Source organism: Ptychodera flava, chromosome 11 (assembly GCF_041260155.1).
Source record: "Ptychodera flava strain L36383 chromosome 11, AS_Pfla_20210202, whole genome shotgun sequence".
Taxonomy (NCBI): Eukaryota; Metazoa; Hemichordata; class Enteropneusta; family Ptychoderidae; genus Ptychodera; species Ptychodera flava.
The window spans coordinates 9,755,729-9,827,817 of NC_091938.1; the positions used below are offsets into that span (position 1 = coordinate 9,755,729).

General features: G+C 37.4%; 2 protein-coding genes and 1 long non-coding RNA gene across 3 annotated transcripts in view; all 3 read left to right on the plus strand.

The window, feature by feature from the left end:
* The first annotated feature begins 3,773 nt into the window (after positions 1-3,773).
* Positions 3,774-38,207, plus strand: LOC139143481 (adhesion G protein-coupled receptor B3-like). Its single transcript, XM_070713838.1, has 26 exons — positions 3,774-4,036; positions 4,391-4,550; positions 5,048-5,264; positions 9,755-9,842; positions 11,591-11,770; positions 12,387-12,563; positions 16,792-16,896; positions 17,146-17,240; positions 18,017-18,205; positions 18,780-18,848; positions 20,032-20,152; positions 21,414-21,536; positions 22,070-22,142; positions 22,386-22,539; positions 23,160-23,209; positions 25,032-25,149; positions 25,568-25,665; positions 26,920-27,019; positions 27,250-27,378; positions 27,563-27,652; positions 28,143-28,209; positions 30,444-30,529; positions 30,969-31,095; positions 32,445-32,486; positions 34,308-34,493; positions 34,919-38,207. The coding sequence occupies exons 4-21, from the start codon at positions 9,767-9,769 to the stop codon at positions 28,152-28,154; spliced, it is 1,959 nt and encodes a 652-aa protein (XP_070569939.1). The 5' UTR covers positions 3,774-4,036; positions 4,391-4,550; positions 5,048-5,264; positions 9,755-9,766; the 3' UTR covers positions 28,155-28,209; positions 30,444-30,529; positions 30,969-31,095; positions 32,445-32,486; positions 34,308-34,493; positions 34,919-38,207.
* On the plus strand, positions 8,386-8,934 carry LOC139144614 (uncharacterized). The gene is made up of 2 exons (XR_011554827.1): positions 8,386-8,688; positions 8,864-8,934. It is a non-coding gene; the product is annotated as an uncharacterized lncRNA (long non-coding RNA).
* Positions 38,208-60,357: 22,150 nt separating the features above from the next.
* Positions 60,358-72,089, plus strand: part of LOC139143482 (adhesion G protein-coupled receptor L2-like) — a 21,415-nt gene continuing 9,683 nt past the window's right edge. The window contains exons 1-12 of the mRNA XM_070713840.1: positions 60,358-60,551; positions 61,262-61,330; positions 62,462-62,582; positions 65,535-65,657; positions 67,012-67,086; positions 67,313-67,466; positions 68,535-68,584; positions 69,105-69,222; positions 69,540-69,637; positions 71,013-71,112; positions 71,432-71,559; positions 71,744-71,833. Coding sequence (XP_070569941.1) covers positions 65,602-65,657; positions 67,012-67,086; positions 67,313-67,466; positions 68,535-68,584; positions 69,105-69,222; positions 69,540-69,637; positions 71,013-71,112; positions 71,432-71,559; positions 71,744-71,833 — 869 coding nt within the window. The 5' untranslated portion in view covers positions 60,358-60,551; positions 61,262-61,330; positions 62,462-62,582; positions 65,535-65,601. The remainder of the gene's footprint in view (positions 60,552-61,261; positions 61,331-62,461; positions 62,583-65,534; positions 65,658-67,011; positions 67,087-67,312; positions 67,467-68,534; positions 68,585-69,104; positions 69,223-69,539; positions 69,638-71,012; positions 71,113-71,431; positions 71,560-71,743; positions 71,834-72,089) is intronic.

The window sequence follows — 72,089 nt, forward strand, 5'->3', positions numbered from 1 at the left end:
GTATGCAGCTTCATTCACCCTTGGTTACTGTGCTGTACGAAATCTCTAACAATAACGGCACAACTAAATGATAACGGTGTAACACACTGGCTATAATTATCGAAATGTATTGCTGAAAAACTGGCTTGGTATGAGAGGACGTCGATGATGTTGAAACTATGCCCCTGTCATCACTTCACATATTTCACCATTCATAGCAATTTTCAAGACAGGCTTGCTGAAGGGAAGGAATAAAGTGCTAGTGATGCAGCTTAATTTATTCTTGGATAATGTCCAGGTTCATCGCATCCTTGATTCACTGTAATGGCCCAGGCCTTATAGAACATTTAAAAACCAAATGTGTAACTTCATTATATTGTCTCAAAAGTAATGTTTGACAGGTATTTCGTTCTCACTCTCATTCTATTTTGAAATTCCCATGTCGACTTTTGGACCAGTTTCTGCTGTGGATACGCAGCTAAACTGTTACAGGAACACGCGGGATGCATGCAAACCGAAGACGCCTAGCGTGCAAACCACATAAGTTTATTTTGTGTTGAATATATTTGCGCTGGTTTTAACATTAGGATGTAATGCACGCTATGGGCAATCTTCTTGCAAAACAGGGGTTTTAGTAGCAGGTCGTGATTTGGAAAACGGGCTTCGGAAACACTGCGTTGTTAAGGTTAGCATTGAGGACAATATTTTGAATCAAAACTAATTGACAGGATATCCCGAATGTCTCATACGAGTAAACAGACTTATGTTGGTATGTGCCTTGATAGTGAAATACTTAAAGTTTACTTACCATTCCATCAATGAAACTTTCAACCATTACTTTATCAATCAGAATAAATATCGGGGATCACCTGCAAAGTTTAGTAAAAGAGAAACAAATTACTATATTTGACATTCAGATGGCCACCATGACTGTGTTAACTCGATAAGGGGAAAAGTAAGACACGATCAAAAGATTTCTTAATTAAAGGGCTATAAAATGAGGCCTACATGCGATAGACTGGAAAAGTACTGTAAATTTTTAACTGCCCAAATATCTGTACCCAAGGTGCATTCTACCTTAAAAGCGTTTCATAACCAGAAAGCTATGAAAAACTCAAGGCTCCAAATAGTAAGTCATATAAGTAATTTATTTGGTTAACATATTACGTCGTCTATGAGACAGGCGATGGTGCTTTGTCGACGAATGTAAATATAGTGCTAAAATCTTGTCAACGCCACAATGTTTGCACATACTATGAAGTATGCCGATTTCGATTCTGACTTTTAATAATGAGCATCTCGCAACAGAAGCAAGATTTCACAGAAGTAGAGGTATCATAGACAATAAATGCACAAAATTCACACGTTGGTTCATCGATCAAGAATCATGAAGTGACTAATGATAGCTGATGATTTAATTTCAAAGTTTGCGATTAACCTCAACAACGGCGAGTATGACATCTTCTTAGTTCTCATCGGGATAAACAGAGATGCTCGACATGAAATGTTGAGAAAACAATATTAGCTCGTTTCAGACAGAGAAGTCTACATCGCGGTGAATTACTGTTGAAATTAGAAAAGTAGACCATCTTACTTGTCTCATATCCCTGTTTTATACAAATAGACTGAACATTTGAGTCTATTTGCGGAGAAAAGGTGACAATGGGCAGAAAACGCAACTCCCGCCATTCAAATAAAGTACGAGGGTTGGTGGAAAGTTTTGAGCCTAACTATGAAGGAGCGATGTCAGATCAATGAAACTTGGTTTGCATTTATTTCAACTCTTCATATGACTAACTGACTTGTTTATTTTTAGTTCGCTGTGTATTTGATGCTGACACAAGGCAATTACGGGAGGCTATCACAAAAAAAGGACGGGGAAAGTTGACAAAATGTGTCTTGTTCCATCAGGAACATTGCTCCACGACATAAGTCAGTCATTGCCATGGCAACAGTGCGTGACTGCAGCTTCAAACTCGTTCCACACCCACCATACTCTCCTGGCCTAGCACAATAAGACTTTCATCTCTTCCCAAACATGAAGAAAGCATTTTGACGATGATGATGACGTCATATCCGCCGTTCATGACTTTTTTAACGACCAAGATGAAACTTTCTACAAAGCAGGGATCCGAGTGCTGCAGCACCGCTGGCAAACGTGTGTGACCGCAAGTGGGGGGGGGGGGGGGGAGGGCTATGTTGAAAAATAAATAGCATAGAAACTCATTCCAGTAGCACTTCATAGTTAGGCTCAAAATGTTCATCAAACCCACGTATATGGCCATTATACTACTACATTTGTCAACTGTGATTTGCCCCAAAAACGTTACAGTCGTATGTTTTTTAAATGGAGCACCTTCATCAATTAGCATAACATAGCGGATACCTGTCCATGTAATCGTATTAAAGTTTCACGCCGTGTTTGGCCTGGTGTGTAAGGGTAGCTCAAACCCCCAACTCCCAGTTGGCTCAAAATGCACTACAGGACCAGCCCCAGTTGGCCTCCAGGACCGGTCCCTTGGAGCAATTCAGCCTTAAAGCGTTCATGACCAGAAAACTATGAAAAAACCCACTCCTCAGACAAGTAGGTATGTTGTTACTAACGGAGATGATATGTATAATTTAAGGTAAACACGACTGGAACTAATTTGGGATAATTGGATACTGAAGTAATGTATGTTTAATCTGCAAATGTAAGCTCATCTGCTTTTCTTTTTAAGTCATACGTTTGTTTTTATGAGTAATTTGTAATATTGCAACATTCGGCTATAGGACTTCGACACCTAACACTTTTGAGAAATGTGAAAAATATGAAGATCAAATCATCCAAAATTATTCTAATCGTGTTGGTAGTATGCACGTCGAAAATGAAGAACTTAATAAACTTTGCTCAAACTTTCCTCAAGGACTCTATCAACCATCCTCTTTCAAAATCTAGAATGAAAATCGAGGGTCACCTTGCAAAGTTTGGTACGGAAGAAACAAATCACCAGGATTCACTAATATTTGAGATTCAAATCCCTGTGATAACTCTATGGAGAAAAGCAAAAGTTTTAATTGCCAGAAAAACTCAGACGGTGATCGTTTTCATATTCAAAGTACTTCAAAATAACCGCCGCAAGGAGTAGACCAGAAAAAAAATTAATTGGAAAAGATTCAGAGTGAAAATATCTGCCCCATACTACCAAGTCTATCTTAAAATGTGTTCAGTTTTGAACAGCGATAGTACCGGCTAAAGAGTCATATCGCTTTCTAAAACAGTTATCCTACTAGGAAAGTCAATATTGACATAATGAAATATCACAACCATGTCATTTACTTACTTTGGCCTGTTTATAGTGTCGGTAACATTTTCCCTTGTTTTAGAGTAAGTTTCTACCTTATTCGTCAAACTAATTTGAATTGATGTCCTTTAAGGGTATGATATTTCTGTTGTTTCTGAAACAGTGCTGAATCTGACACCGGAATCATGCTTTGCAATTCGTTAATACAGTTAGTATTTTCAAAATAGGATCGTAAAATACACTAAAGCGGCTTTGTAGATGTCGCCGGCAATTACACGTAGGTATTTGTGTCCGCCTTGTATGCATTTGTAATAGACCTGTAAATGCGGTCCTGAATTTTTAATCAATAGTATTGCATGAGCTGTTGTGTGAATAAAGAAAACTAGTATTCCGAATTAAAGTCTTGGAGAAATGACTTACCTCCCTAACAACCGTATTGAACTCTAGTTAACATGGTTACGAAGGACGGCGTAGGGGATGTTTATATTGCACTGTTAACGAACAGGTGCTAGCCAATTGAACGTCGTCAAACGTAATAAGGGTGACTGCCCAATTGATTGATGAACCATTATGTACAAGCGATGATCTTAAAAATTGTCGCTATAGCAACTTTTCATGTAAAGACCGTATGTTATTAATCTGATAATTACTTTTACAGTCATTTCTCAATAACCGCGCTGTCGTCAAAAGCATAACGATGGACAGTAAACCTTATCGTAAATTTCTGCGATGTTTCCTTTTGGTTTTCATCACCTGTCGAGTGCATGTTTTCGGTAAGTTTAAATTTTGTTATTTTATTGACTTTGTATCTTTAGTAAGGTTGAGTCAATTTTCTCACTCAGTTTGCCATATTCTTTCTTGTACCCTTCCAAATTACCTGATGTTGTATATGCTTTGCTTTCCCCAGCTCACTCATCCTCTTTTCTTGTTGTTTTTAATTTACTCTACTGGAAATTGCGATTCAGTATGATGCAATTAAGCAAAATGGCATACAGTGTAACATCTGTCATTTGTACAAGGCATCCCAATGCCTTGTTCATAGATTCATCGCGCTCTCCACCGATAAATAGCTGATCATAGCAAAATGTTTTTTTTTCAAAACCAATGTTTTTTTTCTACATCTGAAGCAACCTCACATGATGAGTTGACCTCACCACAGAATAAAATACACTGCTGCCCACTAGAAGAAAGTAAGAAGACAAAGACGGAAGCAGAATCAATATGTAATGCTGTGAATGGTACTCTTCCGGAGTTTTTCAGTGATTCAGAGAAAAGTGAATTGTGTGGGTATGTGGCACTTGCATGATCTCGAAATTTATTTTCAGTTACAGAAACTTTAATTTTGTAAAGGAGGGGTCAATGCTGTTTGAGATGTCCAAGACTTAACTTCAAGGAAAGGATCAGACATAAGTTCAAAATAACCTAATAGATATTGCGTTGTTTGTATGTGAGTGGTGAATTTTCGCTTGGATTGCAATACCAGTTTTACTCATGTTTTTGACCACAGAACAAATCGACACCCAGGCATTTCGCCAACCCAACAGTGGCAAAGAAACAATAGCTTACAAAGGCAAGAAACTTCCTAATTAATAACATATTCAATGGATATTCTTTTCATCAATTTGCATGATTGTACAAAGTATGATAGCGGGAATAGCAAGTTTAAAAACGAGACTGAGAGACAGACCTCTCCCTCAACTTTGTTTCATTTGGATTTCTGATGTACGATTTTAAATTTAACAGTGGCAATCTTTCTACACTAAAAACTTCTTATCCATTGCCAGATCATTAATGGTCGTCGGACATGGCTTGGTTTTGAGTATTTAGAAAACGGAAATATATTCAACGGCAATACAAGGTCTCTTAGCAACGTGCACGTGACCTTTCTTAAACAGTTCTTCTCAGGGAATAGCCCGCAATGCTTATCCATCGATGGTAATTGCACCGTAAACAACAAGCGTTGTCAAAAACAGGGAAAATTCACTTGCCAATTTCAACAAAGTGAGTGTTTAAAGAAAGTTTTGCGACTTTACAACTTTCTAATTCTCAACGGGAAAAACTTGAAACTTAAATTGATTTTGCCATACCTATTTTCAACAGTAATCGTTCAAATCACTAAACTGATGACAGATAGAGTAAACCGAATATTCTTACCAAGAAAGACCTACGTTATGTAGAGTGAAAACTGTATTTAAGTCTTTTACATGTAAAAATGCCAACCTCCACCAAAATTGGGAATCTTAAAGTTTGATTGTGTGTATTTACACTTTTTCATCATAACATCGAAGAATATGTTGCTCATGTTTTCAAGCTCGTATTTGTCTGCTTTTGAAAGATCGTAGTTGACTTTTTTCTCCTCAATCCTTAACCACAGAGAGATGATGAATTACACCAGTGCATTACCTTTCACCAAGGATGATTTTTACATAAGTGCTTGCTTTATGGTCACTTAACCCGGAAAAGCTATTTTCGAATTCGCCATTTATAACTTGCGCGATTTTTTACAAAACCCAATAAAAATAGTACAGAAAGTTGCCCATGTGATTTGAATCATGGGAAAAAGCTCCAGTCTTGGAGCTTGCATCACATGATATGGAAGAGACCATCTTCCCATGGGTATGGTATTGTCTAGGCTTTGAGTATTTATATAACTTTTGTTTATACTGAGTATCCTTGCATAAACAATGAATCACTTAAACTGTCCACTGTCAGATTTTGTGTTGCTGTTTACTATTGTGTTGTTGTGAGTGGACAATGCGGGGCCATAACTGTCCGTCGTTTTGCTCAAATCACTTTTTGCAAATATTCATTCAACGTAATTAATTTGTGAATCAAAGATTAAAATAGCTTTAGCTTGTCAAACAGTCGTAGGTTGCGTGATAAAGAAGTGGTAATTTATGCAAATGTATGCAAACCTCCCGATTTCCTGGCTTTTTTTTGTTCCCAAATTCAAAATTTCCAAATAATTATATCCGCTTTGGCCGTGTCAAATTTTCTAAAATTTTCACATTATGTTCTTGAAATGCTATATAAAATACGACTATTTTGTTTGTCAATACACTTATTACATTTTGAATAAGAGGCATTTTAATTTTGCTAATCATGATTTTAATCACGGTCCCTCCGTGTTTTAATCACTTTTTGAGCGTCAGTCTATCAACCCTTGCCATTTTAATATTAGGATTGATAATGCAAAATAAAAAGTGTTTTTTTTTTCTACATGTACTCTTCTTTCAAGTGAAATATTACATTTCAGAAAACAGTGTCAAGTTTTTGGCTTAATTTTTATCATTAATGACAAAATTGAGATTTTTTACCTAAAATTTACACCCACTTAATCCTTCGAGTGAACTACAGCTACCATACTACACTTTAGAATCTCTGCTGTTTGAAAATATATAGTATGAGGGAGTTTCCTTGTCATCTTTGATAAGAAATATTGCTTTGAAACATGGTGGAGCTGCATGTTGGCAACATGCAGCTCCACCTTAAATTTCTATCGAGGGAGAAATACCAGCTGCCATGTGCTTTGTTTACATTGAAAATCGACTAAGAAACTTTTCTGACGGGTAGAATTGATGCCACTTGTCCTGACGTAGAAAGACCAAAGTATAAATCGCGTAATTTGTCAGAGAAGACAAACTTGGCTTGTACTAGTTAAATAATTATACAGTGCTATTACTTCATGTATTTATCAACTCCATTGCATATAGTTCCCAGACACCATAAAGGGTTTCACCCTGTTTGTTTTATAAACTAAATACACGACTAACCTCCGATCCTGACATCGTTCAGTTTGCATGCCCCCATCAGGATTTCTGACATCTCTTACACATTCGTTCGCTTCAGGGTGACCTATAATGCACTGTTCAGCATTCAGTATAATTAGTCGAAAGGGGCCGAAAATCTAAGGTAGATTTTTCCCGTGATAATAATGTTTTCATTAATCATCCGCATTTGACGTCATTAATCATAAACATATATTTAAACAGCTATTCACCATAATAAAGATGAGTGGAATCATGATAATACATGTATGTTCAATCATTTGCAGAAGAGAGACCGAGAGTTTCGACAAAATTTATGACTCTCCCGAGGCCTAAAAATTGACATGACTCTCCTCGAGCTTACGTGACCTACTTCTCTTTAGTAAATCCCTCTCGCACCTTTAGACTGGCAAGAGTTTTAAACTTCTGGCTTAGATTACTGTCTCTTCTCAAAACCGTCTCTCGTACACCTGTTATAAGTTTCAATTTGGTGAAGCGGAAAAGAATAAAAACTGTTGGGCACTTGGGGTGAAACAGCTGCTTTTCTCAGTGGGGATGGGATAAGCTTGGATAAACCAAGGTGTTGGGAACATAAATGTTTTTATTAATTTATTTAAACAGTGTTGTAAGGATATTTACATCCAAGAATGGCAAGCTAATTTGAGTTTTTCCTCTAAGCTGGATACTTATTGTGAATTTAAGAGAACATTCAATACAGAGAAATATTTTTCAGTCTTAGATAAGAAGAAATTTTGTCATGCTCTGTGCCGTTTTCGTGTTTCTGCTCATTCTCTACGAGTTGAGACAGATATTTACACAACCCTCGCGCTGATAGAATCTGTCTTTTTTGTGATACACACCAGGTTGAAGATGAATTTCACTTTTGCTTGATATGTCCATTTTATACAGATTTGAGAGCTAAGTACTTATCAAGATATTTCTATACTCCACCTTCTACAGTTAAATTTGTAAAATTATTGCAATCTGAAAATGTGTCTATTATACGTAATCTATCAAAATTTATATTTTACGCCTCAAAGAAACGTTCTAGTGCAATTCCAAATGTAACAAGTTCTGTATAACTGAAATGAATTTTTGTAGAGCACAGTCTACATTTGTATTTACAGCGTCTTCAGAGATGTAACTATATTTTGTGATATGTATACTTACGGGCCGGTGGCCTATAGTATATGAAATAAATAAATAAATATATATATATATATATATATATATATATATATATATATATATATATATATATATATATATATATATACATATGTGATAGGTCAAGCAGCACCAACTCTAGGACACAGTGTTCTTCACTACAAACTACTAAAAAAGAATATTGACATTGAATTTTACCCTGTACTTTTACTAGTTTTTTATTTTGATGGTGAAATTTTCACTTCAGTAGAGTTCTATTTTCTCCTGGCTTAAATATTTCAGTACCGGTTGTTTTTCCTACAGCTGTCTCTCCACTTTCTAAGACATTGTTGGTTCATTTGTATTGACACCGTATTACACATTTCTTACGTCTGCATGTGATGTACATAGCATTCAACATATGCAAATCAGCTTGTAGGTGTCAATCACCCAATGCATTTCAACCTCTGCTCTGGTTGGTTCAGTGTCATTTCCATCTTGACAGTCAACAAGTGAGTACAGTCTTGCGTTGTTCCACAACTCTTTGTGTAGTATAGATCCTCGTGTTGAGTCCAGTTACCTGTAAAAGTACTTTTTTTAGAGTTTCGCTTTTCAAATTCGTTTCAATTTTTTAGCTTCCTGTATTTTCTTTCACATGCTTTATAGTCTGTTATCCGTTTATTTCAGTTTTTAACCCTGATGAAGTGGGATTAAGCCCACGAAACGTCGGACAATAAAATTTAGTTTGTAGTGAAGAACACTGTGTCCTAGAGTTGGTGCTGCTTGACCTATCCTGTCAATATTGAAAAAGGCTTGTGCCGTATCCAAGATAGCCCTGTGAATCCTTGCGATCCTCACGGATACAGATACACCGCAGCTGCTAGACCTACACTTGTTGGTGGTCCATTGACAACTAGTCACAACTCCCTGTATATATATATATATATATATATATATATATATATTATATATATATATATATATATATATATATATATATATATATATATATATATATATATATATATTAAATCCCTCTCCCCTTCTTTACCTGTCTGTAGTAGGCGCTGTTTAAACTTTCGTATGAGTAGTGGAAATGATGAATTACATTGAGCGAAATATACGTACAAAAATCATACTGTTGCAAAATTCTATGCGACTCCGAACACAAATACGTAACGCATCATCGGAGTCCATCTACTGTACATTACTATAGTAATTGTGTATAAGCTGTTCAGGAGAGTTTTGGTGAAACTCTGACATCGTAAACCACTGATAAATGGTAAAAAGAGGACACTAATGCCTGTCTATTATGGAAGTTGTTAAACGAGTGCCGTTTGATGGAACCAAAAGAAGTGTGTATATTTCCAATAATACGTAATTTGTTGATACCTATGCAAGCCTCAATACAACGCTATGCCTACGCGCACACGTGAACTTACGCATATTTTCAGCACAAAAAGTAATTTTGTTTCGATGTACTTTCGTTTGTCACTTACATTCATACCATTGTGAGAAATCGCAATATATTGATTTTCCTTTCAAAATACCTAATACATTTGTTAAACTTTCTACTAGATTACTGCCACAATGGTAATTCTACAGGTACCGACCCAACTGAGCTGTGCCGTTGTCCAGATGACTTTATCAACTGCAGTGGAGGTTTGTGCTTTCATACTAAGTGTGCACTCCTTGGTTACAATATAATTAACGAAATCGCTCGTTTGAGTCCTCCCGCATGCACTTTGTCGTCTGCTCTGTCTGACTCGCGCTCAGCTGTCCGCGTCCGATACGCTGCAGTGTGCAGTACTACGTTGTTGATAACATGGCTCGCTTCGTTGATGTATAGGTGAAATAGAACTCAGTACGCTCGCAAAGTCCCGGATTGTGCTTGGTTTGACACTCGTCATATTATTATGTACGTTAGTGGCCATGTAAACGAGGTAAGCTTGAAAAGCTACTCGAATCAGTCATCAACTGGCCAACAAAAGCAGATGTCATCAACCTTGACCGGTAGGGTCTACAGAAATAACTATGGAGTCATTCAAAGTCTCGTTTCAAGGTCAGCTACGACCAACAATCATGACGACTGTGGGCTATCCTTTGATCTAACATCTCGGCTACCCAGTTCTGATGCATAGGTTGTAACCGGTGACAACTTTAGTCATCGGTTTCGACTAGTTCCCGACGAAGACCCTCCAGTATATTTGTCAACCGTAACTATGAAACACCCGTTTACGTTGAGTTTTCCCGTTCGCAAAAATGCTACCTCTCTTTTCAAGAAGCCATCGAAAATTTATCGACACAGTTAGTAATGAAGTTTGAACATTTGAAAATATTGTTGACCTCTGTTGATATTGTTTGTAATTGAATGCTATACTACTAGCGACATAATACTGATCGTATCGATCAGCTGATACCATGCAGTTCGCTGTCGATGAATGAACATTCCGTTTTCTTTATGCCTGGCTTATCATGTTTCAGCTTTTTGAATGACATGATATTGAAAGTTGATGTTTCAAGTTCGATATAGACGGTAGGGATGCAATTACTTTTCATTTCCTTCGAAAATACATAGTATTTTTATTTCCAAATCGAACCGTGAAAGTACTGTTCATACTGTGTTGAACGTACGTGTTCAGTGCAGTGCGGTGTTGGTGGGTGTAAATGTATAAGCTTACAGTATACAGATTCAGGGCCGATCATGCCGGACAATGCTCACTGGCTTCGTATTAATTTTCCTTTTTAATTCATTTTCTACATCTACAACTTCACGGACATTGCCAAAACTACAAAATAATAGCAATAATGTACCCCTTCCGGGCCCATAATGGACGAAAGCAAACTTTTCACAACATAATGTACTGGGCGAAGCCGAGTACATTTTGGAGTGCAAAGTTTGCTTTCGTCCGTTATAGGCAAGGAGAGGGTACATTATTACTTAATTGAATAAAGTCACTCGGTGTTACAAAATTGCATCGATGCAATCGCCGCTTTGCCAACTGATGCACGAAATACGTTTATCCAGTTCGTCTATCTTGCATGATAAGTCATTTACGGAAGAAAAGTCGCAAAAATTCTATTTTTCGCACTGAAGAGTAGTTTTACATTGCATTTAAATATTACAAATAACGTTTGATGTTGATATTGATATGCGATAAACGCCTTTGGTTCGTGACGGCTGATAACATACAATCTACAAATGGATGTGGTTTGTGTATTTTTATTATGGTCTTGGTATCGACAGTGTTATAAGTAAATGTTACAGCGAAGTTACCGAAAACAAAGCAAATATCGTTAGAACTATGTTACAGTCGACACACTAATTCAGATTAAGTGCGGTACTATGTATTTTGCATTTTAAGTCTCTCAACCACTTCAGTACAATTAACATTGGTAACATTTGCATCACAGCTAGATCAAAATGCAAGTGGGACTCACAGGAAGCGGATGTTGAATATTTATTCGCACATGGCACAAAAAGGGACACAAAATGCCGTGACGGATATAGGCCTAAGGTCACTAAGCAGACCAAAACAGCTGCAGTGTGTGACGACGGCAAGTGGAAACCCGATGTAAGACACCTATGTGAAGGTATATTTAATCCACGTTGTTGAAAATCATTACGAGAAACGGATGGGCCACACACCCTGATTAGTGTCGATACTGTAGCTAACGCAGTTACTTATAAACGACATACGCATATAGAGTTTCCAGAATTCAGACGGTCTTGTTGACATTATTGTGCAATTGTAGCTTTTCGTTGGTCTCTTCCGCCATCCATGACCCCTGCTCAGCGCATTTTCTTGCTGTGGACTGGCATGATCTCAACGAGCAGGATCTTTTGCTAAGTGTCAACCATCATTTCCGATGAACGTCACAGAGAAAATATATTTAGATAATGCACAGAAACACAAGAGATGTTTAAGGATTCATTCACGCTTGGAAATAATTAAGTAATGTATGAAAGATAGGTAGGTAGGTGTGTGGGTAGATAGATAGTTAAGTAAGGAGGAGAGTGGGAGGTAGGTATATGTATCTTATCTGATCAAGAAAAGGCTGAATAACAATTTTCCAAAAAAAAACCATCTTTGCTATCATCATGTTCTCAAATTACAGAATAAGATCATGTCGACTTTTCTCTTGAAAATGTGAAAACTACAGAGTCGTTTCAACCTATAGATTTGAAAACATGCTCTCATGACTTCAGATATTGATGAGTGCGAGTGGGGAGAACACGACTGTGAAAAAGTGAAACATGAAATATGTGTGAACACACCTGGCAACTATACATGCACGTGTGACACTAATTATGTCAAGTTTCAAGATGGATGTGTTCCACAAAATTCAGAAGATGAAGCTCTTGGATGTGAGACAGGCACGCAGGGTAAATATGAAAACCAGAATTTCGAATATACATACATATATGCATGTTTTCACTCGTAGATACATATTTACCTACTAAGATTGATCGATAGATTGATAGAGATGTACATTCTATATACATAAAATACATTATATAACACACCTATCTATCTTACCTATCTTATCTATCTCTATATCTACTTATCTATCTGTCTATCTCTATCTCTCTCTCTCTCTCTCTATCTATCTATCTATCTATCTATCTATCTATCTATCTATCTATCTATCTATCTATCCACGAAATATTTTATGTACAAAAAGAGTAATCATCTGACAAATATGATTGAAAAACCACATCACATCTACGCACGACGGCAATCATTAGACGATGAGAAGAGGCCGGACATATTGTTCCTTAAGCTTTAATTTTGATTGATTTGATATTATTTGTTCTGATTTGATTTCACTATTTTGCACATATAAATGAACCATTCATAACAAAACATCAAACTCAGGCACTGATTCCACGAAACCTATTTCCATTATTATCCAAAATGACTAAAAGACTGGTAGACAAACAATACAACGGCATGCAATGACAAGATAGAAACTGGATCAAACACTAGTTGGCAAGGAACGAAAAACACCAGAACTACTTGCCAATATTGCAAAATTTACAGAAGCAAGAAAAGTTGAAAATTTCTTAAAGAGGTTTCGCGGATATTAGAGAGCCTAAATTACTCTTTAAAGATGCAAAACTGATTATTCAGGTCAACTTTCACCTCTTTGAGATCGTCACCATCTGTCCACCATAGCCACACTCGTGGTCGCTTCCTGAGTAAAAAGACTCGCAGAGGGAAAAAGCTACGCAGTATAAGCCATGATGAGTTCGTGATCTTCCATAATGTCAGCAAGGCAGGATAAGCAATGTTCATAAACAATCGAACAAGACCAACGTACAGTGAAATAACAAGACAAGTATTTATGATGAAAGAACTAGATTAGGCGTCCATCTAGGGTAGGTTTCGTACAAAATGGCTCGAGAAATGTTTAAAAATACTTCAGAATAAATGTTTTTGAAAATACTTGACACCGACGGATATATAAGGTGATGGTCGAACGGTTTACCAGGATTTTCGTAATTTATCAAAGCCGGTAATGACAAACTGTGAGATCACTGATACGACATTACGTGGCTGCGGGAGATGATGCTTATGCTTGCGCCGGAGACCACAATGGCCCACATGGGTGTGACTCTAAAAAGAAAGCAGTCTAAAATTGTCAAAAAGTCCTCCAAACGATAACCGTACACACACACGAAATTCGACCGTCAAAAGCAAAACTAGACGGAGCGACGACATTGGGACGATGCAAACACGCACGACTGATTAAGGACAACGCAAAACTTATATGCAGGTTCGTGCAGTCTTCTTTAGTATGTACATCGAGTTTTTCTCTGCTACGTAGAAAAAAACAAGGGTGGAGGCCACTTTTACTAAAATTGCAGCCCTACCCTAAAGACATTCGAGAAACAACCTCCCTTATTTATGGAGCTAGCATTTCACCCATCTTCATTTTAATAATTAATAATAATAATAATAATAATAATTTATTTTTCTAAAGCGATTTCCATCAATAAAATATCAAACCGCTTTACAATAAAATACAAGATGAAAATACAATAATAATAAAAGTACCATAAAAATGCTCTGGTTAAAATACAACAAGTACATTAAAATACTCCGTTAAAAATACAAACTCTACAATGCAACATGATACGAACATCAAAACGATGACTCAATCATTATAGTACTTTCTGAAGAGATATGTTTTCAGAGATGTTTTAAAAGAGGCAACAGATGGTGACAATCTAATTTCTTTTGGTAAGGAATTCCATAAAGTGGGAGCAGCATTAGAAAAAGAACGGTAACCAAAATGTTTCTGTTCCCAGTTCACCGGCTCCAAAATTGGTGTGAACGCTGAGCGTGTAAACCGTTTAGGAACATGAACTGTGATAAGATCAGAAAGATAAGCAGGTGCTTGATCATGCAAAATTTTATACACAAAAAGAAGAATTTTGAAATTAATTCTAGCATGGATAGGCAACCAGTGAAGCTCACGTCTCACTGGTGTGATGTGTTCATGCATTTTTGTGCGTGTAACTAGACGAGCAGCAGAATTTTGAAGTAACTGAAGTTTACAGAGGTATTTGTCTTCGATACCGAACAGCAAGCTGTTGCAGTAATCGAGACGTGATGTTACAAAAGCATGCACGAGTCTTTCAGTGTTTGAACGATCTAAAACATTTCTAATCCGACCAATTCTATGTAGATGCACACAGACATAATTTCAAAATTTGAGTACTCATATCTGCACAGCAATTTAAATAAACACCAAGATCACGAACAGATTTAGACGTAGTAACATCAGTGGTCCCTACTCGAAGAGATGACAGATCAACTGATTTCTTAAACTTTGAACAGAAGTGATCACTTCTGTATTAGCATCATTCAAAACCAACCGATTTTTCAATCATCCATTGACGAATATCATCAATACAATGTTCAACTATGAATGCTGAGTCGACAGCACGCTCACATATCAGATACAACTGAGTATCATCTGCAAATAACATCAAATCCAGTGCATGTTTGATAATTATGTCTTCTAATGGTGCCGCGTACAGCGTGAAAAGTATTGGGCCCAGCCCACTTCCCTGAGGGACACCACAATCAAGATCACTTGGGGTTGACAATATACCATCAATACACACAGTCTGAGTTCTATCACATAGGTAGGACTGAAACCAAGCAAGTGCCTTGCCCTTAATGCCAACCTGTGCTCTAAGCGATACATCAATACCTTGTGATTAAAAGTGTCGAACGCAGCGGTCAAATCAAGTAGTGAAAGAATAACTTCTTTATGACTGTCAAGTGCACGTAAAATGTCATTTTGAACTCTCAGTAAGGCACTTTCTGTGCTATGATTATGTCTGTAGGCCGACTGGTATTTAGAATACAAAGAAAACTGACTAAAATTCACATCAAGTTGGATTAAAACAACTCTCTCCAGAAATTTATGCTCAAATAACAGATTAGAAACAGGCCTATAATTTTACAGAAATGTCTTCTCTTCTTTTTGTGTCATACGTCTGCAGAAAGCCGACTCTGAATTAAATTACGCATTGCCTTCTTCCCTCTTCCAATTTTTCAATTTTTGGTCTTTGTTTATCCCTCTCAGCTACCTCGGTCAAAAGAATAATTTACCGGTAGGGTCGTTACAAATAACACTTGGAAGTAGAGTGCAATTATATACAAAAATACGGAAAAAGATAAAATAAAAAGAAATAAAAAAATAGCAGATGGAAATAACATTTAAGTGAGAGATAAGCCAATCATACAATGGACATGTTACATGTGACATGCTCTTCGAAACAGTTTCATATCATCTTAGTTAACGTATTGCGCAAACTCTCGCCATGGAGTAAGAATATACGATCAGGTGATGCCGTCCATATTGAGCATTAGACAAAAGGTTACCCACAATTTTAAATTGTATGAAATGCAACGTAATTTTATCAAAAAAGCAACACTGAATAATAAAACTTTAATATTCAATAAACGTCAATACTAGTCAACATAAGCGTAAAAAATATTATAAAAACTAAACGTGAGTACCCGAACATCATCTCCAAGGCGCATTTTACTTTTACATTAGGTCTGAGGAATGTTTTTTTAAAAGGGGTTTAATTTTTAAAGGGCACCACCAACACAACTCATAGACATATTACAACAAGCCTAGTGTGAAGATTTTTGTTAAAACTTTGTAACACTGATGTGGGTGAGCCACAATGGAAGGGGGTACGTTTCACAGCAATGAGTGGGTGACGATACAAGACAATGACACTTGCTGAACAGTAACTGGGAATGCACGTTTATTGACTGTACTGTTACATGACTTACATGTGTGCACGCCTCTCTCTCCCACTCTCACTGCCCAAAAATACATGGCATGCGTGCTTATATAGCCTCGGTACGACAAAACAATTTTAGCGGGCTGCGTTGTGATTGGCTACAATGGCCTGGTCCGTAAAGTTGTGTCAGTTTCCCACAGGAACGTGTGTAATACTAGAACACAACTGGTTTGAACTTGAAATGACTGAATAACAATGTAAACAACAATAATAACAATAAAATATAAATCAATAATGTAATTCACGACAACTGATAACATTATTGTTCATTCTGTAGGGCATGCAACATGTGATGATCCTACTAAGGTTTTGGGAGTGACTTGGCCGGAAACGAAAGGTGGATGTTCAACGGAGTGGATTCCCTGTTCAGGTTCTGCCTATGGTAATTACAAACCTTACTTGACCAACCTACTTCATATACCTTAAGTGCAATGCATGATGAAATATAAATAGTAGACTATAAATGTTACGAACAAAGTAAATACTAATTAGTAAGGCGAAAGAGAGAAAGTATATTTGGCAAACACTTTAACGAATTGCTAAGCAGAATGATAGTAAATTATACTTCAAACCTTGAATAAAAGTGTACAGTGTAAAATTTGTCATTCGTATCCATGTCCTCCTTTTAAAGGGTTCATGCGCAGGCAGTGTGATGGAACAGGTGAATGGCTTGCACCAGACACAAGTGAATGCAAATCGGCCGCTTTGATGGACGTCCTCGCAAATGTAAGTTTCGATCTCGATATGTATTGTCACCTAGCCGTCGTTGCAAAGATATTGCTGTTTCATATATGACCGAAATTGCAATTTCGTATTCATGTTGTTTTTAAATGATGTTTAGTCTCTCTCTCTCTCTCTCTCTCTCTCTCTCTCTCTCTCTCTCTCTCTCTCTCTCTCTCTCTCTCCCTCCCCCCCTCTCTCTCTCTCTGACTTGAAAGTCCCGTGGATAAAAATGTGTTAAAGAATAGATATTTCAAGGAAGAATGGTTGGCGTATCAGTGATTGAATTAACGCAATAAACTTATCAGTATTTTAAATAAAAAGTAGGTTATTTATTAGGAAACCCATGGTATTAAGCTATATTGCAACTTTGACCCTTAAGTGTGAGAAGGGGTCTTCTCAACAATACATATTCAATTTATTGACCTTTATTAGTCACAAATTGCAACCTAACAGGGTGTGTTTCCACAGTTTGCTTAAGTAGATTTAAATTTCGAGGCATCACTGTATTGATTGTTTTACCTACGAAAATCTAATTACCAATCAGCATGTTTTCAATGGAGTTAAAATAGTATAGCCAAGAATGGTTTCCTTGACTTCCGTTTCCTAATACATTGTTATTTGATACTTGACTTTTTTGACAAACCACAGAAATCTTCGCAGCTCCCCGTTTAGACAGCCTGGACGTTTTATAATTGTACTTTCGTCCAGTAGCGCAAAAGTCTCTCTATATGTGTGTGTGTTATATAACCGTGATGCTCGTCCTTGTCGTTCCTTTGAAGGTTTCAAGTATAAGCACAACATCTGAGGCAAACGACCAGCTAGATGCCGTGAACAGATATCTCGGCAATGAAGAAAACGAGGACTATGGTGGCGACCTGCTTGCAACGGTTGACGTACTCAGAGAGGTAACCAAAACACAACCACTTGCACTTCAGGGCCCTCCTTCTACTAAGCAGAAATATGTACAGGTAAAAAGACTATGAATTTCGTTCAGTACTTATATATTATGTATTATTCTATCTGATGAGTGCAGGATGCATGAAACTTAAGTAACAGCTATCATTACTTTGTGCTTGAAGTTAGTGGGCAGTATGTATATATATATATATATATATATATATATATATATATATATATATATATATATATATATATATATATATATATATATTATATATATATAAAATGGTTATTCAGGGTCCATAGAAAAGGAAAAAAAATGACCAACTCACAAATAAAAATTTATTTATTTAAAGTAATCACTGTCTCATACATTACATGTATACAACTGTCTCCTACGAAATTGTTGCTACCTACTCGTAAAGTACCTATCAGACTCACATATGTCCTTCACAAGCTTCTTCGTGGACTATTCCATGATGCATCTAAACTTACATATAAAAATATTCCGTCTAATTAATTCACCCAGTGACTTGATATCATTTGATACATACATACCGGAAGCACTTCTAATGAAGGAGAAACTCCAAGGAATCGTCTGCAGATATTATTGTACATATCACTGTTAATATTCTCTCATAGGGTTTCCTTGGTGCCATAGACAAAGCTGTTGATGATAAGAATGAAGACAAGTGGCAAAATGCCAACAAGGTAAGATTTTGCGATGATAATATTCGCATTACAGTTAGCTCATTTACCCTATTCACTTTAAGGTGAAGTACTACGAATAACGACAAAAATTAGGTTGTGGTGTCATTTTCTTGAAACTTTGCGCAAATATTCTTGGAAGTTGTGCAAGTGCAAAAGTGCAATAAAGAATGGGGGTCACCACGCTCGTTTCCATGGAAACAGACTTTAAAATGGCGTCGTTAGAAATAAATAAAAATGATATAATTCACTTAAACTAAAGAAAGCAATTATAAAACGCTTAGCAAATGAGTTAATTTAACAAATACCAATACTTAAGATTCATATCTCTCGAATGTATAGCTTTCATGATGTTTGTAAAGAAATTTTAACATAAGTATCGATTACATAATGACAATATCGAAATTATATCACTACATAATTTTGGAAGTTTCTTCTTGTCGCTTTGAATGGCGTCATTTTGACCTAACTTCGCGAATAAATTCCTGACATAATACCATTTAGTTAACACTTTTAATAAAAGGGTGTCACCACGCTACTTTTTACAATATCTCCAGGTGAATGGGCAATGTGCGCCATGTAAATGGGAGAGAAATGTTAATTTTTCGCTCATATTGAATAAAAACCAGCTTCCTAGGGGGTCAAAATATGACAAGGTTATAGGTCACATGTATTTCTAAGAGACTGGATCAAAAAATCAGGTAAAAGTGCAATTTCAACAATGACAGGGGATGTTAAATACACGCTCTACAAAATAACCAATTTGCGGCAGGCTGGAGTTAAATCTGCGCAGAAACGTTCTAAAGCGTGTGCGCGTCTGAATTCGTCGCCCTTTACCTTAAGGAACAGATACAAACCACAAAATTTCTTACAATTCTATAGAACTGTAAGTGTAGAATGTTCTCCTCCTATCGGGGGTCTGAGTTCGTAAGACAATCCATAAAGTACTTAAGTGGTTTCCAACAAAATGTCTATATTTCTTCAGAGATTTTTTCCAGTCCGAACGAAACAATCTAAAATTTGATATGAGTCAATCTTTGAGACATTGTCGTACAGTTGCTTACACCCTTTATGGAGGTAAGTGCAGCCGTTTTCAGATTTAAAAATAGTGAAAATGACAACTTTCAACAGCTCGATTAAAATTACAACGATTTTATTCGTCACTGCACATTTTTGTCTTTTCCAGTTGCTCGGACCCGAAAAGAGCATTCTAGCTGTGTTTGAGTTGATAGATCAATTCAGCAAGTCATTGTACAATACAGTGATTGATTTCCAAGGCACAGTGGACCAAACGACAAACAAAATACGTAAGCATAAAATTCAAACCATATCATTCTCTTTTTGCATGTATGTACAACCATGGCCATTTTACTGTTGATTAAACCCACTTGGTGCAGTCAGAAATTCTTTTTTGTAAAAAGGCAAAACCAGCTCTACTTGGGTTTTTAAATGAAAGTTTACGATTGGCACCCTGTGTTCAAGATTGAGATACGATGTAACAATACCATGCACTGGTCCATGTACATCTTGTTCAGACCACTCATTTGTCATATCTTTACAATAACCAAAGGAAAATAAACTGGTGTCATTGTAAATTACAGACTATCGACTATAGAACAAATATGAATTTCCTTATATATATTTTTTTACCTTATCTGTGAGAGTGTCTTGTTTATGTTTTATGAAAACTAGTGAAGCTGATTTCTATTTCCCGAGACACATTGTCGGCATGGGACACACAAGTTTGCATGAGATCTCATAAAAGAGTGTTGCCTCAATAAATTAATTATCACGTACAGGCTTTAATGAATGGAAGTGGTATCAAGTGTCTCAATTTTTACATTTAACTTAGGGTGCAAATCGTTTAACTTTCATTTACAACCCTTGGCAGGGTCTGTCTTGTATCTTTATACAAGCAGAATTTCAGACTGTATCAAGTCGGCTTAATCTACAGGAAAATGGCCCTCGGTAGATAGGTAGGTAGGTGGGTGGGTTGGCGGGTGGGATGGTAGGTAGGTAGGTAGGTAGGTAGTAGGTACGCTGTATGAGCTTTTTTATTATATTTTCACACAGTGTTTGCCTTGTCGATATCACATGGCTTGCACAGTAATTTCAGATAATTTATGATTCCCTAAATAAACGTTAATTTCATCCTTGGTGCAATTTATAGTGGAAAGAAACGAACAGAAAATAGAGAACTATGAAACATGTCTAAAGCTTCAGTACAAGGCTTATCATATCAGATTAATATAGCACATACTGTGTATGTTGATGCAGTCCTATACATACATACATGCATACATACATACATACATACATACATACATACATACATACATACATACATACATACATACATACATACATACATACATACATACCTACCTACCTACCTACCTACCTACCTACCTACCTACCTACCTACCTACCTACCTTCTTACCTACACCTACCTATCTACATACATACCTACCTACCTGTCAACCCATCCACCCACCAACCTCATACCTAAAAGACATACCTACCTACCTACCTACATACTGACACCGCCCAATTTTTTTGCCACTCAGAACTCAGAGCTGAGATCCTATCCTCCAAGCACGTCTTGAAAAGGTCTTTAGACGAGGACAAAGGGAAGTGCAATGGAACATGTGTTATTATCCCGAGTTATTTGCGAGCAACAAATTCTACAGGTGAGTTAATTTTGCAGCCGAAAGATGATAGCTTTAATCACAACACATGACTAGTCAATGGTTTTGGCCGTTTGAAGACACATATTGGAAACTGTAATTGTCACAGAGTGCAGGGGTACTCTGTATATTTAGGAGAGAAAAATATTTTATAAATTGGCGATTCAAATGCTAATACAACCTTCAAATTTGTATATATCAATTAATGACGTACTTTGATAACCATACCTCTGCTCATTATTCGACCATCTGGGCATTTTATACGTGCGTTTTATTTTGTTTGAAGGGTCTCCCTTGTTTTTGCGTTCATTTACTTTGGAGTTTTTTCATGAGGACAAGAGAACTCTGCACTTTTGCAAGAAATAATTATAAAATATTGGGAAATCATAATATAACTTAAGAACACAATCTCTGTCCATTCAAAAATCTTCAGTTTTTGTTTTCCTATGTTATATTCTAAATAATAAAAGGTGTGACAGCAATATTTACAGATATAGCATATAGTTTTGCTTTTGGTTTCTTTTTCTTCCTTAAAGAACCACTTGTCATGGTAACAGTTGTTTATAACGATCCGGCCGATATCATTCCTTCAAAGTTTGTTCAAAGCGAGTAAGTCTGATGTTCATATTGTACTTATTGAAATTTTGCATCATATTATTTCATGTCGATAATACGTCATTTTTCTCAATCTTATCCAAGATTCACATAAAGATGTTTAAAATAGATATTATTTTTACATAATAAAAAAAATTACCAAGTCTAAATGTTATCATCTATTTAAAATATTGAACCCACGTGCACTTCCGAAATCAGAAATGCAAACTCTTTCCTCTTAATCTATGTAGAAAACAGGTCAAATTCAAGATCATGGGTGAAAACGATCACAGCCATTAAGAAGGTGACAAAGGTGAATACGGCAGTGATTTCAGTCAACATTTATATCAACAACAACAGTCAACTTACCCATGTAGAAGAGCCTGTGTTGATTGAATTCACACCTATCCAGGTAAGGTTCTGCATAGAACTTTTTCTAAAGGAAAGAGTTTCTCCAGGAAACTGTATATACATACATGTAGCCTTTAGTTTGAAAGATGCACTTCTCGAGAGTATGCGTCAATCGGGACATTGTGGAGAAAACGATTTGAAATGTACATAAGGGATATCATACATTCCTATCGGACAATCGGATTGACAGGTCTGTCATCTAAGTACATTAAACGACGGATTTTTTTCTGGATGTTGGACACCGAATATCCGATACGCAGACCTCGTGGTTTCAGCGTTCGCACACGCACACGGTGGTTTTTATTTCTATGGTGTAGATGAAAAAGAACTCATAAGAATTTAGTGAATCAACGATTCGTAGACGACATAACCTTGAATCAGTACGTAATGCGTATATCCGTATGTCAATCAATTAGACTTCATATTTCATATACTAATGAGTAGGTAATTGATCGTTTCGCAAAGTTTGTTATTTAATTTATTTGATGCCCCGTAGGCGTAATGCCGTACTCGTTCTCAATACATGGAATTAGCTAGAAAAAAAATCCAGCGCTCCACTTTCCGGGGGGGGGGGGGGAGGTGCAGACCTGATACCGGGATGTTTTCTTTTTCTTTTTCCAGCTTGGTTATGACGCACAGTGTAGCTACATGAAATATGGTGACGCAACAGGGTTTGTTTGTTTGTTTATTTATTTCTGTTTGCTCTGAATACCTAAGATATTGATTATTTTACCTTAGAAATAGGAAAGTCAATTCTTGTACTTTAATAGTCGCGCCAGCGGCTTGACGACTACGCATGCGCAGATTCATAATATACTATGCGAGTAACCGGAAGTGGCACAAGACCACTAATTCACTTCTGGATAGTTCGGAAGAAAAATAGTGCAGACCTTGAAGTTTTGATACCTGCATGGATGCTTGTTTAGTTTGAACTTATAATGTCAAGAATTTTGTAAAGATATTTTCTGCCTGAATCGAAATGTATACTGTTGTGAATAATGGCTGAAGCATACAGTGGTAATATGAGGAGTTCTAGGGGCCATAGAAATCATAACAATAAGCCTGAATTTTGTCAAAAACACCACTGAGGGCGCTATTTTCATCGCTATCTTAAAATTTCCGTGGACTTGCCCACACGAAAAATTCATCAGTAGTCAAGCTGACACTGACCTATCACCTGTTAAGAGGAATCGTGCCGCTTAATGTTTTAAAATAGGAAAATCGAGCTCAACGGTACTGTGGTGGCCTATGGGGAATTAATTAATGGTCTTGTGCCAATGTACCCATTTTCATGGGCGCCGCCATGTTTTTTTTTGAGTGCTCGTAAATAAACAAATACGAAACGTACAATGTATTATTTTATAACATGCCTTTAGTAAAATATATCTTTAATTGGCCAATAAATATAATTATCCACCTCGTCACTTATACAAAATAAAAAAGAGAAAAAAGAGAAAAATTGTGCATATATGAACGAGAACATTCGCAAAGAATGCTGGGATTGAATTTTAGAAAAGCGCCCTCTGTGTCAATAATTAGATGCAAAAATTGCCAGTTTTTAGACGGAACGCTATAATTTCAGCTTGCAAGTTGAAGTTGAGCAGTGCAGTTACTACTACAACGATAATGATGGCACAATACGTTCCCTGTTAAAGACAATTTCTGTGCAACATTTTTACACATTACAGAAAATTTTTACCTGCAGGGTATGACATCGTGTACGCGAACTGTTTTCAGCAGAGGGTAAACTGAGCATAGTTGTCGTACAAACGTATATAGCAAGTAACAAGTAACTCTATTTTATCCTTTACTATTACTTATCATGAATCAATACAAATAACATTTCTAATCTTAACCCCTGGCGCGACACCAAGGGCTGGGCCCTATATAATATTAGACGAATTTTATGCCTCTCAAGTCAGACAATAATGTAACTAGAAGTCAATTGAAAACGATTTCTCATTTATATTACTTCCATGCTAAAAGCATTTCACATACATTTTACGTCATCAATGGGTATTATGAGTACTATTAGTATATCGATAGCATATTTTGTTGGAAAACAATTGTGCACACTCGTTCTTATCATTCGAGAAAAAAATACGCGGCTAAAACGTTTTGAAAAATCAGTTCTTTTATGTATATATATATATATATATATATATCTATATATATATATATATATATATATATATATATATATATATATATATATCTATCTATCTATATATATATATATATATATATATATATATATATATATATATATATATATATTTGTTTCTGAGACTAAACGAGCAATATAAACATCGATATCTAGGGATTCATGGAATGAATAACTGTACTCTTCAAAAGAGTATGTTACATGGTGAAACAATCTGTCTTCCCGTGACTCTGTTGTATACGACTGTCTGGCGTTTAATCACCGTGACAAAGATGAATTTTCGTTTTCATTATTTTTGTCCTGTTTATACATATACAACTCATGTTTAGAGTATGGAGTACAGAAGGATGCCTAACAGATCACGTCCAAGGTTCTGACAAAATAACATGCAAATGCAACCATCTCACAACCTTCGCCGTCATTATGACACTGGGCAAGAAGCCAATTGTAAGTTTGATTTTGTTTAGAGATGACAGAAATTTCGTCTCTACAAAATACTCTTTTTCGGTGATTATTATGTGTGAAGTAGTTTAGAAATCATATCGATGAACGGTTCTTCCATTTGTCCCTTTCTATCTCTCATCGTGAGATTAGGGTCCAGTGTTTCTACACGAAATGTAATAGAGATGGATTGACACGGTTCACATTGTTAAGCACTTCTCAAGAAAGGGTGATAACACAAAATGCATAAGATCATCTTGGTGATAAGTTTCAGACAGCTCTATATTTGCAATATGGCATATGTGTGAATTCACTATCTATTATTACATTGCCTTGAAGTGAGATTGCTTCTTGATCATGAACGTCACTTCATAGCAAACTGACTAATCTAGATACCATCGTATTCTGTTTCTGCCCGATACAGCCTTTCCCCGAAGAGGCACGCGACATTGTCATGCATATAGCATGTTACCTCAGTGTCACACTTATGCTGTTGTCCTTCTGCATGGTGTGCACAGCTGGGTGAGTAAACTTTTAAACGCATATTTCGTCGATAAAGCAGCCCATCAAATGCTAAATTTGTAACGCACCTTGTCCAAAATCTCAGTCGCGATTCGTCATTTTTCTGGTTTCGCTTTCGTGACTTGTTATTTCACTGTCGTGTGGTATGCGTTATGATCGGACTATACATGTAAAGCCATTGGTTGAAAGTTTCTAAAATTGATCATCGTGTTACAGTACGAACAACTGTTGCCAGGGTAAATTTTAAAAGGTCCATGTCTCTGAACGCGCATATTCTAGAAACATAGAAGAAGATGGCGGTGTCGTCTGCGACCGAGACGAGTGACAACTGCATGAGGACAATAGATGAAGTATATCACAAATCACGTGTTGAACCGCCCCCGCAGAATATTGTTGGGCGACACTCGGACCCTCGCTTTTCACATGGCCAGTCAATATGTGTATGTCATTGACGATACGTCAGAATGCTAAAAATTGCAAACTGTGACCTTATAGAATCATTGTGTCATTTGTATACTAATTGTAATTAACATGTTTACATAATAGCCAATGGCAAAAAATTAAACAAATTAGTCTGGCTAATTCTCAAAATTATTCACTTTATATATATATCGGATATTCTACAACACAATCAACCACTCACGTTGAAACGTCGTAACCAACATTTCTCAGTCTGGCACTGTTGTCTGGTGAAATTCATTTTGTTTTTGTATTTTCGTGAATGCGTCACAAGACAGAAAAACTCAATTATCTGTTATTAGAATTAACACGCACGATTTTGTTGATTCACAATGAGTACACATATCCTGAGTGATTAAGGTAACTCAAGCATCACATCATTAATCATAGTCCTGTAACAACAAAGGCTAAATTAATCCCACTCGATAAATTTACAGACAAATAAATTTTGAATGAGACAGTGATCGGCAGTATTTAACAATATACACAGAAATGTAAATTGTATAGGAAGATGCGAAAATTCAGAAAAGAAAATGTGATATAAAGTAACACAAAAAATATTTCGAATATATTTTTTACAGAGGGCAATACAGAGAATGAGAATAAATTTGGATGTTAAACAGATCAAACACTTTCTCATCCTCGTATTTAAATTTTCTACAATTTGATGAATTTATTCTGTACCAAAATGTTGTACCACATTTATAAATGTTTCTGAACACTGCATATTGAAACCGATTACCAACCAACACGAATAAGAATAAAAGTGAGAACTATTTTGTTCTTTGTCGACAGGCTACAAATAGACGGATATTTTGTTCTCGTCAACATTATCTCTTCTCTTACCCTACATCCGATATCCATAATTTGGAATTTGGTTTCTGATGGTGATGAGGTAACTCGACTTACTAGTTATATTTTATTCGACACCGGGGGGGAGAGATTGAGAGAGAGAGAGAGAGAGAGAGAGAGAGAGAGAGACAGACAGAGACAGACAGACAGACAGACAGACAGACAGAGGTAGACAGAGAGAAAGAGGTAGACAGATAGTGACAGAGACAAGCTTATCATGCATGTACTGTCAAACACCCAATAAGAGGAAGGCATTAATTTTTTCCATTACAGAGTCCGTGCAAGACTGTTAAGTTTCTGTGGTACTTTGCACTACTGAGTAACTTTGCATGGGTGATGAATTATTCTATCCATCAGTTCTTGAAGTTGAGGAAATTTATCATCAGGAAAAATGTCATACAGGTACAGTATGCATTGTTTTAGTGGTTTATAGTCTGCCTTGGTTCAGTCAAATCAAACGAATCTGTACCTGTATAATAGTCATACAGTACCATACGAATGGAAATATTGAAGAAACCTGCTGTTGTCTCTTACGTTTTTATATTAAATTTTGATGATAAATGTAAACTTCTGTTCATACTTACAGAATCGCTTATACCATCATCGGATGGGTGATCCCATTTGCCATGGCTTTCGTCTCGTACAATGTCGAAACCATCTATGGAGCCGGCTGGAGGTACGTGAAAGTGACAGGTATTAGTATCGCAAATTCTTTGCAAAATAATGGACATTGTGAAAACACTTTATCCTTTTAAGATTAGTCAGCGTACTTTTACTAGTCCTGTAATTTTAATATAGCAATTATGACAAGACACAATCCTCTCTGTTTACTGACAATCTCAGAAATAACCTAAGAAATAACAGCGTTCTGATGTTCTCCGGTTCACATAGAAAAAGTTACATCGAAACTTGATAAATATTGTTTTCACGCCGCTGTTAGATTTTTGCGAAACTTACTTGGATTGTATTATTTCATTTTGGATACTGTAGTGAGGTCTTATTACTTGCGTTGCGATTATCGTAAATTTTATACGCGAAAACACTGGCTTTATGGTTGAGAGTAGAACTGAGCTCTCTCTCTCTCTCTCTCTCTCTCTCTCTCTCTCTCTCTCTCTCTCTCTCTCTCTCTCTCTCTCTGACAAAAGTTTATGTTTCATTTGTTTCAGTTGCATCGGTAACCCAAATGGAGTTGAGCTGGTCGTTCTTTGCATGATTGTCTCATGTTATTCTCTGGTACGTGTGCCTATCTACAGCATTGACCTTGATTTAAACGCTGAGTTTCGTCATCGAATGTGTAAGATGAGAAAATGTACATCGAACTAATGCGAAAAGGTTTATAATCCAAATATACATGTAAACTCTATTATTATACATCTACCATCGAGAACAATAGAATTTTGCGTGCGCTAAAAAAGCCGTACGGAACGCCCGTTCTGTAACACGGACGGTTTCAAGGCTTCCCATCCCCTGCAGATGTATCTGCGCCTTCACTGATGTACGGTTTCAAGGGACCCATATGCCAGAACATGTCGCGCGCGCTACACGTACGTGTGTAGTGCACACACTTCAAAACTTGTAGACACGCGTTTAAGATAGCGTTCCACACTGGCGCGATAAAATCGGAAGAAAAATTGTTGACATTGCACGAAAACGGTCATTACTCTGACAATTTTATGCCTCAGTCGGGAATGAAAGATGTATAATAATAAGGTTATCACGTAATTACCGCAAAGGATGCACTCGGACATTGGCGCCGCGCATCGCCGTCCGCCTTTGCGGTTTTTTCGTAAACCTCATATTATTCAAAGAGGGAAATCTGATTACAGTAAAGTAATTGTAATTTTCATCAGAGCCGTCATGAAAAGAGAGGCAAAATACAATACCTCAGCTGCACGATGTACTCGGACAAAAATCACTAAATCACGGTATTTTGTAAATAACCTTATAAAATTTCACCAAACGGATAATCACTGTATTTTTGGGCCACACTCATCATAATATGACAGAACCCCATGGCTTGGAGGTCACTCTGTGAAGTTCCTAAGGGGATACGGTGTATTCTGCCTGTTCTTTCCTCGCTTCGCTCGGAAAAGTTCTGGTGGCAGAATACGCCGTATCCTCGGGAAATACCTTCGGAACGCCACAGAGTGCCCTCCAAGGCCATGGGGTTCTGTTATTATTACATATGTTCCCCAATTTTGTCGATCGCCGTCGAAAAAAACAGGTAATCACGACACGGCCTGATTGCATATAGATTCTATATAGTGCGCATTGATATGCTGTCAATGAACTTTTCATCAACTGTGAACTTTCTACTGTTCATATGCAAATATTTGATGCAGCGTGCCGAGTTCACTATATCACTGTATTTCCATCTCGACTAAGACAACAAAAACATACGCAAACAAAGACGTTTTTGGACAGAAATCTTAAATATTTTAAATACATGTGAACAAAATTGGTATTTAGAGTAACAAGATCAATTATACGTATAATAAAAATTGCAATGACTGAAACTTCGAAATTGTACGCGAAATTAGACTAATCAGAGTCCGAGTACGGCTGTCAGATCTACGGTGAATGAAACACGGTGGTGCACGGACATCTGGCGAAGAAAGACGCTGTTAAGAGTTGTTTTCTGAGGCCGCGATGTTGAATGTGAAGTTGGAGACTCCTCCGGTAATTTGATAATAGCACGGGAACTGGTTTTGAACTTGCTGGCTACACCACTGCAAGGATTGCGAAGTACTGATCGCAGTGTTGTCGCAGGAGCCGATCTATCACATTTGTCTTTGCCATGGCCGACACGAGTATTGCACTGGATACCGATCGCGAATCTAGATCATATTCTTCGTCGCTGTTTCTGTACGCTGACGTAAACTGGCAAGATTTACGTCACGGTCGTGGGTCAAGCTCGAGTGGTTTGGAAACTCTCACAAGTTTGCGTTGTTATTGCCCAAAGTAGTCACAGTATTTTGCTCTGTCCGTGCCGAGATATTAGTTTCACTTCGATAATAAAAGTCTGATTCCAAATATTCGAAATAATTATTTTCTTCCACAGATACACAATCCGCTTCAGTATTTATTGTTGTTCAGGAGCCGGCGACAATATTTACCAATAGAAAGTAGTACGGGATAATAGCTAATTTGCATAATTAAGTGTGAAATAATTTCTTAACCATGGTTTTCTATGTAAACATTATTTAATGGTACGTGACCTGTTTCTGAAATGCATTGAAGTTGATAAAACACGTGAAATACTTTGCTGAAAGCAATATTTAAAAGCAGTGATAATTAGCTCAATCAAAAGCTAAAATACTTAGAAAAGTGTCACAGTTTTTTAGAAAATGCAAAAAATATAGAGGGACTATATTATCTCTGTCTGTGAAAATACCAACTTTATTTCACTGCCAACAGATTGGTAATCTGTGGTACATATGTAATAATATTTTATATTTCTCTTCAAGGTGACTGTGGTTCTCTCTGTCAAATTGGACAAGTTATATTATGTGGTGTACGGTGATGATGATACTTTTGAGAGCGAGCAAATCTGGTAGGCTTAGTTCTGTTATTTTGATTATATTGGAAAGTGCCAAATTGATAAAGTTAGTTGGACAGAGGATGATTTAAGTCATTATTATCTTAAAACACGATGAATCAACGCAGCATTCAAAGTCCAACCACACGACTAAGTCACCTACACCTGGAAACCAAGTGTCTTCACACACTGGCACATATTATGGTGTTTTGCGGTTTCACTTAAAATGCGCACTTTTTCATTCATCGACCACACATTGAGAACGGATAGCCTGGTCCATCTACAATAATTATTTCCATTCCTCACCGCGTTTTTAAAATTAATTTTATCGGAAGAAAACCAGTGCTATGCTTTAAGTTGTGCAAATGCACACAGTTCAGCGAAATTTTACATCCTTCTTTTCGTTTCTCACCACTCTCTAAAAATGCTTAAAATGACTCGTTTCTATCCCCAGGCATGAGATTTTAAGTGTGATGCTCGTTTCAGCAACTGTAGCCGTCACTTGGATATTCTGCTTGATATACGTCGCCAACGGAGACTTAACTGTGGCATACTCTTGCGCCGGGGCCGTGTTTGTCGAGGTTGGGAAAAACACATTTCTATCGTTGTTTGGGTGAAACTGAATAACCAATAATTGAATATCGCTAACTTTATATCCTGTAGTCGAACGAGTGATTGTTTTGATGGCGTTTTTTCAGTCATAGTAAATGGTGATTTACTCCCCGCCTCCGTTGTTAAGTCCATGATGATGATAATGATGATGATGATAAGGTTGTAGTGGTGAAGATGGTTGTTGTGGTGGCGATGATGATGATAATGATGATGATGATAAACTTTCGCCGAAATGTTCATCAATGAAACTTTCAACCACACTTTCACGAAATCAAGAATATAAATCAACGGTCGCCGTACAAATTTATGTACTAGAGAAACGAATTACCTGACATTTACCGATATTTGAAATTCAAAATGGCCACTATCCCTGTGTTAACTTTATAGGTAAAATATATTTTTGATTTTCATAAAAAAATGAAGTTGATTTTTTAACTTCAAGAACTTTAAAATTAACCTCTTCAAGCGGTATATCAGTAAAGAATTCTAAAAATTTGAGAGCCCGAATATCTGTCGAGGCGCATTCTACGTTAAAGAGGACAGGCCGGGTTAGAAATTTAATTATTTTCATCAGACTCCTCCAAGAAAGTGGAAAACATAATAGGCAGAAGCTTAACATGTAAGGAGTTAGTCTGTAACATTTTAATAAGCATTAACATCTTAATCAAAAGAAAAGATCAATCTAAATCAGAAACATCATTAGTAAACTTCATCATAAGATAATCACATAATTTCACTTTTTGAAAAGAGGACAAAGCTGAACGGTATCTAACGTGGGAGGGGGTGTTTTAATCCGAATTGAAGTAGCAGAACATAGAGGGAATGACTTCCCGCTAAATATTTTTATATAAAACAGCTGATTGAAAATGTAGGGTAGATTGCACCTCGGGAACAGATTTTCTGACTATCAAATGTTTGTCATATTTTTGGGTCTACTGCTTGTTAGGGCTCATTTAGAAGCTAATGTTATAACCAGTTTTCACAGGTTGATCTTTGTGTAAAGTTTTCCTCGGGGATGCGACCATGTTTTATTTCAAAATTCGGTAAATTGACTTTTAATTTGTTCCTATACCCTCAAAATTTGAACGATAACCCCAATTTTCATTCTTGATTTTGAAAGGGTAGGGCTTAAGTTTTGTTGACTAAAACATTGGGCTTTTCGATTTCGAGGTGCTTACTATCTTTAAAAGACCATGCTTTGCATCTTCTAGCTCACTGTGATGGACTTCAATGTATAAAAGTTCTGTATTTTGGTAATTTGGATCTTTGGAACTGTGGTCGATACCTATAATCATATATAATTCCATATTCCTTTTAGGGGTCTGTCGTGTATCTCAGCATGTGCGCAACAAACCGAGAAGTAAGTGTAGATATCTCCTTCTTGCATACAGTTATTTTAATACATTCAATGTTATCTTATTAATAGAAAAGCTCAGACGTATCAAACACTTAGTCTAGTTACGTTGTTATCTTTTTACATGCAAGCATAGACTTGGTTCAAGTCTGTGATTTGTGAATGTTTGAGTGGAGTGAACGCAATGATTTGTATTCTGCTTTCATGTGAAACGCGCGCGTGAGTGGACGCGATGAGTAGGGTGAACGGCGGATGAGTAGGGTGAACGCGATGAGTGGAGGTGAACGCTATACAGCGGAGTTTCACCCGGAATCACAGACTTGGCTTTCTTGCACGATCTGCGTTGCTATAAATTATTCATGAGATGACGTTTTCTTTACCATATATTATTCATAAGATGACATCGCTAAATTTTACACATTGGGAGGAGTTACCAATTGACCCAAACGAGACGTGCATAAAACTCACATGGCGTTGTTGACAAAATGTCGAGTGCGATCACTCCCACAAAAGTCAGCACGACCTCTGTTGTATCACCGAAAACGCGTGAAAATATCTGTGTTGTTTGTGGGGCCCATGTTGCAAAATGCGAAAATCGTCGCCGGTTATTCAAGGATGGAAAAAGACACCGTCCTCACAGTTGGAGCTGTTCTCTTACGTGCCCAAAGCGATGGAAATCAAAACAATGTGGGGCGACTTCGTATGTCAGTGATTTTCCGCTGCCGGTTGGTGCGCAGACGAACACATCTTTCCCCCAATGTAGCTCTCAACAAGCTTTCTTTGGTAATCTCGCATGATTAGCGATGGTCGACCGATCAGTTGTAAAACGCGGTTGATGTACGAACTTGATGCCATTATTCGCCCAGATATAAAACGTATATACTCGATGTCTAGCTTTGCACGGAGATGACAACAAACTTTTTAATGCATGCAGAGGTTTATTAGCAATGCGTTCTTCTTATTGGCCAGAATAACGGCGGGGGCTGTCAATCATTTTATATTTGCCTCTACGTCACTGTGTACACAGTCCGTCTCAACGCCTGTACTTTGCAAGAAGTCCAAGTCGGTGAATCCGGCAGAACTAACTCACTACTGCGCAGACTCAAACGTGACGCATTCAATCGCTGGGAAAACCTGGCGTGAGCTGCCAAATTCCGGATAGGTTTGTACGAAATAGGAGAGACACAAGAGAAACTATTATAAATGATTTTATTTTTTTTAAATTCACCGACTTGAACCAAGTCTCATGCAAGCATTGTGTGTCTATTTTTGTCTTCCGATACCTCTTATGATGTATTTGCCCTCGTTCGCCGGTTTTCTAGTCTAACTTTACTCTCCTCAAGTCTAACATTGTCTCTCTCCTTCTGTCTATTCGACTCTTTGAGTCCCTAGTCAGATGTCCCTAGTCTTCTGTATGTCAGTCTCAAATCAGATATGTGTCTGCATGAACATGCGTGTCTGTTAGTCCCTGTATCTTACCACAGTTTCAGTGTACGAGTCTATATGTCTGTTCAGAGAGTTTTTATCTCTCAACATGCAGGTCATATTCTTATGTTAAATATATTATCGGACTTGATATTACAACTAAATAAACCACCATCCGCGTCACTGCAGCAACAAAATATTTCATTGTCAAAGACAGACATAATCACGCGAATGACTTCAAGCAGTCGTTAACTCGAAAATTCCTTGTTTGTCAAGCCCTAACCACATGGTCATCCAACCACTGTGGTCGGTTAAAGGTCCTTTTACTTTCTGACTATGACAGCGTACTCCTTAGTATACACCTACATCAACGTGACCACCAATGTACATGTGTCTCGTTAGCTGTTGCAGGCAGCCCGGATTAATATCTGTGGCAGCGCCGAGGAGAAAGCGGCGCGGAAGGAGCTGATGGGATACATCAACCAGTGTGATGAAGTGAAAGCGGACACTGACGTGGATAGTGGTGACAATAAAACTGTGGAAGCCACTGACTTGAAGCCTGTTGTTATCCACGGCGCATTCGGCGAGGTAGGGTAATCACATCAAACAATATTTTGAAAAACTAGTCTCTGATCATTTCGCTGGCAAGACTCAACCTCGCAGAAATGTATAAATTACTGATCATGAATCTTGTATATTATTGATATCACACCACTTTTAACTAAACCTCTCCATTTGCAAAGACGGTGACACTTCGATAATCCTTTCATTACATTTCATGCAAATTGCTTTTAATTTATCAAACCTTTTAGCACGTATTTTTCCCGATAATAAGCTTAGTCATTAAACCCTTCGCAAGTCTGAACACTCATTCGATTGTCATTCGATTGTCTTGTTGACAAAAGTAATTAGCTAAGTGGTATAGGACTCAAGGGATTTCGACTACCTAAAAGCTTATTTACTTATATTTGCCAGCGCTCAGTGTTAATATCTTGCATCATCAATAATTTCAGACGACAACTTCTAAATCGAGCCAGCTCCGTTCACAACAGAAGACAGAGGACGATATCGAAGTCACTCAACTGTAAACCCACAATCCATCAATCCATCAATGGCATGAAAATCGACTTTCACTCGATGCCGAGGAACACTAAGCGCATGAGCGAAAAGGCGCCCAGCTTGTTACAAAGCAACTGTTGATTTTCATGAACAAGTCCTTGCAACAAATGTCATGGCAACGCTTTTGAATGTAACGGACTTACTTGATCCATGAAAAGACATCTACATCTGGATCTAACAACCTAGCTGCTTGCTACAAGATCAGTTAAAATTGCCATTATTGGTTTATATTTTTGGATACCAGAGTTGCATACAATGTACCTTACACACAATGGAACTAATTTTTTAGGAAAATTGAATCTTCAAATTGTCAAATTTATCCAAAGTGATAGGTGCCCTATGGCTGAAATTTGCAATATTACAACTTTCCCATAAAACAAGTGCATTACGGAAAGGAAGAAAGTAAAACAGACGAACTTGCATTTGCAGATGAAACCAACATTACTACACTATCAGATTATCCCAAATTAGTTCCAATTATCTTGAATGAAACGTTGCATATACTATGATTTTACACAAGATAGAGTTACTGACTGTGTTCCTCATGTTGATGTGAAAATCCACTTTTAAGTAAGAAATACCATATTTCGTGTTTTTAAATACCATATTCTGTGCGTTAAAGTAAAATACAACAAAATGTTCTTTTCAAATTGAAATTTTTAAAACAAACCTATGAAAGTGTTTGCCATTTCTATACCTGACATGAATCACCAATTCTGCATGACGCCATAGGTTTACGTGGATGCGTCACGGGGTCACTCGGGTCTAGATCGTGTAAACGGGAGTCGTTTGTTAGCGCCATTTAACGAGACGCATTTTGCTGCGACGTTGACTGCGATAAATGAAACATATATAATAATAATAATAGTTTATTTCTCATAGGTCATGAAACAAAAAAAAATAAAAAAAATGACAATACAAGACCATTTAAACCTGGCAAAAATTCAATGAGAAAAAAGGACTGAAAAATAGTTGCATTCCGCAACTAATCGGGCTCAGCCTCACAACTCAATGTACAACAGTTTTCAAAAGACTGGTATAATTTAGGTTACACTGTTCCTTTTAGAAAATTGATAAGGATGAACAATTTTAGACTCGGTATATCAGTACAGTATAAGAAAATAAATATGAATCAAAACAATACAACAATTTCTAAGAAAAGCAATACACCCTTGACAAGTTAAAGGTAAAACTACAAGCCTAATAAGAGATACTTTTTCAATTCACATTTGAAGAGGTGTCTTGAATGAATAGTTTTAATGTTTTCTGGAATACTGTTCCACACCACTGGACCAACAAATCTGATTGAAGTCTGGCCTAATCTACTGTTAAATTTAGGGGGATGAAGAATACTTTTATTTTTAGACCTGGTGCCATAAACATGCTCTAGAGGGGAAAAATATGAGTTAAAATGAGGGGGGAGTCTGTCATGGAGTGCATCATGAACAAAAATAGCGACTTGAAACTTAAACTGCTTATGTATATCAATGAATTACATGTTTCCCGTATGATGCAAATGAAAATCGAGTCTGCTATATAGTAAGTAAACAAATTGAAAGTGGTCTCTGCTTGTACTTTCGGCAACTTAAATTTCTCAGCCGGAATAGCACCATTTGACCGGTGACCTTTGTGGAAATAGTGATTCATGTATCATAGTTGTGATTACCATTTAAAGGCGTTTAACAGACGTTGAAACCATATTTCTGCAGTTTGTGTTTCAATCGATGTGTCTTTATCATTTTAGTTACTATTTGCACTTACGTTTGTACAGTTAATTTACAAGGACACGACGTACGCATGCGTGTTTGTGTTTTTCCGCACAGTTTTAAGAATTAGAAATTGTTGTAAGGGCGTCTGAGTGTTGCTATAGCTACCACAATCATATCATGGTAGCCAAAAAGGAGGTGAAGCTCTTGTAGCACACGGTACCATGACAACAGTGGGAGTATCACCGGGCCCAGATAGTTAGGTCATATAATAATATCCATATGTTCTCCGGTCTCACAAAAAATCACGTATGGCAGAAATACATGTAAAAACAAGTGAGTGTCGAGAGAATTCAACATACAATTTCACGTTAAGTCTTTAATTTGCGACGGCAATGTTTCAGCAAACTTATAGCCATACATTTTTCAGACATGACAATACGAGATATTGAAATTTTGGATACTTTAGCGTTGGATTTCAGAATTTGAATGACAAGTATAACAAATGTTTGGAATCATATACATTTAGTTTTTAATTTCAAGAAGTGCATATTCACATCATAGTAAACATTCACTTAAACATTTGCATGGAGAGAACAAGTATCTCCACCCTGAATATTACTTTATACATCATATTTCTTCATTTGTGGGATATCACCAAAAGAGTGACGTGTACAGTAATATCAAGCAACGGGTTGATGCCAAGGAAATAGTTAAAATTTATGTCTGTCCTTTAAGGTAGTATGCACCTAGAAAGTGAAAGACTTTAACTTTTGCTCAAACTTTCCTTTGAAACTTTCAACCATTCTCTTACCAAATCAACAGTAAAAATCAGGGGGGGAATCACTTTTTTGATTAAATAGTAAGGCGATGAAAGATATTCTTTCTCCAAGAGCTTTAAAATGAGACCCAACAAGTGGTAGATCAGAAAACAATCCCCGAGGTGCGTTCTGCCTAATATGAATCGTGTCTAAATACCCGCACACCTATGGACCACAGGCAAAATCGACAAAAGACAAACAGTAAAAGTGACTGTTTGAAAGCGAGTCAGTGTTCATACAAAGCACGTGTCGGTCAATTATACTAATTTAAAATACTACAATATCAAAATAAAAAACGCATTCCCTTTAATGTATCTCCGGGAAGTAGATAAACTTAATTGAAATATCTCCACATTTGGTTCTGCTTGCGGTGACCACACAAATTCCCAATTTCCGTAATTTTCATACCATTTCCTGTGGTTTGGTAACATCAGGATGAGCTAATTGATCAGGACAGATTAAGATGGAGAAAGTGCATTTTGCCAGTGTTTATTAGTGTGAGTAAATTTGAACTCAAATGAAACATACTAGAGATAACTTAACCTTTCAACATTACGATCAATCTATTGTATTTAGTGCACTATTTTCTTCCTGTTTGATATACACCTTCATAAAGACATTCAATAAACACGATTACCTGATGACGTTCCATTCCAGTGACGCAAATATCTTCTTCATATTTTCTCTATAGGACGAACGAGAGAGAGAGAGAGAGAGAGAGAGAGAGAGAGAGAGAGAGAGAGAGAGAGAGAGAGAGAGAGAGAGAGAGAGAGAGAGAGAGAGAGAGAGAGAGAGAGAGAGAGAGAGAGAGAGAGAGAGAGAGAAATGTCGAGTAGATAGGTTGTTAGGTTAGGTGGTCTGTATGGTAGTCCGGTGGAAGGATGGATATGCAGCATGCACGTTTCGGGATGTGTTAGTACATATGGCAATGACGAACGGATGAATTGCCTGAGAGTTATATGCAATTGGATGAAAGTGAGTCAGTAGATAAAGTGAGAAAGCAGTTTAGCTCAACATCACCGAATTGTAATTATGGAGGCTCATCGCATGACAACGGCCTATCTCTGTCTCGCCAGGTCGGACGTGACGTGGTTTAGGTTGACAATTAAAACTGACCGCTATTCATGCATTAGCTTTTCTGTAAAAATGACAACAACGCAGTTTTTGAGCGACTACCAAAAATATTCTTGACACCGTCATCCCATTAGTTTACGGTCTTGTTTCTCATACGATGAAAAGAAAACTGGATGAGCAAATATAATCAAACAAACAAACAACAGAAGTCTGAAATAAGAGTTCTATTCATTCCAATATGCTATCGCATGGAGATGTTTTCTGAACGATCTCTATATAAAATTATTTCTTAAAGTAAACAGCCAAACAACTATTAAAGGAATGACAGACGCTGAGCAAACAGATAAAAATTGTAGTCGTGTAAAGGAATATTTACTCATAAACCGATTAATCGGATATGAGCGACGTTCTATTATTGTTAGTTGTCTTTGAAACGCAAATTTAATTACTCTGTCATTTTTAGAAAGTTTGTGCGTGTTTTCTTTTACGCCTACAGTAGCACTTTGCACCTGGCAACCGCTACTACGCTTCAGTTCATTGTAAAACGCTGCGTCATTAAAAAAAGAGAGCTTCAAAATGAAATTAGCATGATTTGAAATAAAAATACATGATCATTGTTTGTGTGCGTGATCAACATGAAAATAGATGTTTCATCGGAAGCGAACTCTAATGATTGCTGCCGATTATTTAATTTTTTGCCATATTTGTGCTCCTTTGTAGCGGTCCACTATTATGTTTGCGATAAATAGGCAGCTCGGTGACGTCATTTTAATGGAAACCTTCAGGATCTGCAACAGACTCACTGAAGAAGTACCTGCTTGCATACATACAGAGAGAGAGAGAGAGAGAGAGAGAGAGAGAGAGAGAGAGAGAGAGAGACAGAGAGAGAGAATGACAAAGATAGAGACAGAGAGAGGGAGACAGTGAAATTCGCCGTGAGGAGAAAAAGACGTTGTACTCAAAAATAGGCATACATGACAGTAATATAGGCCTCATATTGCACATTTCGTGCTTTCTCCGGACGGTTGGACAGACCGTCGATCAAACAAAGAAATAATAGAAAATGCCGAGAGAGTTTGACCGGTTGACCTCGCTGTTAATTTTATGCAGGAAATTACAATAACAATGCTTGGTCGAATGACGCAGTGCCTTGAGGGTGGGATCGCCAGTGGTATAGGGGGAGGAGTACCTTCCCGATGGTGATAAGTGGTGCGGATTACCGTCGCCTAGGTGACTGGCGTCGTTGCAAATACCTGGACTGAACCCACGCGTGGACTGAACCATTTGGTTTTTTTGGGTGTCGATGGTACTTTGACAATAAAAGTAAAGATGCACAGATATCGAGTTTATTGTCTTGTTTATGAGCGGCCAGTATTTCCAACAGCATGAATTACGTGCATTTGCCCTAGAAGAAATAAATAATTTCGAATAAAACATCGCGAATATAACCACATTCCTTAAGCTCGACGTACCCCAAAGAACCATGAAATCGCCCGACTTTCGATTGAAGAGATGAGTTTTGCCAAACCGCGTATACAGAAAAAGTGGCAGATGACTTTATTTTTAGAATCATAGACAGTATAGCGAGATGTAAAAAATGTGAAAGAGGCTCCCCATCTAACTATCCTAAATGTTTTTGTGTCGAGTTTGTGTTTGATTCGTTTCGAAAATGTGTTCCTACATTCTTATCCGATTGTGTGTGTTAATAAAAATGTTTGTTTCGCTTTGGATATTTGTAGAGAAGTTTGGATTAGTGTGTACGGTAATGTTTTTTTGTGTGGGGAAAGCTTATGGCGAGACGCAGCCGGACCTATGTTGTTACAAAAGTTGATAGAGTCGCCCCTTTGACGCTTGCGTTTCGAAACCCGGTTGTGGTTTCTCATCAGTCGCGGTGTAGATTCTTTCCTTAGTTTGTGTTTGTGAAAATTTATTTTAATGCGTTTTAGTGGTCTTGCTTTTCGATTAGCGAGGCAAGTATATTAATTTTTGGTCACGTTGTGAGTCCGTTTGGTGGTTCGGTTTGTTTGTTCTATGTTTCTTTACTTCGGTAAATTTGTTTTGTCTGGTGTGTCTTTTAGATTTTTGCGGAGGTTTGTGAATTTTTAGGCAATAAGTACCACTGGGGGTACGGATTTTATGTTTATTGGATCAAGATACTCACAAGTATCCTGGTTGATGTGCTTGTTCTCGTACATTTTGATTCATAGTTCGTTTACTTTGTTTACTGTTTGTTCTGGCTTGTTGTGTATAATACTGAGTGTTGCGTAATTGCCTTTCGCATTCGAGTACGTAATCGTTTGTGTTGACAATGACGAAAACCCGACCCTTGTCGAGGGTTTTTTTCCCCGAAATTTGTCTATTGTTTGCAAGCTGGTTTATCGCGATTCTTTTAGCACGCGACATGTTTTGTTTCCTTGTTTGAAAGGGTATCTCTAGAAGTGCGAGTTTAGCAGCTTCAGATAGCTTTCAAGTTTTTGGTGTTTGTTGTTTGTGGAGCCCAATTTGACTTTTCTTTGAATTTGTGTTGTTGCGATTGTTTGTGTCTCACGATGTAGCGTAGTCACATTTTACGACTTTATTTGTTGAAATCCTGAGGTGGTTTTATTCTGTTTGGTTTTGTTGGCGTCCGAATTAATTTTAAGGCCTTTGCCTAGTACTATTTTTCGGAGTTTCATAGTTTGAGCGATGATAGGTTGTTGTTGAATTTCATGTTGTTGTCGGCTTTTCTTTGGAAATAGCTGATTTATTTCCACGGCCATTTTTTCTGTCACGTTATTTTTATGTGTACGATTTTTGTTATTTCTTTTAAGTGTTTGTGTGTTCTATGTCATTTTATGGTTTGTTTTTTTTGGGTAGTTCTCTTTTTGGAGTGTTTGGTGGCCCTGAAAAGGGCCGCTTGGTATGGGTTTTTGTTAGCGCTTGGCGCGTTTGTTTTGGCGATGAGCCTATAGCTTTTTATGCTTCTTTTCGCCGATTCGATGTGCTTGGTAAGTAGGTGTTTGCCGCCTTCTTGTCACTGTGTGTGCGTACATGGACAGTCTGCATAGCCCTTGAATGTGGTCTCGATTTTGATCAAACCATGGAGGTACCTCCATGATCAAACTTACAATTTAGGAGTATATATCAAAACTGATAAATGATTTATGTTTTCACATGGGTTCACAAAAAGTTTCGCCCCGGTGTTCATTTTTGGCCCAGGAATTCCATCTACCCACCCTTTACAGAGTAGTAAGCTTATGGGGCAAGTAAATATGGATGCGCCGGTGCGATTCAACGATCAATCTTATATATATCGCATCGAAAGTCAACAATTTTACGGCACGGACTATGATTTTATAAGTTTATACACAGTCCCTCGTGGATAGAGAGACTGTGGTTTATATAAAAATTATAAGGCGCGGGGTATTATATATTGACTGATTACTGTAGCTATAGATAGGCTACATTCAGGACGGGCAGCGACGGGCAGTAATTAGTAGGCAAAACCACGGTCCCTCCACAGAGGGACCGTGGCAAAACAGGTGGTTTTCACCGTGGGCAGAACTCGGTGCAATGATACTGAACATTAATAGTTAGCCTGTCACCTTGAAGGTAATGCTGTAGGTGAAACAAGTAAGCTTACTTCAAACGCACGATGGTACAAACATTCCTACCTCCATGGTACAAACAACACCACAAGTGAAACGTACACATAGAAATACACGCGTTCCTACGTTGTGCCCACCCGGGCCACGCGATTAAAATATGACTGATACTGCTGGATAGTGTTAATTGGGTCGGTAAACAGTCAACTAATAGTTTAATTGACTACATGGGTGATTGGCAGGTCGTGTCCAACGACGCATATGCAAAGCAGGCCAAAAGACAAAAGCCCCCAAAGTTATTGACAGCTGGCCAGGGGTCACCATGAATACGTAATGAAGCTTCACTACGCAGAAACTGCGTAGTCAAGCCCTTCTTAACCGGTCAAACTCTCTCGGCATTTTCCGGCATGAAATAATAGAAATTTCCTCTTGTAGATTCAAAATGACAACCAGTCCCATGCGTTTTGTAGCAGGATGTGCAGTCGGTAGAGTACAGGTCTTGTGATCAGAGGATTGTTTATTTGACACTAGAGCACAATGTTATACCTTTGAGCAAGGAACTCTACTCCTTATTCTTTCATTGGAATATGAATGATGGGAAATAGGTATATTATCCTATGATTGGTCTTCAGTTGTTCGAAAAGATAAACTAGAATTATCCATCAAAACATGTACACACTTTGAAGTCGGTTTAACCAGCGCCCTCAAGTAGTTAATATATGATTTAACCAGACTGTTGTTCGGATCGCGGCAGTTTGTAACTGTTATAAAAGTCTGTAATTTGATCGAAATCAAAGTTGAGTAAACGATAGACGAGCAAAACGGATTCAAGGAAAACGTTTCTATGAGAAATAGTCAGGAATAGAATTCGTGCATGTTTTTCTTTATCAAAAAATACTCTGCGGCCAAAATATGCTACATAGAGCGTATTATTTTACACCAGGGACGTGCAGTTCTTGGTTTTCCAGAAAAGTGAACAAAGAGATATATTTATAAAGGTTGTTATTGTTTGCCGTTATTAACGTCGAAAAATAAGCAAGATTAGATAGATTTGATATGGATTTTTTATCTTCGAATTTCAAAGTAATGGAATTGCTAATGCAGTCACCAATTTCTTGATATCAAACTTTTATCTCTGTTGGCTAATACTACTATCACTAGACGGCATATCAAGATATATTGTCTTCTACGTTCATTTTCCCACGGCGGGCGGCAGAAGAGCCTGAATATGATATTAATTAAAATATTATAACGATAGATGAGATGGTTTGAATAAAATATATTTTTTTCAATCAACTCGCACTATTTTTTAGAAATACCAGTGGTCGAGATTGTTTCAGTTGCCCCGGAGCACTTATTGTACCGACCCGTATATAATATGCAATAGTGGTATCTCTTAGGTATCGAGTTTCGGAAGGGCTTATCATGTTTTTAAAGTTATCGGCAGTGCAGACAGGGAACCGACGTGAAGCGAACCTTTCTTCAAGGCGACCGTTGAGGGCACTCAACAGCACTGAACCTGAGAGACAGTCTGTGAGGTCAGCTTGTCCGTATTTAACATAGGTATTATCCTAATATTTTGCGATCATGTACGCACAATTATATATTCCCTAACAAATATTTCCATTCTTTTCACATAGGCTCGTATTATAGGCTCGTATATAGGCTCATATATAGGGCGGTATTATGTTGACCACGAGCAAATACAGATCCGGAGAACCTGAAATTGATAGGTAGGAGGAAAAACATGTGGAAGTTTTAGTGCACATCGATTAGCTTAAATAAGTTCGTGCAGTGGATATAGCACAAGTTCGAGTGCCACAATAAACTGTGCAGGAATTTTAGTGCAGGAAAACCATTTGAATCAGGCGAGAAAATGGAATTATCTTTATTGAAGCTCTATCAGATCTATCTAAATCAATAAATTTTAGGAGTTTAATAAAACTTTAATACCGATCGCTACAAGAGCGCCTTATTGTTTTTATTTACCTGCATTTGTAGTCACTCGATGTAAAGTTTTAAGTAGTATTTTCACCACATAGTTTAAGCCATTAACCGCTTGTGGCAATGCCGTCGGTGTGGGCTTTTGTATTTGTTATTGTTGTTTGGTTTTGCTGTATTTTTTGCTCGTGCGCGCAAAGAAGGTTAAGATAAACCTACGTAAAGAATAAAAAAGTTTGGTTTCAAAGTCTGGTGCTAGTGAAACAAATTAACTGATATTTACCGGTGTTTTACATTAGAATGGCTGCCATCTGTGTGTTAACTCTATGGGCAAAATAAAATTTCGATTTTTGAAAAAGCTAAGAAAGTCAGTTTTTTCCTACAACAAGGGCTTAAAATGAGTGTCATAAGTGGTAGAACAGAAAAGTATGAAGACAGATTGAGACTGAGGCCGAATATCTGTCCCCGAGGGGAATTCTACATACATCACAACCAGACAAATCTTCACTCTATCTCCTGAATTGCACTGAATGCTTCAAAGTGTTGGGATACTCGTTTGATAGTAATGGCAATACTTACGACGTTCTTAATTGACCGTTAGTAAGTTTGAGAATAAGATAAGAAACTTCAGTTGAGAAGCGACTGTTACCTAAACGTTTCACTTGCTTTCATACTTGTATTAAGTACATTACGTATACAACTGCATTTAACTGCTTGACGTTTTTGCACATGGCTCGATTAGGCCCTAAGACTTTCTACTAAAGGGACAATATCTGTATATTTAGATAATATATTTATTATTTTTGTTCTAGAAATCAAGAACATTGTATCTTCTTCTTGTATCTTTCTAACACAAATGAATAGCCTTGTCAACACGACGCACTGTGTACAGTATGCCAAGAAATTGTCAACAATGAAGTCTGTACTAGACTTAAATTACTTTGTAAAAATTAACATCGGACATTCTAAAAACATGAAGTCTGTGTTGACGAAGTTGAACACGGGGCATTTGAATGACAAACTGCATTGTACCTGGTACAAGAAAGTTATGAACGTACGCCCTCATCGGCAATAGGCCAAGTATTTTAACGGAGACGGACACCAACTGCCGTTTCTATTTCGTCATAGTATGAAAATCACTAAGTTGTTCGTCTCGTCAAACTATAAACAAAAATAAATTGTTGAAATTATTAAATATTAAACGATCCGTTGCGAACATTGAGGAGAGAAGAAACAATGCACATTTTTGTGCAAGCCAAATTCCTATTTGGTGAAGTGGAGATGGAGCGTCAGTAAATTTCAACAATAAAACCGTTTTGTAACGAATGCAAGAGGGCGCTTCGACCGAAAACAAATCTTCATTTTACTGCATAAATATTATATGCAGCTTATGCCGCTTCATTCACCCTTTGATACTGTGCTCTACAAAATCTCTAATGTTAACGCCACAACTAAATTATAACGTTGTAACACACTGACTAATTATCGAAAGTTTTTGCTCATCAAAACTTTGGCTTGGTATGACAGGACGTCGACGATGTTGAAACTATGTCCCTGTCATCACTTTAGATATTTCACCATTCAAAGAAACTGTCAAGACAGACTTGCTGGGGGAATAAAGTGCAAGCGATGCAGTTTAATTCATCCTTGGGTAATGTACTGGTTCATGATCATCGCATCATTGATTCACTGTAATGGCCTTATAGAACTCTTAAAAACCAAATGTGCGAACTTCACAGTGTCTCAAAAGTAACGTTTGACAAATCCTCCGATCCGACTTTCATTCCATTTTGAAATTGCCATGTCGAAAGTTTCTGCTGTTGGTCTTAGCTAAACTGTTACTGGAACACTGAGGACGTATGCGAACGAGAGACGCCTAGCGTGCACACAACATAAGCGTATTTTGTGTTGAATATATTTGCGCTGGTTTTACGTTAGGATGTAATATACGCTGTGGACCAATCTTCTTCCAAAACAGGGGCTTTAGTCGCAGGTCGTGATTTGGAAAATAGGCTACGTAAACACTGCATTGTTAAGTTTAGCATTGAGGAGAATATTTGGATCGAACTAGTTGACAGGATATCCTGAATAATTCATATGAGTCCACATACTTAAGATAGTATGTGCCTCAATAGTGAAATACTTAAAGTTTTGCTCGCACTTCCATCAATGAAACTTTCAACAATTACCTTACCAAATCAGAATAAATATCGGGGATCATCTGCAAAGTTAAGTAATAGAGAAACAAATTACTATTTTTGAAGTTCAAAATGCCCGCCATGACTGTATAAGTCTATGGGGAAAATAACATTTCTGTTGTCGGAAACGTAAGACACGGTCAAAAGTTTTCTTAATTAAAGGGCTTCAAAATGAGACCCATGTGCGATAGACTCCACAAGTACTGAACAATTTTAACAGCCCAAATATCTTTTCCAGGGTTTTATGAACAGAAAGCTATGAAAAAACAAAAGACTCAAAAAGTAAGTAGCAAGTTATTTGGTTAACATATCACGTCATTTATGAGACAGGCGATGGTGTTTTGTCGACGAAATTAAATATAGTGGTAAAATCTTTTTAACGCCATACTGTTTGCACATATCATGGAGTATGCAGATTTCGATTCTGATTTTTACGAATGAGCATCTCACAACAGAAGCAAGATTTTACGGAAGCACTAGCACCCTTAGAAAATAATGCACAAAATTCACGCTTTGGCTCATCGATCAAGAATCACGAAGTGACTAATGATAGCTAATGATTTAATTTCAAAGTTTGCGATGATACCCCAACAGAAGAATGATACTTGATTCATTAACCTCAACAACGGCGAGTATAATATCCTCTTAGTTCTCATCCGGATAAACACCGATACTCTACATGAAATATTGAGGAAACAAAAATAGCTCGGTCGAGACAGAGAAGTCTCCATGATCGCGGTGGATTACTGTTGAAATTAGAAACGTAGACCGTCTTACATGTGATTTAACACAGAAGTTACACAGTTTCTTACTTTCTGTTTTATATGTTACTGTAATAGACTGAACTGTTGAGTCTATTTGCGGAGAAAAGGTGACCATTGGCAGGATAGCAACTCCCGCCATTCGAATAAAGTCTATGGCCATTATACAACAGACCTACTTTTGTTAACTGTACTTTGTCCTAAAACGTTATACTAGTATATGTTTTTTAATGCCGAACCTTCAAACAATGAGCATAACTAAGCGGATACCCGTCCATTTAATCTTATTAAAGTTTCACTTCGTGTTTAGCCAGGTATGTAAGGGTAGCTCAAACCCAAACTCCCAGTTAACTCAAAATACACTCCAGAACCGGTCCCAGTTCGCTTCCAGGACAGGTCCCAGTTCGCCCCAAGACCGTTCCTAGGTCGCTTTCAGGACCGCCTCCGGACCCATTCCAATTCACTTCCAGGACCGGTCCTAGTTGGCCTCCAGAACCGATACCGGTTTGCTCCCAAGATCAGTATTTCGCTTTCAGAACTGGTCCGATGCAGTTTTTCGTCGTGTTTGGCCAGGTGTGTATAAGGGTAGCTCAAACCCCAATTCTCAGTTAGCGCAAAATGCACTCCCGGACCGGTCCTAGTTGGCCTCCAGGACCGGTCCCACTTTGCGTCCAGGAAAGGTCCCAGTTTCCCTCAAGGATCGGTCCTAGGTCCTTCCGGGCCGTTTTAAACTGGCCTCCAAACCGGTCCCAGTTCACTTCCAGGGCCGATCCCAGATGGCCTTCAGAACCGGCGCCAGTTTGCTCACAAGACCTGTAGGTCTCTTTCAGAACTGGTCTGATGCAGAAGCCTACTTCAACGTAACTGGGACCATTATGATCGCAGGGGAACGCATATACCTTCTCTATCTATGATATGTACTGAACTCGTGTTTTCCGCCCATGCTTGTGACAATGCAAAATAAGTGAACTGGGACCGGTCCTGGAGGTTAACTGGGACCGGTACCTGAGGCCAACTGGGACCGGCCCTGGAGGCCAACTGTGTTGACAAACTGAATATTGTGTGTTTCAGCATTGAGTTGGGAAGTCTTTTCCTTCCTCCATGGCTTCGGCATGCTGTACGGAGATAGTAAGAAACTGTATCTGATACTCTGCATAGAAATATTGAAAAAATAATCAACAGGTGCACCCTTTTCCCAAATAATAGGCCTAGTTGTTTGTTTATTTTACTAAAATTGAAAAAATTAATTTTTTCAAGACAAAAGTAATGAAATGCGACAAAATGGTTCTAGATCTTGTTTGATTATTAAAATTAGAACAAATGGATGATATTAAACGTTATTAAATGTTCATTGAAGTACCCACCAAACCCTGGAATCGTAAAGGAAGGGAACCAAAAAAGTTTCACGTGCACCACCTAGAGGCAGGACAAAACTTTCAATTCCCCCTCTTCTTCGCCCCAAATTTTCTAATCCCCCTGAATTCCTCCAGCCCCCAGCTGTTTTTTTTGTGAACGCAGCCTTACTCACAGTATTCCAAATCATGAACACATAATCCAATATATAGAATCTTAACTTCTATAATTGAACAGAAATGTAGATTGTTCACCTTGACATTTCCGTAGCACTTGCAATAAGTTATTGAAATATGCTGATAACATTTACAACCTAATTTGTTCAAGGAACGACGAATTTAGTGTGATAAAAATAAAATTTTGTTTGTCTAAAATATTTGCAAATGTCTGCACCATAAAATGGGCTAGTTTTAATTTTCATTCTCTTAGATATGTCAACAAGGAAGATGTACTGATCAACTCAGGCATATAGGCCGTTGCTCATTGTTAACCAACATGCTGTTGACCCCAGTCATTTCGACAAAGTTATCACACGGTTTCCTTGTTCGTGTGGACTACGCAACCTGTGTAAATTGATCGTTCTCAGACAAGTAAGTATGTTTTTGTTGACGGAGATGATATGTATAATTTCAGGTAGTATGCGCCTCGAAAGTGAAAGACTTAATAAACTTTTGCTCAAACTTTCCTCAAAGACTCTATCAACCATTCTCTTTCAAAATCAAGAATAAAAATTAGGGGTCACCGTGCAAATTTTGGTCTCAGAAAAACAAATCACTCAGGATTTGAATTTTTTTTTTTGAAATTCAAAAAGGCCACCATCCCTGTGTTAACTCTATGAAGAAAAATAAAAAAAATATTGTCGAAACAAGAAGACGGTAAAAGTTTTTCTTACTCCAAGGGCTTCAAAGTGAACCCCCACAAGTGATAGATCAGAAAAGAATTGAAAAAGATTCAGAGTCAAAATATCTGTCCCGAGGAGCATTCTGTCTTAAAGCCCAAGTGATGCTAACTTTTGATGATAATTTCACCATTTTTATTTTGAATATGAACCATAATTCCTTGTTTTTCTCCCTAAAGAATGTTGATATACACAGCATTCAGCTTGTCAACTCAGCCCCTATGGTTGTAAACTGCATTGTTATTGTTGAAAACTGACTTCTGGTCTGGACTTACATTTTACACATATAGACGCTAAGTTGACAGGCTAAATAGTGGGTGTTTCAACATTGTTTGGAGAGTAGAATAAGAAGTTGCAATTGATTTGTAAAATAAAAATAATGGAAAAAACACCAAAAGTTAGCAGCACTGGAGCTGCTCAGTTTTGAGAAGCGCTACAACACTCAGGCTAAATTGTCATATCACTTTTTAAAACAGTTATCCACCTATGAAACACAGTCAGACGTTAAAGTCAATATTGACATACTGGCATATCACGAATAATATGTTTGCTTGCTTCCAAAACTAGCCTACTTCAGTTTGCTTAGAAAATGCACGTTTAGTTTAAACTCCTATCACAGCTAGGACTTGTCCACTATTATTGCGTAGCGACGTACATACTTATAATTGCATGATGGTAAGCGGACATCAACCGCAGCCTGTGCTCTCGACCTTGTTGTGACAATGTCTTTTATCTTAACTCTCGCCGTGTCCTTTGAAATACTTTGCCCGAATTAAGTAATTTCGATGATACAACCAACACAATTGCTTACTTTAGCCGGTTTTGAGTGTCAGTAACATTTTCCTTATTAGAGTGTCAGTAACATTTCCCGTATTAAAATTAAGTGTCTACTTCATTAGTCAAATGAATGATATTTAAAGTAACTAGTTTGAAGTTTTGTCCTTAATGGATGTGATATTATGCTGTTTTTGCAACAGCGCTGAAGCGGTCGCTTGGATTATGCATTGCAATTAGCTAATACAGTTATTTCCAAAACAGGCTCGTAAATACATTAAAGTGGCTTCTCGGATATCGCCGCCAAGTGCAGTCTACTTGGCGGCGACATCCACAAAGCTGCTTTAGTGGATGATATGTGCCTGCTTGTATCCAAATACAATAGACTTTTATTGCGCTCCTGATGTTTTAATCGATGATATTGAATGGTCTGTTGTGTGTATCAAGACTAAGTATAATGTGAGATTATCCGAAAGTCTTGGAGGAATGACTTACCATTGTAACAACCGTATTGAACTCTTGAGTTCAAGCAGTTTGTTCATCCAAAGGGACGTCATCGAACGTAATAAGCGTGACTGCCCAATTGATTGGTGAGCCATTATGTACAAGCGATGCAAATAAAATTCGTCGCTATAGCAACTTTTCATCTAAAGACCATATGTTATGAATTTAATTATTACTTTTACAGTCATTTCTCAATAACCGCGCTGTCGTCAAAAGTACAAGGATGCATAGCAAAGTCTTGTGGATATTTCTAGGATGTTTCCTTTTTGTTTTAATCACCTTTCAGGTGCATGTTTTTGGTAAGTTTAAGTTTTGTTATCTTACGGATCTGTATATCTTTATTAATGCACTTCTATCTTGTACCCTCCCTCAGCACCTGATATTATATTTAGCAGGATTACGACTAAATGTGAAGTAAATTATTTTAATTTTCCATCCATAAAAATTGTCAGCTGGAAGTAATGACGGTCATCTGATGCAAGTTTTATTCCGTGAAAAGTTCTCAGTCTCGACATAAACTTACTTGCTGTGCTGGACAAAAAACCCCAAACACCTAAGGCGGGTTCAAATATAATTGCCCCACCTTTGACTTCCTTACTTACCGCTTTGGTTTACAGGCTCGTGCGGCAATAGAACGGTTTATCGCCCGTGCACATATATACAGGCGTATTCAGTTCCATAGCGAAATTAATTTGCAACAGCAACATACAGTCAAAACCGTTCGTACGCGACAACTTCATGCCGAGTTCATCGACTAGGAGCTGCAGAATTATTCAGATTTTAAACTATGCATTTACTTATTTCTGACCAACTGATTAGCTGATGTGTTTTGCATCTTCTCCACTAGCAAACGGCAAGACATACTGCTGCCCACTGGATGAAAGAAAGGTGGAAAAAGAGGTGGCTGAACATAAATGTAATCAAACAGACGGAACTCTTCCAAGTTTTGAAGATGTGCGCCAGATGCGGAGATTTTGTCGGTATGTAATGTTACAGATACAATGAAATATGTAATGTTTCCGCCAAACATCGGCCATTAAAATGATATAGAGTATAGAATAACATCATAAGTGTCGAAGTTGCAGGCAGTTGACTCTTCCGAACATAAACAATCGATTTCGAACACAATGCAAACGCGCAGTGTTATGACAGAAGTGCACTTTTATAATTGCCTCGTCGCGTTTCGTGGTGGTATCATAGTGGAGGTAAGAATACCTCTATGGTAAAATGCAATGGCAAAGGAAGGCATAATCGCGCAAGGCAATAACATTGAAGGAAGTGCACAGAGAATTGCTAGCATGACCGCATGGAACGAACATGCTCTATGTTTCCTCTTCGACCGTTTAATTTTTAAACAAAAACACAAAGACGAGCTATATACTCATGCACTGAAATTTCACCTCATTAGAATATCGCTTTGTATTGACCGATTAATGAAAATTGGCCAAACTTACGTGTTTGTCGCTATTTGATAGGTATCCTAAAAAGGAGACTTGGCTTACGTTTAGTGCTGAATCATGGTCGCCCCATAGAAAGCAAAATTTCGTTGAAGAACATCAATGCACCGAGACGTCTTATCATAATATCAAGCAGTTCACAGGAGTCGTCATGCCGGCTGAATCCTGCAATTTTTACTGCGAAGCGACAGAAGGGAAATTCGTTTGTCTACGTGATAATGGTATGTTTGTGTTATTTGTTTCATTCTGCTTTCTATAACTGTTGCAACCTCCGAATTTGGAAACTCCGATGTGTCCTGATGTCAATAATGATCAGTTGCAACCTTCAGATAATCCTAGGCTTGTACTCCGTTATTGAATCTGTTTGCATGGGGTCAAATGGGCAGTAATTTGAAATAAATCAATTCAAAATTCAGCAATTAACATAGTATTAAATGTGTAATATCTTTTAAATGCTGCCACGAATGTCTGATTATCTACTGTCCTGCCATCTATGCCTTGTATTGAAAGCAAAAACGGACAAATCATGTAATATCCTACCCTACTCCTCTTAATCTTCCTCTTGTTACTGCTACCGATCACCGACACGTAAGATAAGTGCCCTGGCCCCATAATTTATAAATAGGACAGTTCCGAGAAACTCTATAAACGTAACGAGGGAAGTAGATAAGCAGTTAAATTTGTCTTCATTAAATATTAAAATGTATCATCGTATTTTAATTATGTTAGAGCTTAATAATATGGAAAAATCCATTCCATTTTCCTCAAGAGTGAAAAAACATTAATTTTCTTTTCATACTTGTTATCAAATGAAGATGCGCTACTAAGTTTATTTCAAAGACTTCAGTGATACACCTTTATTTTATATTTTGAGCATTTGTTTAAGATAAAGGAGTATTATCCTTTGGTAAATACGAAAGTGTAGGTCTCTCTCTCTCTCTCTCTTCTCTCTCTCTCTCTCCCTCTCTCTCTCCCTCCTCTCTCTCTCTCTCTCTCTCTTCTCTCTCTCTCTCTCTCTCTCTCTCTCTCACACACACACACACACTCATACACACAAAATAAGAAATTTAGCGGCCGAAAACAAGTGGAAAGTGACTTTTTTTCTAACGATTAGTAGCTGTTCTATTATACTGACATAGGAAATTGCTATGACTATATGGAAATGATTAGCGTTTCATTAACAGAAAAAGAAAGGACCAAACCTAAATGTTGTTGGTCACTTGAGAGGATAACAATCGTACTTTACACATTAACTATATATATCGCATATGGAAATTTTCATCAGTCTATTAATTTGAATGACCTATTCTCTACGAGCATCGTTCGAGTGTACGGACTGGTCAATATTCAGAGACGACACAAACGACATCCATGAATTATACTGACACTGTTTGTGACTATATTATATTCTGTAAAAGTTTATGCACCCCGTCCAAAAAGATAAAAGTTTACCTAAACAAAAACATGGTTTGATGGCGATATTTGAAATTTAAGACGGCTGCAATGTGCCATCTCTGTGTTATCTCTTACGAGGAGAATTAAAATTTTGATTTTCACAAAATTAGGCCAAATAAAAGCTTTAGTTACTGTATGGACTTCAAAATGCAAAAAATACAGAAAAACAACATTGCAAAATTTTAGAGTCCTACTACATCGTATCTGTCCCGGGGTGTATCCTCTCAAGGTTTGTCTTTTTTTCTTTGAATTCCCTCTTACACCTTTGCGACAGCCGATAAATTAATTCAGAAACACGCATAATGAGACACGTTGCCGTGGTTTCCGATGGCATATAACTTTGAAAAAAGGTTTTCTTTATTCACCAATAGTGAAAGAAAAAATAAACACATTCGCGATGGTAGCAACCGTCCATATTGACTTATTATAGATCATTCATTTAGATGTTGGTAAAGCATAAATTAAGTCAAGGCTTCTGTACAATTGTCGAGGCCTGTTACGAGACTGCTTAATAATGCTTACAATATTCACACCGTTGTCCTTTGTCTTGTTGTTTTCCATATTCTTACATATTATTGCATCGACGATTGACGGTTCCATTCCTGACGGTAACTGCAACATATCAGACCACTGTCCAGAAAACTTTACCAAATGCAGAGAAGGTTTGTATTTTTATATTGTAACTCAGTCCAGATGCAAAGAATGTTAGCGTTAGGGATGGTTCATGTGAATTTGAGGGATGGACGTATGGGATGTAGTGTTTTTATTCCCGTGTGCTCGAGATAATGTTTTTATCTCCAGTGAAGGCTTTGCATTTCGTTCAGAATGGAATGTGTACACACTTTTTAATATATAGTCTAATAATCTTTAATGACATGGCATTTCACACGTATATTGTTTCGTGTGTTATCCTGTAGCACAAGATGGAAATTAATGCCACCAAAAATGATAAAATAAATATCATACAGCAATTCAATGAAAAGTCTTTGAAAAAGCTGGTGAACTTTGAGGAGAACTAAAAAAAAGTGGGCGTGGGAGGGATAGAAAATCGTGTAATATACATACCTCAAACTGCATTACACTCCAAAGTTAATTCAATCCATGATGTTGTACATGACGCAATACTGAACAAATACGTATCCATGCAGACTCTAAATGTCACCAGTTTCGATTAAAGTTTGGCTTTCCCGAATGTAAAAAATAAAAAGCCGACCGTAATGGAGATGTAAGGGAGTACTAGTAAAGCACATGGTCATAAGGAGGTATTACATTAAATATTATGTATTATTTGTGCCAACGTAAGCGGCAGCTCAAAACAACGAGATCGATTTTCAGCCCGGTATTTAATCCAGGTAATTCATCTTTGACCATGATGTATCACATCTTGGTAGGAAGCTACCTTTCTCGGATACTGTAACCATGTACAGAATGGAGATTGAAGTTATGCCAAAACATGTAGTTCCCCTCACCTTTGTGTAAGTTATTATTGGCCTTTATGAATACACAAGATAGTGACGACCATCACCAAGATTCTATATACCTGAAGAGGGCATTCCTTCTGCGACGAGATGATAGATCTCTGACCTAATGTTTTTACGGTATATGTAGAGTGGGGCATTTGTTTGTTACTAGTCACAATGTGATAATATTTGTTGCAATCATTAGAAAATTCACCAATGGGCATACACTGTATCTGAAATGCAAAGCAAAGACGCATTTGTAGCGTTAAGTATAGGGAAGTATAGTTTGCTGTCTACCGTTGCCTGAATGTGTTTCGTATGTAACTATGGCGTCTACGTATCGTATGATTGACGTTTATGATCAAATCGCTGTTCTTCACCGTTCAATATAAATAGGGGCAATTTTACCCATATTACATTTCTGATTTTCCGTGGCCATATAAATGAAATTCAGAAATATTTAATCGTAGGTTTTGCTCACCAGTTGTTTTTTGTTTTCAAATGACAGTTTCCAAAGCCGTCACTCTAGTCATACATATATAGTAACAGTCTCCGCATTGAGTTCGTTGCATGTAGAGCTACGAAGATTAGACGTGACAGTTCCAAATGATTATAAGTAAAAATTGGTGTAAGCAGAGAAACGGTACAACCACACGTGCATTGTCAACATGAAATAATCCGCCAAACTTAGGGGAAGACATTTCGCAGTAAGTGCTTGTGTGAATAATTTTCTGATCGGTACGATCAGTATAAAGCAGAATAACGAACATGACTGTAGACATATCGTAAATATAAAACGCGATTTCAAGAGCGACACAAAGTACTTGTTTATGCTTGCTTTTTTATATATGAACGCTTCATACAACTTATGTCATAATAACATTTGCACCCCAGGATGTCCGTTGGTTTCGCAAACAGCCGGTGTTGAGTATTTCTTCGCTCACGGAACTGAAAGGAGAATACGATGTAGTGACGGATATCATACGATTCAGGAGTCTAAACCAACAATTTGCGTCGACGGAAATTGGACAATCACTAATGATTCACACAAATGCACAGGTATGAGCCCATCAAAGATTGCTGTACGAATATGTATGTATGTATGTATGTATGTATGTATGTATGTATGTATGTATGTATGTATGTATGTATGTATGTATGTATGTATGTATGTATGTATGATGGATGGATGGATGGATGGATGGATGGATGGATGGATATGGATGGATGGATGGATGGATGGGGTGGATGTTTGTATGTATGTATGCACCTATCTTCTGTCTGAGGATTGCAGGATGCATGAAACTTAAGTTACATATATCATTACTCTGTACTTGAAGTAATTTGCATTATTTACTTACACCGCTCTGCTTAGCATCGAGCACGTGTAATTTTCCATGAGAAATCTGTATACATCGACACCCCTGACGAACACACACACACACACACACGATATTATATATATATATATATATATATATATATATATAATATATATATATATATATATATATATATATATTATTATTTAAGCTATTAAGCACACCCAGCGATGAGTAAACCACAAGATTTTGACCAGTTCACGACATATATGCACGAAGGATAGCGACTGCATAATAAGTGAAATGGTCAAAATCGAGTGGTGTGTCGTCGCTGGGTGTTATTATTGCTATTTATCATAATAGTATATTGAAATTTCTAGCTTGAAACGTCAAAAACGGAGTTTTCCTCAAGCTGAGAGCACAAGCGCGTTGCCAGCCGTGGTATACTGCCAATATACACGGTTCTTTCCGCACCTCGACCAATCAGATCACCGTATTTGCGCCACCAATATACTCGTATGATATAATATATAATTATTTGTAAGTTCAAGACAACTTATGTCAAAAACATATTTGCATCCCAGTACGGCCGAAATGTCAGTTGATTTCGCAAACAGCTGGTGTTGAGTATTTCTTCGCGGCCGGAACTGAAAGGGAAATACGATGTAGTGACGGATATCGTATGAGTCAGGACTCACAACCAACAACAACATGCGATGACGGAAATTGGAGAATCAATAATGATTCACAACAATGTAAAGGTATGAGCCCATCATAATTTGCTGTAAACGAGTATGTATGTATGTATGTATGTATGTATGTATGTATGTATGTATGTATGTATGTATGTATGTATGTATGTATGTATGTATGTATGTATGTATGTATGTATGTATGTTTGTATGTATGTATGTATGTATGTATGTATGTATGTATGTATGTATGTATGTATGTATGTATGTATGTATGTATGTATGTATGTATGTATGTATGGTATGGTATGTATGTATGTATGTATGTATGTATGTATGTATGTATGTATGTATGTATGTATGTATGTATGTATGTATGTATGTATGTATGTATGTATGTATGTATGTATGTATGTATGTATGTATGTATGTATGTATGTATGTATGTATGTATGTATGTATGTAAGTAAGTATGTATGTGTGGGTGTTTGCGTGTGTGTGTATGTATGTATGTATGTATGTATGTATGTATGTATGTATGTATGTATGTATGTATGTATGTATGTATATGTATATGTGTGCGTGTGTATGTATGTATGTATGTATGTATGTATGTATGTATGTATGTATGTAGTGTGCGTGTTAGCGTGTCTGTGTTTGTTTGTGTGTGTTGGGAGGTAGGTGAAATTCAGATCCGTACTAACCCTTTGACCATGAAATATTCTCTAAACGCTGCAGACATCGATGAGTGCACTGAGGGAATCCACGGATGTCAGGAGGTGCTACATGAAAAATGCGAGAACACACCCGGCAATTATACATGCCAATGTGAGCATGGCTACGACAAGAATAACGGTGCATGTACTATAAGGAAAGACGAAGATGACATCCAAGGATGCAAGGCAGAAGGTAAATATTTATGATCATTGCTTCTCGTTGCTACTCTGCGAAGCCATGTAGCCACAATAACACTTAGATATTTAAACCAAGTAATTATGTAACACAAATAACTCAATTTCCCTCAAATCATTTGGTCGCCTGACGACCGTTGTATCATTGGCGTCTATCAACTTTTAAATTTAAACGTGCCTTGCTTTTTTTTCCTGGAAATTGAGAGCGTGTGTTTTTGTAATTCTAAAAAAAGATGATGAAGGCCAGTTCGATCACAAATATTTGTTTCTTTAAGCCAATGGTAAAGTAGTCATTTTGCCTAGAAAGCTGAACATGCGACCGACTGAAGAGTTACTAGTAATGTCCATATATACAGTATTACAAAATCGCGTTTTACCTTCTGCCTTTTGGTATACTACTTTACGGTAATGACTTTAAAGAAAAAAATTAGGACAATCACAATAGCGTTTATTGATTCTCTTAGTCGGTCTGTCACGCAGCTTTAGAAAACGTTTGGTACGGAGCCCCACTGGAAAATTCATTACGACAGGCTTTGACAACTTTTAGGCCGGCATATGTTTACTGTTTATCGACCTTGGTTACACTGATCACGCACATTTAACCTGTAGGGCATGAATCATGCACTGATTCTAGCCTGGTTTTGGGAATGTCCTGGCCGAAAACAACAGCTGGATGTTCAACGGAATGGATTCCCTGCCCTGGTTCTGCCTATGGTAAGTACAGAAATTAAAAAATAAGTTGTTTCCATATAAAAGATGAACGAGGTTGATTTAATATCAAATCGGCAATCGATATTACTTCAGGCACATATTATCACCGACAGATGGAGAATGACGAAAGTGCTACTTTTCAAATGTAAATTTAACATTGATCTAAAAATAATTCTCAATAAAATGATGTCCACATTTGACAAGGCTCGACTTGCAATATTGAGTAGGACCATCCCGAACCACTGATGTTAATTTGTTGTACCGGGTGTATGGAAAGGGTAAGCGTACCCTGCCAGTATGCAAAGAATATTTTAGATATTGTGGGCTTACATGTACTTCGCAGTGCATGTTTTACTTCACAGTTATTTTAGTTGTTTATACTGAATGCATGATTTGCCTCAATTCAAATAGTGAGGTGTATCTCTTTAATTTCCTTCCCATTCGCTCTATTTTAATCACGGTCGGCTGGATTGCAGTCTGTGTAGAGATAGATATGTGTATTCATCATGTTTATAAATTTGCATGGTATAAACAAGTATGCATGACTTAGAAAAGTAAAAGGGTTTGTGCAACCAGCAACTATCCCTGAAGGACCCATTAAAGCAATTTTCGGGTCACAAGATTAAAAAGACGTAAGAAATTGCATCTTATGTGCATATTTTGGCGATTTTTTGGCCCTTAAAGGGATTATTACTTTTGCGTGCATGGGAAATCTTAAATGTTCGGTGATATTTTGAAGCGAACGATAATCGTTGCCAAAGTCTTTCAATGAAGTGAGTTTTTTGTGGAAAAAATGTATTCCCTTTAGAATAGAAAATAATAGAGTTTCTATCCTTCCGTATTCTACAGCTAAGATAGCATTCAAACATTTAAAAGAATGGTTTCATATTTTCTCTTACTGATATGTACCTGATCATGAGAGAGAGAGAGAGAGAGAGAGAGAGGAGAGAGAGGAGAGAGAGAGAGAGAGAGAAGAGAGAATGTCACGATGTATGTTAACATTTTGAGTGAGTAAGTCCATTACTCCTCAGCCATTGTTTGAACCGTGCAACGCCCCTCTCAGATACATTTACGCATTGCTTGTACACCAGCCGACAGGAATATATTATTTTCATGCAGGATTCATGCGGAGGCAGTGTGACGAAACAGGCACATGGCTTGCACCGGATACAAGTGATTGCAAAGCAGCCGCCTTGGTGGACATCCTATCCAATGTATGTTTTGCATTCGATATCATGAAATCAATTTTGCATGCGAAAGCTGGCAGATTAATTTCAATCTATGTCAACAGCACAACTTCAGAAAGTAACACTAACACTTTCTGTCCTAGATATACTATTAGGAACGAATTACTAAAATTAAAGCACAAAACCTTTGACATTATTAAAATGAACTTTGACCAATTGAAACGAAAGGCACTCCGACCAATTAAAATCTGACGTTTAATCATCTTCGGCCTTGCTTTGTCTTTGTTCTAAGTGCAAATGCTGGTAATATATGTAAATAAGTAAACCTTGTCATCAGCACATCACACCTGCAAAACCTACATCAATCACCACCACATGTTCATTATCAAACCTTGACAAGATCAATGTTCTTTTGTTAGCTGTCAAAGTGATACTATATTCCCTTACCGGAGTTCATGCCTGCCATATGCCATACTGTCTGTTGTATTCGTGTTATGCCACTATGAGACCCGTTCACTCCAACATTTTGCAGGTTTCAACGATAAGCAAAACGTCTGAGGCAAACGAGCAGCTAGATGCAGTGAACAACTATCTCAATGAAGGCAGCGACGCTTATGGCGGTGACTTGCTTGTAACGGTTGACATACTCCGAAAGGTCGCTGAAAGACAACCGCTTTCATTGCCAGGGCAACCTTCTGACAAGGAAAAATACGTCAACGTAAGATATGTTTTCCCATTTTCATAACCTACCTGCCTGCCTGCCTGCCTGCCTGTCTGCCTATCTACGTACCAACCTGTCTGTCTGTCTGTCTGTCTGTTCTGTCTGTCTGTCTATCTATCTATCTATCTATTATTATATTTATCTATCTATCTATCTATCTGTCTATTTATATGTCTGTCTGTCTGTCCTCAAAAAATTACCTGAAGTACAGACTGAAAATATCTGTTGCAACATATATGGCATCACGATGCAAGTAATATCCGTGATGTAAAGTTTCGTAAATCTCTATATCTGTACAATCATAACACAGATGTTAACATGCATTTATCCTTGAAGTTATGTTTTTATATACTGCACTGTTTTTTTCCAGCTTGGTAACCTCTACGTGTATATATATATATATAATATATATATATATATATATATATATATATATATATATATATATATATATATATATATATATATATATATATGATGACAAATTGCTTCAAGTACACTCAGGTAACAATATCAATGTCATTTCTAAATTCCTCAATTACGTTCAAAAAATTATCAGAAAGAAAATGCAGCTATGACTGCGTGCTCAAATATTAATAGCTGTACATTACTATCATTCTGTTGCCTATGCGTTTTGTAATTCTACAAATAATTTAATGCTCGATAAATAAAATTTATTAAACCTTTCCACATTTCGTTTGTCACAGGATTTCCTTGGTACTGTAGACACAGTTATGAGCGAAAAGAACAAAGACCAATGGCAAAATTCAAATAAGGTAAATTTTTCGATATTTACATTATATTACCATTAATATAATGCATTTAACGACAGCTGACAACAAAATTTATTTGTAAGTGTTAATCTCTAGCAGTTGCCATTTTAAGAAAAATAATGTTACAAGGAGACAGCCGATACACATTGTATACACATTTTTACATAATTATCAATGCAACAAATTTTTACATGTATGTCGCAGTTTTATAAAGACATTTTATATAAAATACCGACGTTATTTTAGTTTCTTAAAAATTTGTCAAACAACGCCCCGAGAGTGACAGGTACGGAAAAATTTTGTCAAACAACATCCTGTGCGCAACCTCTACTGGACATAGCGGTCAGGATAATTCTATTGTTTTCGCCCTTTATATTTGATTCATGAAAGAATAACTCAACGTACAGACGGTACGATCTCGATTTCGTCGCAAAAAATAGTATAGTACATCTATATATTTGGCAATGATGTCGTCGAAAAAGGGGAATAAAGCCAAGAGATAGAAGTACGAAAGTGTGCTGGACGGCATGGTGATTAAATTTGATCTATTTCCATGAAACATAGCGTTTGCAAACTTATGTATGCCGTCGACTGAAATATTCAGTCGCTAGTCGTGTATCGGTCTCCGCCAACTTGTAACCGAACTCAATTGCTTGGCAGAGATCTTTCATGACCGAATATTTTTAGTCCACTCGACTTTTACACGGAAAGTTTGTCAAATATGTAGGGATAGACGGTAATTCAGCAAAAATTCCTCAAAATTAATTTGCAATTGATTACGCTTTGCGAAAGCCTATACATATTAACGACGTTAATTGCAAAATCACATTGCGTATTTGATGAGATTTGAGGGAAATTTCCATTGGATATAAGATAAACTACAGAAAATCTGGCCAAAACCTGATTACGGAAGTTTTATCGAGCGTATGGCGGTTCACGGAGAGCACCACTTTCGATTCTTCACGGTGTAGATTCCTATCAACAAGGCAATATATTTGTTGTGTGTAAGATTTATATCAAATAGTATAGTGTTGCTTAGATTGAAGTATGAAGTTAGTGTCCTAAATCGCAAGTGTTAACGTGCCAATTTATGACAATATAATTATGGATTACTACCCTTGTTTTATCATCCAGTTACTTGGTCCTGAAAAAGGAATCCTCACTATCTTTAAGCTGATGGAGACATTCACAAAGTCACTCTACAATACAGTGGTCGAATTCAATGGGGCAGTAGATCAGAAGACGACCGCAATAGGTAAGCCATAAACTTTAAAATATAACTGTCTTTATCCTCGCCGTATCTCTATTATATAACCAATCCATCTAATTATTTCTCCAGTTGTCGCTCGATATATCTACCAATGTAGATATGTACCTAGGTAGGCGGGTCAAGGTCAAGGTGGGTAGGTAGTACACGTAGGTAGGTAGGGGTGAACGGATAGGTACGTATAGTCAGGTAGGGTTGGTAGGGTAGGTTAGGGTAGATAGGGTAGGGTAGGATAGTTAGGTAGGTAAGTGGGTAGGTAGTACTATAGGCAGGCATTCTTGTACATTATCATATACTCATGCCCATATTGCTTTATCCTAGTGACGTTCACCGTAAAATATCAGCCATGATATTTCACGGTAAACGCCGAGATTTTCACGATAAACGTCATCAGTTTTGAAGTTTTCCGAACTACATTAGCAGTTTGTTGGTAACAACGTAAAACAAACAAAATGGCGGCCGCTCCCCGCCTGCGAAGCGATGTCGCCGACGTAAGAAATTGAAGGACTTCGAGGAACATGGGTAGCCTATTTCTGGTTGCCAAATACGGAAATAACATATCGAGTATTGTAATGTTTTCCCATTGTTTTCCTTTTTAATTTCTCGTATTTTTTGGCCAAGCTCTACTAAACATTCTGTAGTTTGCACGGCGCCGACACTGTGCACTGTCTACCCTCGAATAGATAGAGAGCGCGTGGCGTAACAGCGATGTCGCGCGCGCGACGACTGTTGATATGGCAACTCTCAGGGTAAACAAACAAAGTGGTGGCCCCTCTCCGCGCCAGCTCCGTGCCGTACGACGATCGAGCGCGATCGAAATCAGGATAGATATGAAGCTGACGACAGTTTCTGATCCGTTACAATTGTAATAGCATATTGCACCTTAAAAGGTTCCTCCTCTAAGACGATTTTTGAATCCCGGTTGCTTTCTTCTATGGGGGTTCATTGAGTTATGGAGGACTTGCAGCGATATTGCGCGTGATGTTGACTTCGTCATATACTTTGTGAATGAAGCCTGTTCACATAAATATTCCGTTATTTATGCGCAAGGCGTAATAAAGTAAAGCCTCAAAATTTAAGGTTTTTCGTACTATTAGTAAAATTTGGGCATGGGCATATGATAAATCGGTTGTTACCAATATCGCCTGTTTCTTGTGTCGTATTAGCCTGAGCAATTGTGTGATTTGTGCTGCGTCAGACACTCGACTTTGTCTCGTGTCTGACACAGCACAAGTGACACGAATACTGATACGACATAGGAACATGCGATGTTGGGTATTATATCATACCAGTATATAGATGGCGCAAATGCAGCGATCTGATTTGTAAAGACATGAAAAGAACCGTGGTATATTGGCAATATACCACAACTGGCATACGCGCGAGCTCTCAGCTTGAGCAAAAATCCGTTTTTTGACGTCACACGCCAAAATTTCAATATACTGTTATGTATAAATAGCAATAAATCACACTCAGCGATGGTATACCACTCGATTTTGACCAGTTCACGACATATATGCACGAGCTATCGCTCGTGCATATATGTCGTGAGCTGGTCAAAATCTCTTGGTATACCGTCGGTGGGTGTGCTTTATTGTTTTAAATAACCTCTAATTATTACATGCCCCGTATATCGAACGTCGCGTGCTCCATAGGATTCAATGGCAACTCGTCAGTGATGTCGCGGCCGTATGGTCATCATTTGACTGAAACCAAAACTATTTTCAACTTGACAACTTTGCGATTTAAAAATATTGAAATTACATGTTTAACATAGAAAATCCTACGCCTGTTTCAGAACATTTTGCACAAAACATTGATTGACCACATAACAGTGGTTTAAATATGAATGCACCATTCGATGATAAAAATCATTCCATTTTAAGCGAATTTTCGTCTAACATGGAACGAAAGCATTTGACTATCATTTGTCAACAAACCTAAATATTTTGAGTGAAAACTCTGTGAGAATTGCTTGTCATAAAAAACAGCCAAAACAAGGGATTATTCACCCTCGAGGCAGCAGAAAATTTGCCCTTCTTAAGTCGGGCAAATGGTCATCTACCGGTCACATAGTCCCATGTTTGGGCTATAATATATATTTCCCTACGTATTTGTCCGTGAACATTATTTCCTTATATCACTTTAACACAGGGCCTTCATGAGAACTTCAAGTTAGAACCATACAGCTATACTATTTAATAAGTTTCGGATATGCCACTTTAGTGAGCTTCATTTAATTATACTGTACACCATAACTTTATGAGGCTGACTTCACAACTACACGTTGAGAGTTAAATTTAGAAACGAAAAATCGAGTTTAGTAATTGAGGATTAATTTGTCCTTCCAGAATACATGCAATATCTCACAGAGTCAATGAATGTGCCTATTGGACGAATGAATCATTTATCCCTCGTTACCACCAGGCTTCCAACCTATAATTATTTTATATCTACCTTCACAATAATATATAATTTCCTTATGTTCGTTCATATGCATATTGTGCATTTTGAAAAATCAAACTCAACTGAAAACAGTACAGGATTGTCATAATCATATCACTGTATCAAATAGTAGTTGCGTTATTAAGGTAGAGTGCGCCTCTGGAACAGTAACCCGGATCCTCAAACGTTTACCACCACTTGTGGGGCTCATTTTGTAGCTCATAGAGTGACTGAAGTTTTTACCGGCTTCTTTTTGTTGAAATCGAAAATTTTTTCCCCATATTACCATTTGATTGCGGCTATTTTGAACTCATGAGTCTGGTAAATATTGAGTAGGTTGTCTCTTTAGGATAAAATGTTCCGCGGTACCCCATTATTTTTATTCGGAAGATGATGATTAAAAGTTTCCTCGCGCAAAATTTGAGCAAAGATTTATGAGGTCTTTCAGTTTCGAGGCGTGAACTACCGTAAAGTCGCCAAATATCTTTAATTTAGAGCTCAGAGCGGAGGTCCTATCCTCTAAGCACATTTCCAAAAGATCTGTGGATGAGGAGAACGAGAAATGCAATGGAACTTGTATTACCCTGCCAAGCTATTTACAACGAACAAATTCTACAGGTAAGTAAAGTGTAATTTACCCGTAAAGTTAACTTTTTTACATAGAACATTTCACTTGTCATTTGTCGTCTTGTGATATCTATATATCTAACTATCTATCTATCTATCTATCTATCTATCTATCTATCTATCTATCTATCTATCTATGTGTATGTCTGTACACTGAGGGAGTGAATTATGTTTACATATAGCAAATTATGGCTTTCGTAATGATTTTGGATCGAACTTGATTACAAAAGTACGACTCGGTACATATCATTCCGTCGAATTTCAGACACCAAAGCGCATCGCGCATCGTACTTTGTAATTGGCATCATTATCGCATTTTAACATACGTGATAATAACAGCATACCACGGCGAGATGCGAGAGTACGTCGCTCGTTAACTGTCGTCTTGCTGTAGGATTCGAGTGGTTATTCACAAAATACCGGAGTTTATGTCCGGGTATATCGTGCAGCGGAGGTATTTTCCGACAATACCTCTGCAGCACGATATATTCAGATATAAATTCCGGTATTTTGTGAATAACTGTATTATTGTACACCATTTTGTCCAATTTTACAAGGAGAAAGTCGAAATTATATCGTTTTGAGGATGCCTTCGCTCACTGAGTCACGCGATCGCAAGCATCCGGGAACGCGTTCAGCGCGTTCGCTTAGCGCACAGAACGAAACTTCAACCCATGCAGCTCAGTGCACGCGGTATACATTGTAGTTCAGCAGCATAATTTCACTCAATACACAAGCTTTGGAGTGACCTTTATTCAGTGCGTGACGAACAGAATGTAAGGTATATATTTCGAAAAAATGTAAATAATATGTAGTTTTTTCCCCGACGTATAAATGTTATGATGTCAAAAGTGTAATAGTGTCAAGTAACGCTTAAAGTTATTGGACTCCGTGTCCTTAGATATCGAAACTTACTGTACGACGAAATTTAATATAATACAGACGTATATGTATGATAATACATAATACTTTAGCCTCACTACATTATTTTTACCAACGTTCTGTGTAAGTCACGTGTGTGTACATCTCTACATTTACGTTAAAACGTCTAGTTTAACAAATAACAACTAATCCGTATTACATTTTGTGAATATCTATTACTCCGCGGTGATTGATCATAGCAACCTGTCCATGAACCTGTCTGTCTATCTGTCTGTCTTCGTGTGTCTTCTCCAGCCCGACAGTCTACATCTATTATAATACAGTTAAGTATTAGCAAGTGCACAAACATAATTCTATCCATTCCCTTCACTGTTGTTTTTCTTTTGACGTGCATATTATTCAAATGTCTGTGGTAATATATTTACTGTCACACTGATACATTTTTCTTGTTTCTTCATTAAAGAACCCGTTGTCGTAGCAAACAGTTATTTATCATGATCCCGCCGAAAATCATTCCTTCGGATTTCGTTGAAAGCGAGTAAGTGTAGCATATTTATTAGTTGTCCAAACAGCTTGTATCAAACAAGTGCTTGAGCTAGCAATTTGGTTTCTGCTGTAGGAAAGAAGACTGTTTAAGGACTTATCGAAGTTCGATTTTAAATCTTTGCCGTACTTTTTGAAAGCAACCTCTTGCACGTTCTCGATTCAAAATTGTCGAAACAGCTTTACCGGGCGTGTATTAATCTGTCTTCGTGCAACTCCAGGTCAAATTCAAGATCATGGGTGAAAACGATCACAGCAATAAAGAAGGTGACAAAGGTGAATACGGCAGTCATGTCAGTCAACATTTATATCAACAACAACAGTCAACTTACCTATGTAGAGGAACCTGTATCAATTGAATTCACGCCTATCAAGGTAAGATTCTGTCACAGAATTTTGTTCCTAAACGGCAATAGTTTATTATTGTAGCTGAAGGTGGTCTTGAGTTTAACATGTGCACTTACATGTAAGGTAGAATGCGCCTCGGGGACAGATATTTGGACTCTCAAACTTTCTATTTCTTTTCTGATCTACCACATGTGAATGATCATTTGAAGCCCTTGGAGTAAGAAAACCTTTCACCATCTTAATTTCTTGAAAATCTAAAATTGTATTTTTCTCCATAGAGTTAACACAGGGATGACAGCCATTTTGAATTTCAAATATCTTTAAATCTCGGGTAATTTTGTTTATCTAGTACCAAACTTCGCAAGGTGACCCCCGTTTTTTCCCTTTATTTTGAAAGAGAATGGTCGAAAGATTCTTTGAGGAAAATTTGTGCAAACATTAATGTCTTTCACTTTCGAGGCGCATGCAACCTTAAATGCTACTATGCGTGACGCTTTGGATTTATCGAAATGTACATCAAGGATCATTATGTTTGATCATGATAGCATGATACCATTATTCGGACAGGATAATCCGAAATGGCAAATATGTTGGTTGTCTCACTGCTTAAAAGACTGACTGGACACTGATACGGAGATCTAGTGATTTGAAAGTTCCATGCGAACAGTGAACTGAGAGGAGACTTTGGCATAACCATGATTCATAGGCCACAATGCTAAGTTCTCAAACGTTTTGTCAAATACAATTCCAGTCAGGTGTAGTACATTAAACGTATTGAATATCAAGCGTTGGAAAACATATACTTAAAGTAACATGGGCTGGTGAAGTAGTTATGTGTATAATAATATCATCAGAAGTAGAAAAAATATCGTCTAATTTACGCTTGAATCAGTACGAAATTAGCACATCCATATGTCAATTAATTCGTGCGATATTTCAAATTACACTACGTAGGTGTTTGCTCATTTCTTTAGAGCCTATTTAATTGATGGTATAGGTCGTATTTTTCTCTATATGTTTTACTGGAAAGACAACAAAAGGTGCTTGTTCGAGCTTGCGCACAACCATATACTGATTGTTTCTGTTTCTCTGCAGCTTGGTTATGACGCACGATGTAGCTACATGAAGCATGGTGACCAAACAGGGTTTGTTTGTTCGGTTTATTTGCTCAGCCATTGGCGCTGCTCTGAATAAAAACATTTTGTCTTTAAAAATCATATTCTCGAACGAATATAGCGATTACATATTAAGTCTGTCTATGCTGTGACTAGTAGTTTGTATTTAGTTCACCTTATCAAAGGGCGTAGGCCTGCTACTGGTTTCTCGGTACGATTATTAGCAGGATGTTTCGTTCGAATGCAGCACTTTTGCTGATCTTTGGATTGAAAGATACGCTGCCAAACAAGGAATCAGTCCTTCAGGAATACGTTCTGCACTTCTGGTTGCGTTTTTATCATGTTCTTCAGGGGAACATAGTAATACATATTTGGCGTTTAGTTTTGCGGCTAAGCCAGAAAGATAGACCTTCATATAGTATTTTTCTAAGGAGCATATTCATCGGTCAAATAACCATTCTTCCATATAAAAGCACTACTCGCCATCACAAACATGACATTTTTTAGCAATTATTATTTCACTAATCATATCTATCCAACTCATGTTTAGAGTATGGAGTACAGAAGGATGCCTGACAGAACACGACCAAGGCTCCGGCAAAATTACATGCAAATGCAGCCGCCTTACAACCTTCGCCGTCATTATGACACTGGGCAAGAAGCCTATTGTAAGTCTGATTTATTTTCACAGATAAACAGAAAAAAATGAATGATAACAAATGATATTTGAAATGAATTTCCTGTGATAAACACTAGTTTTCCCGAAAAGGTGATAACACGAAATGCGAAGATTAAAACAGCTCTGTACTTGCAGTACGGCATATCTGTGATGTCACGGCCAGTGATCACAGCAAGACACAGATTTAAGCCTCTCATATTTATATACATCACCTCGAAGTGAGAAATTGTTTCTTGAGCATGAACTTCACTCCATAGCAAAATGACTAAGTTGGATAACATTGTATTCTGTTTCTGCCCGAGACAGCCTTTCCCCGAAGAGGCACGCGACATTATCATGCAGATAGCATGTTACCTCAATGTCACACTTATGCTGTTGTCCTTCTGTATGGTGTGCACAGCCGGGTGAGTAAATTTTTTAAACGCATATTTCGTCACAAAGCAGTCTTTCAAATGTTTGTAACAGATCTCGTCCAATGTCTCATTCACGATTCGTCATTTTTCTGGTTTCTCTGTCATGATTGGTCATTTTACTGTCACGTGGTATGCTTTGTTTTGGCGATCGGACTTTACTTGTAAAGAGCAGGTCATTTGTTTAAAGTTTCCAAAATTGATCATCGTATTACAATTTGGATAACTGTTGTGTGTGTAAAGTTTAAAAGTTTCGTGTCTCCGAACGCCAACATTCTAGAAACACAAAAGAAGATGGCTGTGTCGTCTGCTACTGAGACGAGTGACAGCTGAGGACAATAGATGAAGTATATCACAAATCGCGCGTTAAACCTCATGATTGAAATGACATACGTTTATTTATCATGACGGATGAGAATCGCTCCAAATAGTCGGTTTCCATTGGCCAACATTCTCACGAAGCAGACGGTTGTGAGGCGACACTCGGACCCTCGGTAAACACACGTATTACTGTTTCCAAATTGCTAGTCAATATGTGCATGTCATTGACGACAAGTTGGACTGGAAACAATTGAAAACTTTAACCTAATAGAGTGACTGTGTCATTTGTATACTTATTGTGATTGAACTTGGTTAAAATATAGTCAACGACAAAAAATTAACCAAATTAGGCTCGCTAATTCTCAAGATCAATCACTTTACATATATCGGATACTCTACAACACCTTCAACCACTCACGTTGAAATTTCGTAACCAACATTGCTCAGTCTGGCACTGTTGCTTGGTGAAATTCATTTTGTTTTTATATTTCGTGAATGCGTCACAGGACAGCAAAACTCAATTATCCGTTTTTAGAATTAACACGCACGATTCTGTTGATTCACAATGAGTACACATCTCCGGAGTGATTAAGTTAACTCAAGCATGGGATCATTAATCATGAATTGCGAGAATTCGTCCAACAACAAAGGCTAAATTAGTCCCATTCGATAAATTTATACAGACAAATAAATTTTGAATAAGACAGTGACTGGCAGAATTTGACAATCTACACAGAAATGTAAATTGTGTCAGAAGATGACCAAATTCAGAAAAGAACATGTGAATTAAAGTAATAACAAAACAATACGAATACGAGTCTGTATTTTAACGGAGGGCAATACAGAGAATGAGAATAAGTTAGGATGTAAAACAGATCAAACCCTTTCTCATTCTCGTATCTAAATTTTCTGCAATATATTGACTTCATTCTTTGCCATAATATTGTATGCCATCGTCATAAATGTTTCGAAATCAATGCACGAAGGAAACCGGTTAACCGAAACGAAGATGATTAAAAGTGAAAACTATTTTGCTCTTTGTCGACAGGCTACAAGTGGACGGACATTTTGTTCTCCTCAACATTATCTCTTCTCTCACCCTACATCCGATATCCATAATTTGGAATTTGGCTTCTGATGGTGACAAGGTAACTCGACTCGTTTTACTTTACTCGACACCGTGGGTGTGTGTGAGAGAGAGAGAGAGAGAGAGAGAGAGAGAGAGAGAGAGAGAGAGAGAGAGAGAGAGAGAGAGAGAGAGAGAGAGAGAGAGAGACAGACAGACAGACAGACAGACAGACAGACAGACAGACAGACAGAGGTAGACAGAGAGAAAGAGGTAGATAGAGGTAGGTAGAGAGAAAGAGGTAGACAGATAGTGACAGAGACAAGCTTAGCATGCATGTACTGTCAAACACCCTATAAGAGGAAGGTATCGTTTTTAACTCCGTTAGTATTTCATTACAGAGTCCGTGCAAGACTGTTAAGTTTCTATGGTACTTTGCACTACTGAGTAACTTTGCATGGATGATGAATTATTCTATCCATCAGTTCTTGAAGTTGAGGAAATTCATCATCAGAAAAATGTCATACAGGTATAGTATGCATGGTTTTAGTGGTTGATAGTCTGCCTTGGTTCATTCAAATCAAACGAATCTGTAGCTGCATAATAGTCACACAGTAGCATAAGAATGGAAATATTGAAGAAACCTGCGGTTGTCTGCGACGGTTTTTAAATAAATTTTGATGATAAACTTCAAGTTCTGTTCATATTTACAGAATTGCTTATACCATCATCGGATGGGTGATCCCTTTTGCCATGGCTTTCGTCTCGTACAATGTCGAAACCATCTATGGAGCCGGCTGGAGGTACGTGAAAGTGACGGGTATTAGTACCATCAAGTTATTTGAAAAATAATGGACATTGTCAAAACACTTTATCCTTTTAAGTTTAGTCAGCGTTGTTTTAATGTAAACTTTTAGTAGTTCTGTATTTATGGCAATTATGACAAGGCACGGACCTCTCTGTTTACTGACTAATTGTCTAACAAATAACCTATTCAGAAATCTCAGCTTTCTCCGGCTCACATAGATAGCAAAAGTTACAATGAAACTTGAAAATGTT

Bases quoted from the DNA above. Each gene is read 5' to 3' on its own strand.
- LOC139143481 (XM_070713838.1), top strand. From the start codon at position 9,767: ATGGTAATTCTACAGGTACCGACCCAACTGAGCTGTGCCGTTGTCCAG. The intron at 16,897-17,145 runs GTAATTACAAAC...CTCCTTTTAAAG, and splicing joins CTGTTCAGGTTCTGCCTATG to GGTTCATGCGCAGGCAGTGT. The intron at 25,150-25,567 runs GTAAGTTTGATT...TGCCCGATACAG, and splicing joins CACTGGGCAAGAAGCCAATT to CCTTTCCCCGAAGAGGCACG.